Raw genomic sequence first — 72,089 nt, 5'->3', positions numbered from 1 at the left:
TACAAGTGTGAGCCACCATGTCCGGCCTCATTTATATTCATTACTGAATCAGACATGTGAGTGAAGAAGCCTTCAGTTGGCTCCATCCATGGCATCTAAGACAGCTTAGTGTGACCTACCCAACTTAGCTCAGTCAACAGTAGGAGCTATGAGAAATAATAATAAATTGGTTTTACACCTTTAAGTAATGAGGTGTTTTGTTATGCAGAAATAGATGAGAGAAATGCTTTTTCTGTTGTTTTTATGTGGCATTTCAAGAGAAAAAAAGGTAAAGCTTATCCCTATAATCTATTTCTATTTCTTGCATTCCCGATTGTAAGTGATCACTTCATAGAGGTGGGATGAATCCCCTCACCCACAATTTGGTTCAAATGTTGACACTGATGATGCCACACAAGAGGGTATGAAATGATTTATCACTCACAAAATGAGGCTTTCCATAGAGAGCTAGGCAGCTCCCAAGCAAGGTACAAAAATGACTTGATATTGCATGGAAAGGAGACTAACTTGAGGTTTTCATTATGGTCACGGGGTGGGGCTGGAGCGAGTGTTCTCCCTTGTATGGCCAGGGCTTTTATGGTTTGAACTTACCACTAGCACTGATGTAGGTGACACCTAGATTCTTTTACTACTTTGCCCACATCTAGGGCAGAAGAGAAAGAGAGAGTAGTGAGGCTAGAAAGCTGTAAGAAGTTAAACACAGTGACAGAGTCAGTTATTATTACACCTGTGGTATTACACAGCATACATTTTGACGCTATTTTATTTGGGACATTAATATCATAACCTAAAATCTGCATCGTGAATTGTTCACTTTCATATTATGAAAGTATCTTTCATTGTATTGTTTAATACCTTTGTCTCTGAACTCAACATCTGGTATTAAGATGGTGCTGAATGTTATTTTTAAATTTTTTTTGTATTCAAATAAAATTTACATAGAGTGAAATACATACATTTTTAGTGTAGATGTGAACAATTTTGATAAATATATACATTCATACAGCCATCCTCCACATAGAGCATTTCTGTCACACCAGAATACTTCCTTTTACCCCTTCCAGTCAATCCCCATTCCTACTGTTAATCACTGTTCCCACTTTTCGCCACATAGATTACTTGTAACTGCCCTTGAATATCAAATAAATGTAAGAAGACAATATACACTCTTTTTTGCCTTTTTCATACATCATTATTTTTTAAAAACATATTAATACTAATTTCAAACATATTAAAAAGTTATAAGATTTTTGTCTTAGTTTGGGCTGCTATAACCACTTACCATATATTTAGTGGCTTAGACAACAGAAATTTATTTCTCACAGTTTAGGAGGCTGAAAAGTATAAGCACAGAGTGCCAGCATGGTCAGGTTCTGGTGAGGGCCCTCTTCTCTGTTGTAGACTAATGACTTCTTGCTACATCCTCAAATAGCAGAGAGCAGAGAGAGAAAATCAATTCCTCTTTGTCCTTTTTATAAGGGCACTAATCCGATTCATGGGGGATCCACTCTTGTGACCTACTTACCTTCTAAAGGCCACTCCTCCTAATGACATCACTTTTGGGGTTAGGATTTATTTTCTTTTTTTTTGAGATGGAGTCTCACTCTGTTGCCCAGGCTGGAGTGCAGTGGCATGATTTCAGCTCACTGCAAGCTCCGTCTCCCAGGTTCAAGTGATACTCCTGAGTAGTTGGGATTACAGGCCTCCTGAGTAGTTGGGATCACAGGTGCCCACCACCATGCCAAGCTAATTTTTTTTTTTTTTGTATTTTCAGTAGAGACAGGGTTTCACCATGTTGGCCAGGCTGGTCTCAAACTCCTGATGTCAGGTGATCTGCCCACCTCGGCCTCCCAAAGTGCTAGGATTACAGGCATGAGCAACCGCACCTGGCCAGGATTTCAACATATGAATTTTGGGAGGACAGAAACATTCAGTTCATACCATGTTTGAATGTATACCCATATAGCCACCAACTAGAGGCTATCATTAACCTTTTCCTATACTTGCTTTCTCTCATATCTGTTCATCAATATATCTTATATTCTCATGCATATAAAAATAAGCTATATAGGCTGGGCACAGTGGCTCACGCCTGTAATCCCAGCACTTTGGGAGGCCGAGGCAGGTGGATCACCTGAGGTGGGAGTTCGAGACCAGCCTGACCAACATGGAGAAACCCCCCTCTCCACTAAAAATACAAAATTAGGTGGTCGTGGTGGCACATGCCTGTAATCCCAGCTACTCAGGAGGCTGAGGCAGGAGAATCGCTTGAACCTGGGAGGCAGAGGTTGCAGTGGGCTGAGAACACACCATTGCACTCCAGCCAGGGCAACAAGAGCAAAACTCTGTCTCAAACTACTTCAGTGATCATATAATTAAGTATAATTCAAAATGTCCTTGTAGTGCGTTTTTTTCTTTTGTGGTAAATTTTATATACAATGAAATGCACAAATATTAGAAGCACTGTTTCTTAAATTTTGGCAAATGCATACATCTGCATAGCCTAAACTATAAAGGTGTAGAATATTATCATCACCCCAGAAAATTTTCTCCTTCTCTTTGTAGTCAATCCTCATCTCTATCCTCCAAAGGCAATGATTGCTCTCACATTTTCCCACCATAGATTAGTTTTGCCTAACAGAACTTTATAGAAATGAAATCATTGCATACTTTTTTCTGAAAGGCTTATTTTAATCCAGCATAATGATTTTTGAGATTCCTGCATATTGCTGTGTATCAGTAGTTGATTTCTCTTTGTTGTTAACGCAGTCTTCCATTGCACAAACACTCCGCAGCTTGTTTGTCCATTTTCCTTTTCAAAGAATACTTGTCTTTTTCCAGCTTTGGTTATTATTAAATTCCTGTGAACATTCTTGTATAATTATTTTTGTGGAATACCTAGGATGTTTATTTGTGGGTTATAGGGTGGGTGTTTCTTTAATTTTAAGGAAACTGCCAGATTATTTTCCAGAGTGACTTTACTACTTGTCCCAACAATGTTTGAGAGTCATAGTCATTTCACATTCTTGCCAATATTTGGTATTATCAATCTCTTAAAGTCTGCATTAGTCTGTTCTCACACAGCTAATGAAGACATATGTAAGACTGGGTAATTTATAAAGGAAAGAGGTTTAATTGACTCACAGTGCCACATGGCTGGAGAGGCCTCACAATCATGGTGGAAGGTGAAGGAGGAGCAAAATCACATCTTACATGGTGGCAGGCAGGAGAGAGTGTGCAGGGGAACTCCCCCTTATAAAACCATCAGATTTTGTAAGACTTACTCACTATCATAAGAACAGCAAAGGAAAGACCCATACCCATGATTCAGTTACCTTCCACCAGGTCCCTCCCACAGCACATGGGGGTTATGGAAGCTACAATTCAAGATGAGATTTGGGTGGAAACACAGCCAAACCATATAATTCACCCCAGCCCCTCCCAAATCTCATGTCCTCACATTTCAAAACTAATCATGCCTTCCCAACAGTCCTCCAAAGTCTTAACTCATTTCAGCATTAACTTAAAAGTCCACAGTCCAAAGTCCCATCTGAGACAAGGCAAGTCCCTTCTGCCTATGAGCCTGTAAAATCTAAAGCAAGTTAGTTACTTCCTAGATACAATGTGGGTACAGGCATTGCGTAAATACATCTATTCCAAATGGGAGAATTTGGCCAAAACCAAGAGGCTACAGGCCCCATGGAAGTCCCAAATCTAGCAGCAAAGTCAAATCTTAAAGCTCCAAAATGATCTCCTTTGACTCCGTGTCTCACATCCAGGTCACACTGATGCAAGAGGTAGGCTCCCACAGCCATGGACAGCTCTGCCCCTGTGACTTTGCAGGATACAACCCTGCTCTTGGCTGCTTTCATGGGCTAGTGTTGAGTGTCTGTGGCTTTTCCAGGTGCATGATGCAAGCTGTCAGTGGATCTAGCATTCTGGGTTTTGGAGGATGGTTGTTATCCTATTGCCCGGTTCCAAAGTTGCCTCCACAGTTTTGGGTATCTTTACAGCAGTACCCCATTACCTGGCACCAATTTACTGTATTAATCTGTTCTCATGCTGCTAATGAATACATACACAAAACTGGGTAATTTATAAAGGAAAGAGGTTTAATGGACTCAGCTCTGCATGGCTGGGGAGGCCTCACAATCATGGAGGAAGGTGAAGGAGGAGCAAAGTCATGTCTTACATAGCGGTAGTCGAGAGAGTGAGTGCAGGGGAACTGCCCTTTCTAAAACCATCAGATCTCACGAGACTTATTCACTATTATGAGAACAGTACAGGAAAAACCCGCCCCTATAATTCAGTTGCCTCTGCCTGAAACCCTTCCATGACACGTGAGGATTATGGGAACTACAATTCAAGATGAGATTTGGGTGAGGACACAGCCAAGCCGTATCAAAGTCTTAGGCAAACTGGCAAATGTGTAGTGTTATCACACTGGTTTTACATTGTATTTCCCTCATGATTAATGATACTGGGGACCTTTTCATTTGCTTATTGGCCATTCATATATCTTTTTCTGTGAAATGTCTATTCAAATATTCTTCCCATATTTGTTAGGTTGCTTTTCTTTTGATTATTGAATTGTAATCAAATTATATAATTATATAATAAATTATATAATGTTATTAATTATAAAGTTAGTGACATTCGTTGTCAGATATGTGTTTACAAATATTTTCTCCTAGTTTGGGACTTGCCTATTCACTGTCTTAATGTATTATTTTGATATATAGGTACAATTTTAATATTCTAATTAAATCAAATATATAAATTATATTTTGTGATTATTGCTCTCTATGACTAGTCCAAATCATGAAAATATTCTCTTAGGTTTTCTTCTAAGAAATTTATGGTTTTCACTTTTACATTTAAGATTATAATCCATCGGATTATTATGCATACTGTGAGGCAGGGACAAGGTTCATTGTTTTTCTTTATGGTTGTCCAATTATTCCAGCTTCATTCATTAAAAATGCTTTTCCCCCATTGGACTCCATCACTGTCATTATTGAAAATCAGACGGGTATATATTTTGGGGTCTGTTACTGTGATATTTATTCTTTGCTATTGATCTAGTTGTTAATTCTTTCATTTTTTTTTTTTTTTTTTGAAGCAGAGTCTCACTCTGTTGCCCAGGCTGGAGTGCAGTGGCACGATCTCAGCTCACTGCAACCTCCGCCTCCCGGGTTTAAGCAATTCTCTGCCTCAGCCTCCCGAGTAGCTGGGTTTACAGGTGCGTGCCACCATGCCCGGCTAATTTTTGTATTTTTAGTAGAGGCGGGGTTTCACCATCTTGGCCAAGCTGGTCTTGAACTCCTGACCTCATGATCGGCCCGCCTCAGCCTCCCAAAGTGCTGGGATTGCAGGCGTAAACCACTGTGCCTGGCGTGGTTGTTAAGTCAGCATCATACTGTAGTGATTATTGTGCATTATACTAAGTCTTACAGTTGAGTTAAATAAGGATACCTGTTTGTTTTTTCCTTTGCAAGATTGCCTTGGATATTCTAGTTCTTTTCATGTAAATGTTAGAATCAGATTGCCAATTTTTATGAAAAAGCCCATTGGTGTTATGATTGAAATTACATTGAATAAACACACACAGGCACACACACATCTCTAAAATTAAGGAGAATTGTTACCTTAACAATATTTAAGAAAATCTAAATAATTACAGACATACCATGTCCATGGATTCAAAATTCCATATATGTGGCTATCTAAATTTAAATTCAATTCAATTAAAAATTAAAGTTCTAGTTCTTTTGTTACAGTAGCTACATTTCATGTGCTTAATAGCCAAATGTGAGTAGAAGTGACATCACTAAGCAGCACAGGTTATCAAACATTTCCATCATTGCAGAAAACTTAGTTGACCCTTTGTGTAAATTCTGCTGGGAATATCCCTACTATTTTATCCTGATATTGATAAATTATTTTTATATCTTTTTTCTTTACTCAATTATCCTAGGAGTTTATAGACTTTATTAATTATTTCAAATAACTTGGTTTTATTTTATTTTATTTATTTATTTTTCTGAGATGGAGTCTCACTCTGTCTCCAAGGCTGGAGTACAGTGGCTCAATCTCAGCTTACTGCAACCTGCACCTCCCAGGTTCAAGCAATTCTTCTGCCTCAGCCTCCTGAGTAGTTGGCATTATAGGCGTGCACCACCATGCCTGGCTAATTTTTGCATTTTTAGTAGAGATGGGGTTTCGTCATGTTGGCCAGGCTGGTCTCGAACTCTGGACTTAAGGTGACCCACCTGCTTTGACCTCTCAAAGTGCTGGGATTACAGGCGTGAGCCACCATGCCCAACCTTGGTTTTATTTTATAATTGTATATTTTGTTTATGTTTTATTGATCTGTGCTCTTATACTTATTGTTTCCTTTATGTACTTCGAGCTTAATTTGACTTTTCTAGCTTCTCAAGGAGAATACTTACGTCAGTTTTCTTAAACCTTTATTCATTTCTAATATAAAACTTTAAAATGTTAAATTATCCTCTAAGTACTGCTTTTGCTATATCCAACATTTTAATGAACTTTATTTTAGAATAGTTTTAGATTTATAGAATCCTCCAACAAATTTTGATAGTTTATATTTTATTGCTATTCATTTCAGAATATTTTCTATTTTTACTTTTAGTTGTGAATGGCTTTGTGTACTATGCATAAGATATATATATATATATTTTTTTTGTTCTACTTCAGTAATTTATAAACTGATGGCTCACATTCAATTAGTAGGTCATAAAATAATTTTATGGCCTATAGTCAGCCAGCGTTTAAAAAATTATATATAATACCAAATAGCAGAGTGCAAAGCACTGTTTTGTTATATTTTTTTTCTATTGGATGTGTGCGTGCATTTAGGTACATGCTCACATGCCCATTGTATAGGCTGGGTCTTGACAAAGTTATCTCTTCCCAGAGGTTGCAGTGAAAAAGTCTGAAACACTACTATAGAAAATTGAATTTCATCTAGGAAAATAATATGATTATATTTGCATTTTTATAAATACCTCTCTGGCAGCAGTTTGTTGGACTAAGTATGGGTGGACAAAAATACATGTGAGTTAGAAACTTATTACAAGAGTCCAGACAACAGATGGCTAGAGCCCAAATAAAACATTAGCTCAAGGTTTGGAAAGAAAGGAGAGTTGTATCAGATCAAGGGACTTCATAATTGATTGAAAATATGCTTGAGTGAGAAGCCTACGATGATTCACATATTTTTGGATGATTGCATAATGCCATTAATCAGGTTAGAAAATAACAAGGAAGAAGCACATTTGCAAGACAAGTCATATTTAATTTTGGCTGTGTTAAGTTCAAAGTTATTAATAAATATCCACTTAGGGATATCTATACATTTGCCCAAATAATGCTAAGCGAGATAGCTATGTTAGAGGTACATATTTGGAAGTTATCAAATTGTTAGTTGTTGTTAAGACTGTGTGAGTAGCTAATATTGCCCAATGAGTAAATATTGTGACACTAGAGACCATATAATAGAATGCCTTGGAATACCAATATTTAGGATATAGAGACTTACATTGAACTGTGGTAAAAGCAAAGATGGAGTGGTTCCCAGAAACTAAGAATAATTCACACACACAAAAAAAGAGTTGCTGAAGTGCCAAATGCTACAAATAAATAAAATAAAAGAGAACCGAATTTAGTAACTAGGGGGCTTATCAGTTTCTTTTTTTTGGCAAAAGCGGTTTCACTGAATTTTGACATCATACCATTGAAAGCTGTTGGTGTTCTGGCAAATGATTAAGCAGCACGCAATATATAAACATACGTGTGTGTGTGTGTATACATATATGCATATTTTAAATTTTCGATGATATTTAGAATGTGTTGCATGCAATTTACAAATATGAATAAAATGTACAATATTCTTTATTGAACTTTATTGTCAATCCATATAGTTGTTATTCTCACAGAATGCTTTTGTTGATTTTTCCTAATTTCTATATTCTCAACACAATTGATGAATTAATGTAGTTCTAAAATAAATGTTGGCTGAGGCTTTCATTTATATTAAGAAGTAAAGTGAAAGTGAAACATCAAAGATGAAAGTCAGAACTTCACTCATTTTGGCAAGGAAGTGAGTCAATTTTTGCTGGATTGGATAATAGTTTTCAAATGGCAAAAGACTGTTTCCTCAATTATTTATACTATTCACAACATAATGGCTGTAGGCATGGCACACTTTTAAGTTTAATCTGCATTATTAACACTTTATTATTTTACTAAATCTAGAAAAGCACCCAGCCAAGCCCTGGTTTATAGCATGTGTTGATTTCCATGGTGAAATACTTCTACAATGGGTGAATTCAAACTACCAATATGATGTTAATGAATGGGGAGCTAGGAAGAGATGGCCAGCAGTACACTGTTCTATATTATTTTCACCATTCTGATACAATGTATGTAATAACCTCAAGAACACAGATAGTAGTAGAACATAGGAAAATAATCCGAAAGTGATGAGTTTTGAGTATTTATTATATATTTTAATAGTCATTTGATTGTAGTTTTATATAATTTCATTTTTAATAATGGCTGTATTTAACAGCAAGCCTGCAAAAATAATTCCTGAATGTTTAACAACTGGCTCCTGTGCACCAGTAAAGGTCAGCTCCAACTAACTGCTAGTTGAAAGGAAAGGAGAATGATTCTAGTTGTAAATCTTGTGACTATGCTGGTTTTGATCAAGTAATTTAATTATTCAGAGCCTCCATTTCCTCACTTTACCATTAAGGATCCTAACATTTATTTCACATGTTATTAGGATGATTTCAGATAATGAATATAAATCACACATATTAGGTCCTTAATATATGGAAATTACTTTCATATTTAAGGACTGGTGAGAAGAGTCTAATTGGAATTTTTGTTGTTACTGGTAAATTACTTTTTAATTATCCCATATGATATCTCTTGACTTCTGGTTTCAAGACTACATTCTTTCTTTTAAACTGGATTTCTAAACAAAGTTTCTAATACTGTAAGAGCCTTTTCAAAATTAACTGTAAATTCTCATGCTGCCTGACTAGTTAGTTATTTCCTTCCTTGAGTTCCTAGCAGAAGAGGAGATGGGGGAATGTATGATGAAATTTCAGAAAGATACTAGAAGTGCCATTTTAGGTGATGACTGATGTGAAGTAATACATGTGTCAATTATTCACATAGGCCTGGGGCATGGGGAAAGGCAGGAGGTTCAACTCTTGTAATTATTTAAACAAAAGGGAATCTGTTCTCTAAAATAATCATCTTTCCCCATCTCAATTCTTTTCATTTTTCCCCACAGATGAGATAGCCTTGACATCATCCAGAAGTGGTAATATATACTGAGCACTGAATGCCAGATGAATGGCCTTGAATACTGCTTTTGTGTTTCTTAATTTATTTACTCTATTTATCAGTTCTGTTTTGCAAAGGAAAAAATTTATTAACTTCTGAACTCATTTTAATAACTATGTAACTGTGTGTTTGTATGACGTTATGACTAATAGTATAAGACTGCTTCATTCCCCTTAGTATTTGTGATACCAAAATAAATCTAGGTAGTAGTCTAGATTACTTGGCAAATACAAGAGAAATATTTGTTTTTCAAGCCCAAGTTATTAGTTTAATGTAACAGAGTGATTTTATTTTACCCTTTACAATTATTTGTATTGAAATAAATTCACACAGAAACAAAAATATTTAAAGTACTCAATACTCTGCTACGTGTCATTTCTATTTTTAACACACAATTTAAAGTTAACATGGTTAAGGGAAATAAAAGACGAACACAGATGCTGTGTTATTCAAAATAAAACCTTAAATCTATGAAAATAATTATGAGTTTCCAAATAAGATTATTCAATATAGTGATATTTTAGTGATATTTAGCTAGTTTTAAAGATGGCATCCACGTAAAAAAATAATTTGTGAATGAAAATGTTGGTAAAAAGTGACTATGCTAAGAATATGATGTTCAACTGAAGAACATTTATGCTAAGTCACTAGGGCTATCTGTCAAATATTTTTTACTCTTCACTTCCAATCCCATTGAAAAATTGTACTTTGTGGACCCCTTATGGTTTGGTGGAGTCATGTGACTAATTTGGGCCAATGAGTTGTCAATAGAAATAACATTCCATTTTCTGGGACAGGACATTTAATTACCAGTGTGAGACTACCCAAATTTCTCTTTCTGTCTCTCACTACAATGATCAAAGTTCAAGATGGCGGCAGCTTCATCCTCCTGGGGTTCCTGAGTGTTATGTAATAAAAAATTTAGCTGGCCTATGTTCCTCATTTCTGGGAGGTAGCCTTTAAACTTTGAGATTTCTTGAGTAATTGAAATGTCTTTGTCATTCATGGCAGGCCCCGCGGGCCACACTTAGTAGTTTATGCTAATTAGGTGACTGTTGGTGGGCCCCTACATAGTTGATACTAAGATAGTGAGATAGTGACTCAGAGTGGGGCTTGGCCATGCCAAAAAGACCAACTGTATGATTACAGCATTAGAGTTTTGAGCCAGGCGACATCAGCTCAACCTCCAGGATGGGGAGGAGGGGTAAAAGATAGAATTCAACCTCTTAGCCAATGATTCAATCATTTGTGACTATGTAATGGAACCCCAATAAAAACTACCAACAACAAAGCTCAAGTGAGCCTCCCTGGTTAAGAACACTGTATACTGAGAGAATTATCCATCCTAAATACATAGGGAGAGGACACCTTTGTGTTACAGACACTCCCAGACATCACCCTATACATCTATTCTTTTGGCTCTTTCTGATTTGTATTAATTTTGCTATAATAAAACGAATTTTAAGTATAGTGTTTTCCTGAGTTCTGTGCGTTGTTCTAGCAAGTTATTGGACCAAAAGGTGTTGTGAAAATCCCAAATTTTTGGCTAGTTGGTCAGAAGTGTTGATGACCCTGGAAGCTTCCAAGCTTGTGGTTGATGTATAAAGTGAGGGCAGTCTTGTGAAGGACTGTACCCTTAACCTGTAAAATTTGGCCTAACTCTGGGATAGTTAACATCAAAAGTAATTGTGCTGAGTGACTAGGCAGAGCAGAGCTTCTTTAGTGACCCACAATAGAGCTCAAGTATGAAAACAAATAAAACTTTTCTGCTTTACACAACAGAGCTATTGGGGTTCAGTATTACTTCTTATCCTGACTTACATTTATGATGCAGAAACATCTGACTGAAAACATCTGGATAGGGCAATACAGTTATGTTTATTTCAATCACAAACTAGTGGTTGGAATGGCCTTAGCACCTGTCTAATCCCGTACCTACTATTTGAAACTCCTATGCAATGCTTTTCCCAAGTGGCTATCCAACCTCTTCTTAAAAACTCAAATGCTTTGAAGTTCACCTCTTGAGGCACCTCATTCTATTAATGGATAGTCTTTAATATGAGAAAATTTTATTTTTATTTCAAATCTTCTGCTCCGCAACTTCTGTCACAGGTTCTAGTTTTGTCCTGGTGCACCACATAAAGCAAGTTTAATCTCTAATCAGTTCACAAATGTCAAAAAAAAATATAGATACATGCACTATGTCTTTTCTTCATGCAAAGCTCTCAAGTTTATTCTAATGATCCTCACATGACTAGTTTAAGGTCTCGTTACCATCTGGTTAGCCTCTTTTGAGTACAGTCTAGCTTGACTATCCTCCTGCTGAAGTACAATGCCAGAACTTAATGTAGTCAGACTGGAAAGAAGTGGATGGGTCGGTCCCATGTGCTCATTTTTGTGAAGTCGTATCATAGAGTTCACATATTTTACATGTACAGTCATTAAAAATCCCAAACTTTTTCAACTATACTGCTTTTAAGTAATTTTTTGTATTATTATGATTTTACCCATTCCTGTGACTCATAACAAATGTAAAAGAAACAGCAGACCATGCGCGGTGGCTCACACCTGTAATCCCAGGACTTTGGGAGGCTGAGGCGGGCCGATCACCAGGTCAAGAGATCGAGACCAGCCTGGCCAACATGGTAAGACCCCATCTCTACTAAAAATACAAAAATTAGCTGGGCGTGGTGGTATGCGCCTGTAGTCACAGCTACTCAGGAGGCTGAGGCGGGAGAACAGCTTGAACCCGGGAGGCAGAGGTTGCAGTGAGCTGAGATGGCGCCACTGTACTCCAGCCTGGCGACAGAGCGAGACTCAGTCTCAAAAACAAAAACAAACAAACAAAAAACAAGAAAAGAAAAGAAAAAGAAAGAAAACAGCGAAAGCTTGAGGCCTGAGAAATGTAGTTTCAAATCCCTACTCTTGCACTTATTAACTGTGTGAGTTTGGAAGTAACTTCACCTCCCTTTACTTTGCTCATATGTAAAATAAGGTTAATGATTTTTACTTTACAAGGGTGTTTTGAGCTTGCATGCAGAGTAACTAACACCATGCCAGGAAAAAAACGGTACATAATAAATGATAATTAAAAACCATGAAATTCATTAAAAACATAAAATCAGAAGCATGGAAATAAAGAAGAACATATGAAAACTGTAAGGGTTAACTTATTTGTTAGACTTGAGTTTCAAAATTAGTCCTAATTATATCAGGAAACCAAGTCAAAGGGAAACAGACCTGTGAACAAAAACTAAAACTTGCATAGCCCTCATTATTACAAAGCAGGAAGCTCAGCAATTTCTAGGGAAAGCCAACATCATTTTTCCTTGCACCATATTCTATGATAATCTTGCATGCGCGGATTTATTCAGTGGCCATAGAAAGGCATAGGGGCCATTCCCTTTATACCAAATGTCATAATAAGGAACACAGGGTAAGCTCTTAATAAATATTATACTCCAGGCACTATGTTAAATACTTTATGCATTATCAAATGTATTAGTCACAAAATCATCATGAGTTAGTATTAGTACCCGTAGTTTACATAAGAGAAATATGATGCTGAGAGAGGAAAGTAGGGTGTGTAAGGTCACACAGCAGAGCAGAATTCCAACCTCACTCCATCTTACTGAGCTCTCCTCTCTCTTCATTTCTTTGCTTTACTCTCCATCTCATGGTTACTTCATCTAGTTAGCTAAGTTCTATCTATGTCTTTTAAAATCATAGGGCACAGTTTTATTTTTACTGACTTTTATTCTTCGTTGTCTAGCTCTATAGATTTTTCTAGTTCTATAGAATACACAAAAACTGTTTTTGCCAGTTGTTCACACATTGACAGTTTTCAGCAGGATCAGAATCACCACTCTGCCACTTTTCCTCTGTTCTTTCTCTCTTGCTTCATCCATATCCTATACTTAAATGCCGACAATTTTCCGAATGCCCATCCTAGGTTCTCTGTGCTTCTATTGTTACATGCTATCCTGGGACATTAACCATGCGGCCATGCTTATTTTCCTTGATATTTTGGTATCCTTCACTTTCTATCAAGCTCCACTTTTTTTTTCCCTTTCAACTGCCTATTGTATATTTAAAAGGCTTCCTAAACACTGCTTCCTCTGTTTATATTTTTTTCTTAAAAAGCTTCAAAGACTCCCAATTGTTAACATGATAAAATTAAAATTCCTTAGCCTGGTGGTTGAGACTCAAACAATTTCACTTCAAATATATCACTTTAAGCATTTATTATTTCTTTGTGGTGCCGCCGCTCTAATCTTATGTTCTATTTATATCCTTCACATACTCAATGTCCCAGCCCAACTGATTTAGTTGCTATTCTCTAACTAAATTAGCCTCCTACACATCCCGCTCTCTGCTTTTGCTGATAGGAATAACTGAGGTTCTTCTCACATCCAACTCTATCCAAAATCTTACTGCTTTTCCAGGCCCAACTCAAATTCTAAACACTATGTTGTGTATAGGCTGACCGTACAGCCACAGACATAGGTTAAAGGTCCTCTTACTGGGGCCCTGTCCCAAGGGGACCCCTAGTGGTTGGACCTGCCCAAATCACCCCCTGGTGAAGGTAATAGCTCCAAACCAGTGAAACACAAACTGAAATCTGAGGATACTTTTTGCACTTATGTAGTAAGAAATTTTGTAATGGAACTATAAAGTCGAGTTAGACAACATATTGGTTGGACCTTACTCTAAGATCATGGTTTTGGAAAGGATGCAAATAAACTGTGAGTTACTTGATACATAAAGACTCCTATAGCGTTTATAATTATTTTCGTGGATAGAGCAGCCTCTAAAATGATTTAAAAACTTGTTTGGGACTACAGTAATATGCACTGATCTCTTTAACTATATAATCTCCCCATTTTATATTCTTTCTTAGGCCTGTACATCTCCTGTATCAGAGTTACAGAATTATTATTAGATGACAAGTGTGTACATGTTGCTGTCTGAATTTTCTAGTCTATAAGTCCCATGAGGGTTGTAAGTTTTTCTGATGTGTTCACCTAGTATAGTGCCTGGTAAATCATGGAGACTTACATACTCATTGAATTATTGACACTACCCATAGTAGGAAATTATGTAGCTGTTGAATAAAGACCTGCCACCCACAAAGGTTTCATTCATACTTCTCAGTATTAGAAATAAAATTCGTGCTCCTGTTCCACTTCAAAATCTGTTTCTATCTTGCTATGCAATTAAAGGCAACTCTCTTCTCTTACCGGGGACTCAGTTTCCCCATTTGGGCCAACTAAGAAGGCTTTCAGCAATTATAACTCCTACCATAAAAGTAAATATGAATTATGTTAACCTCACATTTTTTAGTCCTTCACTTTTCTTCAAATAGTGCAATTCAAGCCTTCATGAGTGATCCTGGCAATTTTTGAACAAATGTCATCATTGAAGGGTAGGCTAATTGTCCACAACGTGCTCCTCTAATAATGAAAACACTAACTACAACAGAGTGCAATGTCATTGCAATGTTAAATCATTCACTTGAAAAATGACTTCATTTTGAGGCCTGCAAAAGATAATTCAATCAATCTGAATTTGAAGTAATATAGAAATAATTTTTCATTATTTCCAATTAGCTTATTTTTTGTTTTCATTCATTTAAAAATTAGGAGAGATAAATCTTCAATGACTCCCCATTGTTTATGGAAAAAAGCATGGGCTTCTCATCCTGGTATCAAGAAATGCCAAAATTTGTTTGATAGTTTTCATAATTACCTTGATGAATCACACTGGCACACAAGCATTGGCCTCAGGGTGATAATCAGATATGGTTCCTAATTACTGAGCTAAGATCAGGAATTTTAAACTATTTAGAATTTTTGCAGTGTGCCTGAAGTAAATAGTATTTATACTCTTTTTACAGATTAGAAAACAGACTCATAGATTAAGAAGAATATAAACAAGGTCATAGGAAGTGCCTGAGCTAGAATTCAGACTTAGCTGTGTCTGACTTCAAAACCTATATTCCTTTCACTCAGGCAAAGGCATTTGACTCCAAAATTACATCATTTAAATACAAATCGGAGTCTGTGCCTCATTAGCATGGGGGCATATTTCAGTCTCTCGTATCCAAAATATGTTGGCAGAGACTCATATCTTAGTTCACATGTACACAATTGGCTCCATAGCAATCATATCTCCAGAAACTGTACAAGAAAGAATCTTCTTGTAGATTTAAAAGCTCAGCTTGCTGTCACCGTACTATCTTCTTCCTAGTTGACTGGTGTTAATTTTGCCTACAGTAAAGAAAGATGTAGTGGGGTCACATGTGAAAACCCTCATTACTACTCTAACAATTTACTGCCATCCCATGTATATTGGTGAATCAACACAGGATACACTAGATAAATGTATATTATTTAGGAATTTAGCCATGCAACCATAGGCCCTGAAGAAATGGGATAAACCCATTTAAGAAGCAGGATAACTTGACTGAACTGGAGGACGTATCCAGTGGCCTTATGGGCCCCTATCCTTCAGGTACCATTCTTGTATTTTATATAAGGATATTGCTGCTCTAGGTTCATTTATGATGAAATCCCAACTCTCTATCTCCGCAGTCCAGTTTAGCAAAGTGAATTCAATGATAGCAGAGCTGACTTCTCTCTGCAACAGAATGAGAGGAAAGGCCTTGAATTACTCTTAAGTGAAAGTTTTAGACCTGGAATGTGTATACTTTTGAAAAATCCATGTGCAAGTTTTATAACATTTTTAAAAATACTTTCAGTTTTTTACGTGAATCATGGCATATATGTATTCAGAACCTTTAAGGGAAAGGGTCCACTGCTTTCATCAGATTCTCAGTGGAATCTTTGGACTCCTCCCTCCAAAATGAAAACCACTGTGTTAAAATTAATGTAGAGCCAACACTTCCTTGACTTCCTGACTTTTATTCTTCTCTTATCAACTCCAATGAATGATAGGCAGGATGGTGGCCAAATAACTATATGGCTATCAATATGGGTGGAGGGAGGTATTAGTGGAGTCCTAGTAAGAAATATGCAGTTCAAAATAGCTTCTCTGGCTAAGAAATCACATAGAAATGTGTAAACAAGGAACCGATAAAGTGTTTTGAGTATACACCTTAGGCGCCTAGTGAGTTTTGTAGGACACCAGATGAAGAATTAATAAATCTTGATTTTGTCAGGATACTCTCACAAATAGTAGACTACCAGTAGGGAAAGGAATTTCCCCAAGAGGAATAAACCCTCTGAATATTTAACTCTCTTTCCTGTAGCACTGTAATCTCATGCAAATGTTTGAAGACCCCTCCTCTATAGCGTGCTAGGCATTTTTCTAAACATAGCAAAATAGACTTTACTATTTGCAGAACGTTAGGCCCTAAAGAGAAGAGGAAAAATAAAGACGTTTTCATCGTGTAGTTCTCCTTTGTCTTAGCAGTAATATTTGTAAAGCATATTCATGTGATAAATGGGATACAGTGAGTGAATGAGGATGCATGACTTCCTGTAATTGTATAAATGTACCAAGAGAATAAAGTTAACTCCAGTCTAATCTTTAATAATAGTGTGTATGCTCAAACTCATACCACAAAGTTCTTAGCAGTCTTATGTCTTATTGTGCTATTACTAGTTTACATTTCATTTTATGCTATAATAAGCTTCATTCAAATCCTAGTCTGTCAAATGGATATTCACATTTGTAATTCTATTTACCATCTCATCTCTCTAGCTCAGAAGTTGGTTTTGTGCAGGACACTATACCGCTGTATTCTCTTTTTTTTTTTTTTTTTTTTGAGACGGAGTCTCACTCTGTCGCCCAGGCTGGAGTGCAGTGGCACAGTCTCTGCTCACTGCAAGCTCCGCCTCCCGGGTTCCCGCCATTCTCCTGCCTCAGCCTCTCCGAGTAGCTGGGACTACAGGCGCCCGCCACCACGCCCGGCTAATTTTTTTTTTTTTTTGTATTTTTAGTAGAGACGGGGTTTCACTGTGGTCTCGATCTCCTGACCTCTTGATCCGCCCGCCTCGGCCTCCCAAAGTGCTGGGATTACAAGCGTGAGCCACCGCGCCCGGCCTATACCGCTGTATTCTCATAGATGGCACCCAGAATGGCCAAGAATGTGAAATGCTCAATTCAAATTCATTAGCTTGCTTTTATCTATCTATGTGCTCACACATGTAATTTATAAAATACACTTAGTTTAATAACATCTGTAGTAAATTCACTCATGACAGTTTTACTGAACTCCCTGACCCCATATGAAAGAAAACAGGATTTCCCTAAAAAATCCTTCTTATAAATCAGACCACACCAACAAGGTCAAAGCAAATAAACAGGTGGAAAACAGTTATCAAATATTTGTAATAATTTTTATTTCTGATTATAAAGTACTTGTATGATCACTGCACATAATTTTAAAAATATAGATATTTATACACACAGACATGCACGCACACACACACCATAAATGTGCATATGTCTACATGAGTAAAATAGTCCATATCACTATAATGGTTGTATTAGTCCATTTTCACATCGTTATGAAGAACTTCCCTGAGACTGGGTACTTTATAAAGGAAAGAGGTTTAATCGACTCACAGTTCCGAATGGCTGGGGAGGCCTCAGGAAACTTACAATCATCGTGGAAGGTGAAGGGGAAACAAGGCAGCAGGAGAGAGAAGAGTGAGGGGTGAAGGGGGAAGAGTCCCTTATAAAACCATCAGATTTCATGAGACTTACTCACTATCACAAGAACATCATGGGGAAAACTGCCCCCATGATCCAATTGCCTCCCACCCTGTCCCTCCCTTGGCACGTGGGGATTATGTTATATAAAGTCACTGGAAATAGTGAGTTAGCAAATACCAAGTCATTGCTCCTAGGGAAATTACAGAGTTAGTATCCTGCAAGCATGTGGCCACAGTATTTCCATCAATTGATCAATACATAGCATCGTTTTATGTGTGTTTATGTTTAAAGACACCTTATTTAGTGCATATTTCTTCCAAATAACAAATTATATGCAGGAATTCTTTATAATGAAACAATAGTTGAGAAGAGTTTCAGCTATTCTTGACCCAGGTTAATATAACAATAAATTGCTGTGTACTATACATTTTTTAAAAATCAGACATCATCTCATAAATCCACAAATTTAGTCACTTTTTCAGTTTCATCACACATGGAAAATATTACTTTAACTGTTTTGGACATCTCCTATGGCAACACTGTCACTGACACACCCAGGATCAATGGAAATGCAAAAGAAATGGAACTAAATAGACCACACACACATACACACACACACACACACACACACACACACGACACACTATTTTTGGTGTAACAGCTGAAACAAGCCAGTAGAGCATTGCATTGTTGGACCTCAACTGGAAACATATATATCAGGCAAATCAAAATTTTTCCCACTCTGCATTTGTCTGAAAATAAATGCTGAAGTATTGAAGTTATTAAAAATAAATTTTAGCTAGTAGGTAAACTGTCAAACTCAGAGACTTCAAGTAATGAGAAACAGTTGTCCCTTTTAAAAAGAACAAGTGAATGATAATAAAAAATGCAAGATGGTACTGTGGAGACAGGGAAGCATTTGGATGCCTAGGGATAGAATATATAGATAGTTTGAAGACATTTATAAGTATCCATGTCTTTAAAATTAATTTTTATTTAAGTAGCTTTTGGGGTACAAGTGGTTTTTTGTTTCATGGATGAGTTCTATAGTGGTAAATTAGGAAAATTTTGTGCACCAATCATCCTAATAGTGTACATTATACCTAATGTGTACTTTTTAAAAAAATCCCTAGCTCGTTTCCCACTCTCCCACTTCTGAGTCTCTAAAGTCCATTATATCACTCTATATGCCTTTGCCTACTCATAGCTTAGCTCCTGCTTAAAAGTGAGAACATGTGTTTTTTTTTGTTTTCCATCCCTGTGTTACTTCACTGAGAAGAGTGGCATACAGCTCCATCCAAGTTGCTGCAAAGACATTATTTTGTTCTTTTTTATGGCTGAATAGCATTCCATGGTATACCATGGAGTAGTATTTTCTTTGTCTACTCATTAGTTGGTGGACACTTAGGTTGGTTCCACATCTTTGTAATTGAGAATTTTGCTGCTATAAACATAAATGCACAGGTGTCTTTTTCATATAATGACTTATTTTCCTTTGGGTAGGTACCAGGTAGTGGGATTGCTCAATCAAATGGTGTGGTGATTAATACCGAGTGTCAACTTGATTGGATTGAAGGATACAAGGTATTGATCCTGGGTGTGTCAGTGAGAGTGTTGCCATAGGAGATTAACATTTGAGTCAGTGGGCTGGGAAAGGCAAACCCACCCTTAATCTGGGTGGGCACCATCTAATCAGCTACCAACATGATTAGAATATAAAGCAGGCAGAAAAATGTGAAGAGAGAGACTGGCCTAGCCTCCCAGCTTACATCTTTCTCCCATGCTGGGTGCTTCCTGCCCTCGAACATCCGACTCCAAGTTCTTCAGTTTTGGAACTCGGACTGGCTCTCCTTTCTTTAGCCTGCAGAGGGCTTATTGTGAGACATTGTGATCCTGTGAGTTAATACTTAATAAACTCCATTAGTTCTGTCCTTCTAGAGAGCCCTGAGTAATACAAATGGTAAATCTACTTTTCGCTCTTTAAGGGATCTACATACTGTTTTGCATAGAAGTTGTACAAATTTGCATTCAAACAAGCAGTGTATAAGCATTCCATTTTTCCCACATCCAAGCCAACATCTATTGTTTTTTGAATTTTTAATAGTTCCCATTCTTGTAGGAGTAAGGTGGTATCTCCTTGTGGTTTCAATTTGCATTTTCCCAATGATTAGATCTCCTTGTGGTTTCAATTTGCATTTTCCCAATGATTAGATCTCCTTGTGGTTTCAATTTGCATTTCCCCAATGATTAGTGATGTTGAGTATTTTTTCATATGTTTGTTGGCCATTTGTATATCTTCTTTTGAGAAATGTCTATTCATGTCCCTTGCCCACTATTGGATAGGGTTATTTGTTTTTGTCTTGATGATTTGTTTGAGTTTCTTGTAGATTCTAGATTCTAGTCTTCTTTCAGATGTACAGTTTGTAAATATTTTCTCTCATTCTTTGGGAGTCTGTTGACTCTGCTGATTATTTCTTTTGCTGTGCAGAAACTTTTTAGTTTAATTAAGTCCCATTTATTTATTTTTGTTGCAGTTGCAGTTGCTTTTGGGGCCTTAGTCATGAATTATTTGCCTAGGCCAATGTTCAGAAGAGTTTATCCAAGGTTTTCTTCTAGAATGTTTAGATTTTTGATCTTAGATTTAAGTCTGATTAATCCAGTTGATTTTTGTATAAAGTGAGAGATAAGGATCCACTTTCATTCTCCTACATGTGGCTTGCCAATTATCACAGTACCATTTGTTGAATAGGGTGTCCTTTCCCCACTTTATGTTTTTGCGTGCTTTGTCAAAGATCAGTTAGCTGTAAGTATTTGGCTTCATTTCAGGGTTCTCTATTCTGTTCTATTGGTCTATGTGCCTTTTGTAAAAACAAATACCATGCTATTTTGGTGACTATAGCCTTAGAGTATAGTTTGAAGTCAGGTAATGTGATGCCTCCAGATTTGTTCTTTTTGCTTAGTCTTGCCTTGGCAGACCAATAACAAGTTAGCCAGCGTGGTGCAGGAAGGGGTGATAGCTATCACACAGCCATTTTCTCCTTCCTGGGTGCAGTGTTATTCTACCAGGAGATGCTGTAATGGACTGTATTGGTTGGCCTCCAGCCAGAAAGTAGCATTTGCAAAGGAGCACCAGCTGTGGTAGTAGCAGTGGGATTTTTACTTGTCTTATGTTGCCCAGGGATGGTACTCTGGTTTCTCAGGCATCGGGTGGGGCCGTATAGCTCCCAAGAGATTCTGTCCTTTTCGTTAAGCCACCAGGGTGAGTGAAGGGGCAAAGCGAGGTAGGGGCTGGGTCAGGCAGGTTTGCACTCTTGTCTTCATGTGCAGGACGAGTAGCAGCCTCTGTCAGCGTTGAGGGATGGGAATGTGTCTCAGACCACTGGTTATAGTCCACTGGGGAGCGTTGCTGTCTCTGCTGCACAGAAGTGTTTGTGCAGGGAGTGAGGAGTAGCAGGTGGTAAGCCCCACACCATTCCCAATGCCCTTGCTAAGGCAGATTCACTTCTACAGTGTTTCACTAACAGCAGCGAGTTGAATTCCAGCCAGCCTGTAATCAGAACTCGCAACTCCCTGGAGCCATAGCCTTTCCCCATGGAGACAGCAACCTTGGTCTTCAGGCCACTCCCCTCCCCATCCACTGCAAAGCCAAGCACTAGGCTATTGCACCTGTGGTTCCTGCACTCATGACACCTGCATTCACAGCCCACTTTTCACTCTCCCTTACCCTGGCCCTGGCTGAAGGAGTTCGTCCCCACCCGTGGTTATATCAGGAAACCCCCTCTGGGGGCGTCTTTCAGCTTGTGACCACTGTCTGAAGATTTTGGCTGTCCTATGCTGGGTTACCTGTGAAGAGCGGTAAGGAATGGCTGCCCTAGGTTCGCACTGGAGTCTGAAAGTGCATGCAAGGGTCTACCAACGCTGCTTCTACTTTTATATTCCACAACACTCCCCATGTCAGTTCCTGTGCTGGGGGGTGGTTAGGGCCTTCCCCCATGGCCTGGACTTTCAGAGTCCCCAGTGGGAGTGTGTATCCTCAAGGCAAACTCTCCTCTCATACTCTGGGGACTCACAGCTCTTTACTTGACTCCTTCGAAGGGTCCATAGATTCCTTCAGTTTTCCTGTACACACTATTTTGTCCTTCCAAGTGCGAGAGATATGCTAGCAATGACTCTAATCTACCATCTTGAGAGAAAAAAGGTTCTAGCTTTTGAGTTGAGAGGAGGATTCACAGATGTTCATTATATTATTGTTCAATATCATATCATATCATATATCATATTGTATCATTTGTGTCATGTCCTGTCATATTATAATACATTATGCTATGTTATCAAAATAATATGGCAGAATGAAATATAACAAAGATCAATGGATTTGCCTACCTAAAATTTTAAAACTTTTTTATGTCAAAAGCTGGGAGAAAATACTAACACTGCATTATATATGGAAAGGGCAATGTTTCTAGAATACAAAGAAAATCCAACAAATGGAAAAAATGAAAAAAAGTAGAGAACAATTTCAAATATGTGAATGATTAATTCATAAAAGAAGAGACAAACTGGTTATTAAAACTATTCTATACAAAAATCAAGGGATCGTTGTCAATTTTGTTTTTGCTGAGTTAATAAATATTTCTGGAATGAATGAAGAAGTAAATGAAAAGGTGCTTAGAGTGACTAGCAGGCAGGACCATACAAATTAAAAATGAAATACAATTGTCCATAGCCATACTGCATAGGTATAAATATCAGTGACACCCATTGTGGTTTCAAGATATGGATAATGGATTTTCATGGGAATCTAAAATTATTGATGCTATTATAAAAAATCAGTAGAGAAAGTAAAGTTTATTCAGTAATTGATATTGAGAACAGTGTCAATTTAGGATACATTAAATTTAGATTGTCATAGCACGTCAATATAAATTCTTATATAGCATTCTGATATAAAATAAGAATTTAATAAATAGAAAAAATAAAGAAATGGTTTCCAAATCTATGGAGTATTTTCACATATTAATGTGACAGGCAGAAATCACTAAAAATTAAAAGGTATAGCTTTAACGAATTAAAAATAATTAAAAAGTAAAAGCAAACAAAAGGAAACTATTTGTACCATATATAAATATATAATAATACTCAGTCTGCATTAGGAATAAATTAACAGAAAGGAACAATAACTGGTTAACAAACCAATGGGAAAAATCACATCATTACTAATCGAAAAATACAAACGAAAGTAACAGTTGAATAGCAATTTTAACTTTCAAAGTTCTGATAATTACTACTAAAATGGCAGTAAAAGCTGGTGACAGAACATGGGTAGTAGAGTATAAATTTTTATAGACCTTTCAGAAAATAACTTAATACTACATTATTGCTAAAAATGTCCATATTTGCTGGAATAGCTGTGGAGAGTCAAGAAATCACTTGCAGCTCAGCTGGAGGAATGCAATTAGCTGACACTCACTAGATATAGTACCTCCATTATTTGTTGCAACATTTCCTCCAAGGCCATGCTCTTCCTTGGCAGCTGACTGAGTATGGTAGGGCTACCAAAGCTTAGGCATTTCTGCACAACATGGGACACTTAATGTACAATAACCAGAGCTCCTCTCTTTTGGGCTAGTGAAGACTTTCTCCAAGCTTTATGACAGTTTGAGAATCTTTCATAATAATCACTTTTCTTTTCCTCTCTTTCACAAGTGTCTTATGTACATTGTGATCTGGATCTATCCCTGCCTACTTCTGTGCCCTCTATGATTTCACAAGTATTTTTCTCAATAAATCTCTTGCATTTGTAACTCCCTCTTGGCATACTCTTTCCACAAGGCCTGAAGTTGCAAATCCATTCGTTTTAATTCTATGTATTTATACTAAGAAAGTATTCCCAAATATGGAACAAAGCTTTAAACATAAATATCTTTATTACAGAAATATTATATTCAAGAATATGAGGAAAAAATCCAAGTTTTTAACAACTGGAAAATAGCTAAGATAAATTTCAGAATATTTCATAGCTATTAAATTAATTCATATAGAATATTTAAAACTATAAGGAATGCATGTTATGTGAAAAATACAGTAAATAAAATTACACACACACTATTACCACAATTGTCTGAACAATTAAAAAAATAAAATTAAAGCAAAATTACATTGAAAACAGCTAGACACAATATAAGTTATGGCATTTCAGCAGCTCTTAATAGCAATTAACAAAATGTTAATACATTTTAGGTATTTATTGATAAATTCTATTTTAAATATAGTCAACAATAATAACTTTCTATAGCCAACACTAAGAAGTCCAGTGTCTGAATTTAGGAGAGATGAATATGGTATTGTCCCTGTGAATAAATATCACATATAGATGTTAAAATTCTATCTCTGAACCACTTTTGCCACTTCTATTCAACATAGTACTAGAAGTCCCAGCCACAGCAATTAAACAAAAATGGCACCAAAACAGAAAAGAAAGAAGTTAAATTGTCTCTGTTGCAGGTATCATAATCTTATATATAGAAAACCCTAAAGATTCTACCTAAAACTGTTAGAACTAGGAAATTAATTCACTAAAGTTTCAGGATACAAAATCACAATACAAAAGTAAGCTGTGTTTTTATACACTAACAATGAACTATGAAAACTGTTAAGAATGTAATTCCATTTACAATAGCATGAAAACAAAAAAATAATTAGGAATAAATTTGATCAATGGTGTGAAAGATCTGTACACTGAAAACTGTACATTAGTGAAAGAAATTGAAGATGATACAAATAAATGGAAAGATACCCCATGTTCATAGGTTGGAAGACTTAATATTATTAAAATATCCACACAACTCAAAGAGATCTACAGATTCAGTGCAATCGCTACCAAAATTCCAATGGTATTTTCCATAGAAATAGAAAAAAAATCCCAAAATTCATATGCAACCACAAGGGACCCCAAATAGCTAAAGCAATCTTGAGAAAGAAAAACTAAAATGGAGGTATCACATGTCCTTATTTCAAACTATATTACAAAGCTATAATAATCAAAACAGTGTGGCACTGGTATAAAAACTAACACATAGATCAATGGAACAGAATATAAACCCCAGAAATAAACCCATACATATATAGTCAACCAATCTTTGATAGGAGTGCCAAGAATACACAATGGAGAAAGGATGGTTTTTCCCATAAACTGTATTAGAAAATGAGACCTACCCATGGAGAAGAATTAAATCAGACCCTCCTCCTAAACCATATACAAAATTAACTCAAATTTGATTAAAGACTTAAATGTAAGATCTGAAACCTTAAAATTCCTAGAAGAAAACATAGGGATAAAGCTCCTTGAACACTGGTCTTGACAATAAATTTTTGGAAGATACCAAAAGCATAGGAAACCAAAGCAACATTAAACAAGTAGGGCTACATTACACTAAAATGATTCTGCACAGAAAAGGAAAAAAATCAACATAATGAAAAGGCAGCCCAAGAAATGAGAGAACATATTTGACTTCTCTACTTTATCTACCCCTGACTTGCTCCTCAGACAGCCACCACTCCTTTCTACGACATGTGCTTTTATCCAGGATAAATAAAAGAAATGGCTTTAAAAATATTATATCTGCATATTACACAGTAAAAATTATCCATAACCCTACACATTATTATCTCTCCCTTTTCTTTCTATAGCCTCCAAACTTTCATCTGATATTTATCCTAAGACATGTGTTCTGTATGTGTATTACTAAAATTGAATATTTTCTCTCTGTTCCTCTTTGGAAGTAGCTAGATTTAAATGATGAGACAAAACAAACACTTTAGAGCTATTTAAAATACTTAATGCATATCACCTAGCTCTACAAATTCCTGGTGAACTCATATCACAGAGAGATTAAACTCACCCAGTGCATGATCATTTTCCTTTGAGGAATTCCCACTTTGATTTCAAGCTAATATTATCTCTTGTGTTTTGCTATCTGAATGAAAAGAAAGTATTTACACACCAAGGAGTTCACTGCACTTTCAATAATTGCACACTCAAACCCCTAAATCAAGAAGTTTTAAATTCTGACCTTTGTGGGCATGTATATTGGTTGGATTTATAAGTTGTCCTTGAATAGCTCACAATCTGAAAGCTATTTGTCTATGTGCCTAATTTTAAACCAGACTCACTGTATTAGTCTGTTCTCAGGCTGCTAATAGAGACATAACTGAGACTGGGTAATTTATAATGGAAAGAGGTTTAATGGACTCACAGTTCCACATGGCTAGGGAGGCCTCACAATTATGGTGGAAGGCAAAAGAGAGGCAAAGGCATGTCTTACATAGTGGCAGGCAAGAGAGCTCCCCTTTATAAAACCATCAGAGCTCATGAGAATTTTTTTCACTACCATGAAAACAGTATGGGGGAAAACACATATAATTGAATTATCTCCACTTGCCCCACCCTTGACACGTGGAGATTATTACAATTCAAGGTGAGATTCTCATGGGTGGGGACACAACCAAACCATATCACTCACTATAAGAACAAAGAAAATTTCCATTAAATCTGAAGACTTTCCAGTTATACTGCACTATTTTTTCCAGGTTTCCTGTTCCTGGAAAAGTGGCCATGTAGAACAATTTAAGAGAATGTATGAATGCTTTTTGGCTAGCAGTTCCATTTTTCTCTCTCTGCATGATATAGAAAATGGGAGCAAATATGCTGGAGCTTGACAAATTTGTTGGAACCTGATAGTAAAACCTCTGTATCAACATGTCAAAAGGCAGAATAAACTTTTATGTTATACCAAATCCCCACTACTAAGAGATTAATTTGATTCTGAAAGTCAACAAAGCACAATATCTGACTTCTTTTCTTGTTTGTATAGAATGTTCATTTTTACATTAACGAGACAATTCAACAGGGTCACTTTTTAATATTTTCAATAACTTTAATACAGAGCTCTAAATTTTAACAATTTCTACCTTAGGAGGATCAATTTATTTGTACAAATATTGGTCCACTAACACTATAAATGGAAAAATATGCAAATCATACTCTAGTTAGTCTAATAAGTAATTTGATTCTCAAAAACTATAAGGTTATTAAAATTTTCTTTGTGATAAGAATCTGTTTCTTTATTTCCATTGGCTGAAACACAATAAAACACTGAATTAAATCAATGATTCTCCATGATTTTCCATTTACCATACTTTTTTCAGTAATGACAGCCTAGTAAAAGATCTCTCTAGGCTTGCACTCCCCACCTCCTCCCTACTATCCATCCATAATGAGGCTATTTTGAATAAGCCAAATTTGTTTTATTATATGAGTTTTATCTGAGACAGGCTCCGTCATCCAGGCTGGAGTACAGTCGTACAATCATGGCTGTCCACAGCCTCCACCTCCCAGGCTCAAGTGATTTTCCTATCTTAGCCTCCCAAGCAGCTGGGACTATAGGTACATGCCACCATACCAGGCTTTTAAAAAATTACTTTATTTTTGTAGAGATGGTGTCTGACTGTGTTGACCAGGTTGGTTTTTAATTCCTGGGCTCAAGGAATCCTTCCCATCTCAACCTCCCCAAGTGTTGAGATTACAGACATGAGCCACTGCACCAAGCATGACTGTTTTTAATTGATGAGCTGAGAATACACATTTTCTGTTTTGTATTACTTTGAGGAATACATCACTAGAGGCATAAGTGAATGACGATACGGGTAAGAAGGAACAATAGCAGCATCATCAGGCATAATAGCTGGTTGAATGTATGTCGTTTTTGCTGGCTTAAGGTAATCTATATGGAAAAATAAAACAATCACTTCAACTTTACATTTAAAACTTTTTCTACTTTATTTTTACCTACAAAACATGCCAAGACATGCTTGGATTAGTGTCTTTCTATACTCTTACAGACCAGTCAATATTCTAGGCACTAACTAGGGAGCTAGTTATAAATAAAATATATAAGAATTGTACTTGTGAATCTTAAATTGCAATGGAAGATATAGAAAGTGAAAGATAAAAATTAGTAAATATATATAGTATAATAGACAATAAGTGATCATAAAAAAATGGAAAAATGGGATATGAATGAGCAGTTGCATTTTAGTTAGGTTGGCCATGAACAGCCTTTCCGAAAAACTGAAATTTGAGTAAAGACTTGAAAGAAGTGAGATATGGAGTCATGTATACATTTAAGGGACGAACATTTCATGCAAAGGCAACAGTGCACAAAAATTGAGGCAAAATTATGGTAATTTCCAGGAATAACACGTAGGCAGTATGTCTGCAGCAAAGTGAATGAGAGGTAGAGTAGCAGTTAAAGTCAGTAAGAAAATGAGGGAGCAGTAAGTTAAGTTGGGCCTTGATGGACAATGTATGGATTTGTATTATATTCTGAGTAAGAGCAGAAGCTATTACAAAATTTTGAGCAGGGTAATGATGCAGGTTGCTATATTGATAATAGACTGAAAGAGACTATTGAAAAAGTTTATGAAATGAGTTAGGAGACTATCGTGATAATCTAGGTGAGAAGAGATGATTTTTTTGGAATCAAGCCATAAGAATAGAGGTGGTGAAAATTGATGGGATTACCTGGTGACTACACTTCACTTGGGATGTGATCAACCCTCTGTAAGGAACTGAGATTACCTAGTAAGTTTCATTTGAAGAACTCTAGTAATGTTTACTAAATGTGACTCTAGTTGGAGAGTACAGCTGTTTGTATACTATTTATTAAGGAATATTCCTTCATAATGTGGGAAAGCTGTCCTCTTTGATAACATGGCTTCAGAAGGGATGCACATAAAATAGTGCTCACTAGGGTAACATGAGTAAACCAGTTCCCTGCCCAGGATTTGACCAATGCTTTGTGATGAACCAATATATGGCAATAAATATAACAATAGTAATAATAATAATAATAATAATGATAATAATGCACCATAAATCTGGTTAATTGTAGAAGCAGAAACTTTCTATAAGTACTGAATACCTACTGGATGTTAAATATCTTATGTCTTTCAAATAGTTATATTTGATCGGTTCATCAGTAAATACAATACTAGTATTGCATTTATAATGGGATTTTTAACTTTCATAATCGTTTTCACTGTCTATTATTTTCCTTTTCAGTTGGCTACACACAACAGTTTAGAATTCATGCCAATTAGTCATGGTCCATATGGATGCCTTTATGTGCCATGTTTGTGAGCAAGTAGGGATCATGCATGATATACCTCAGTGTCACTGCAAGTCATGTAATGCTAAATATTATCTGCTGTGAAGGCAATGGTTTCTTCTTGGTCGGGAAATGTTTGGATGGATTCTTTATTCTTTTCTAATTCAAAGTGCTACAGAGTAGACTATTGACACAAAATAGACTTAGTATGAAAATATGGGCTAGAGGAAGCAATAATCTATATGTTTTGAGTGTTATTTTTCATTAGGATCAAAAACACGAGTGATTTTTGGCCTGAAGGTAAATCACAGATGGACAGGGCTCAGATGGCACATGAAGATACAGAAGTGAATAAGATTCCCTAGTGAGAACTGAGAGTGCATCTTGGCAAAAGATAATTTGTCTCCTATATAGTGGGGTCTTTATACACAACCTTTGCCCATTCCTCCATCTGGTTTCTGTGTCAAATAGCATTAATTCAGATCTTAGTGGTCTGATTCTCAACCAATTCAAACACAGCAATTATCCCAAACATATACTAAAATGTGCATGTCCACAGTTCCATGTATACATAATTATTTGAGAGTGAATAGGTGGGATAATGCTGACTTCAGTGAAAAGTATACATAAGTTATTGAAAAAGTCAAATCATCATAGTAACAATATTCCAAGTACAAGGATAAAAATAAATCCCACTCTTTAGAAGCCTTTACTAATATCCCTGTTTTTTTATCTTGAACATTAAACTCTTGTTACTGAAAGAATCACCAGCCTTAGGGAAAAATGCCTGGATAAGAAAGTAAAATTAGACGTGATTGAGTGCTAAGAAAAATACTGGCTGATGAATCACTTCTTAAATAAAGAATAGTTTACTTTCCTCAAAAAGAAAGAAAAAAGCAACTAGAGCTTAATAGTGGCATAGTTTCTGTACTCTAGATTGTCTGATAGTTGATATATAATACAAGTAATAATATCAAGGTAATGTTACCATTATTCCTCCTGGATTATTTAAAAATGGAAAGTGATTAACACAAAACGATGTATTTGGTTGAATTGTTTTCAGTCTCTGCTTATCTTTGTGCTTTATTGTTGGATCAATTTCAAATTAGGCACAGATCCACTGAACTCTCCTTGGACACAGGCTTCTTTCAAAGAGACTAGTACCTAATTTATAGTTAGCTTTATAAGCTGATCAACCTGAAGGGGGAAAATCAGCCCAACAAGACTTCATATGTTCTAATTTGTCATTTTTAAATTCTGGAGGCAGTCTAATAATTGCAAACTATTATTAAGGTGACAATTAACTGACTATAAAGGATGCTTTTTTGGAAGTGTCTCAGTGACCTGAGTAATTTATATTTACCCTCCTAAAACTAAGAGACTAAACATATGCTAGAGAAAATTGGCCTAGAGAATGCATTATTTCACAATATGCTGTGATTATACATGGACCAACCGTCATCAGCATTTGTTGAGTTATTGTATGTAAAGCCTAATGCTATGGACTATGGGGAGATAGATGAATTAGAAAATGTACTTCATCTTCTTCAAATGTTCAGTCTTGTGGAGTTTTATAATGTATATTCATGGAAGAAAATGACTTTGGGATTAGTATCAAAATAGATAATCATGATAGATAGAGTCCACAGTGAGAAGGGAAATGATACATAGAGTACGGAATAATCAGGGGTGACTCGGCTTTTATGAAAGGCTTTGGTAACTGTTTGAAACTAAATGCTAAGTGGAGGATAGTATAGCCTCATCAATACTTTTGAGCTAATAGAAAGGAACAGCAGAAGCTATCCTGGCAGTCATTCAAATGAAAATATGCTCACTGATGACATGGTCCACCTCATATTTAATAGGAACAGCTTGTGGAAGGTCAGAAGGAAAAAAGGATGATGGCAAATAACAGAGGGATGTAACCAGCTAGAGATCTTAATCAAAGAAACTCCACTTGGCTTTCTGTAAAAACCAAATGGTAAGAAGCTGCATAAAGGAAAGAAAAACAAATTTTTTCTATAATAAATATTCCTTTAAAAAATAACAACTTTACCAAGTAAGTAATCTAACATTAGCCTAAAAGCATTGAATTTTGTCATACAACAGTACATTCTTAACAGCAGTTTTACTGAGAAATATGCTGATTTTGTGCTAACTGAATACAGATAATCACAAGCATAATGTTCTTCTAGACTTGGTACTACATTAAATAAATGCGTTTGGTCAGTCGTTTTTACTTGTTAGCATCATACTCCTGAATGTAGACAATTGATAATGAATGTAATTACCAACTATTCAAATAGACTAGCTCTATGGAACTATTTTTAAGCATTCGTATTTCAACAATAGTGCAGAAGGGAACTATGGTAGAAATATTTTGTATTCTGACTATATTTGCATATTTGTGTCAGTTGCTTGATTCAAACCAATTAGACTACAGTTATCTAAAAAACCATATGGTGAACAAATAAAGCATACAAGACCAGTTAAACATCAAAAGCATATCATTTGCATAGTTAGAAAGGAACACTGACAGAAAAAATATTTATTATTCAAGGAATATCCAACCTAATAGAAGCAGTATCTTTATATTTTAAATCTATATGTATTGAAACAGATGATTATTGTTCAAACATTTGTCAATGTTGTACTAACTTGGGGCATAGTATATAGAAAATGAGTGATGTTGCTGGGCACAGTGGCTCACGCCTGTAATCCAGGCACTTTGGGAGGCCAAGGCGGGCAGATCATGAGGTCATGAGTTTGAGACCAGCCTGGCCAGCATGGTGAAACCCCGTCTCTACTAAAAGTACAAAAATTAGCCGGGCATGGTGGTGCGCGTCTGTAATCCCAGCTACTCAGGAGGCTGAGGTAGGAGAATCCTTGACCCTGGGTGGCGGAGCTTGCAGTGAGCTGAGATCACGCCACCGCACTCCAGCCTGGGCAACAGAGTGAGACTCCGTCTCAAAAAAATAAAAAAATAAAAAAGAAAATGAATGATATGTGGAGCATGATTCAAACAACTGTCTAAACAAGCATATCAATAACAGAATGACTTTGTAAGTTTTTTTGGAATTTCTAACTTAGACATTTTTATTAAGACTATTCTTACCAACACATAAGGACATAATTATCACTAACTCACTTAATTATTATCATAATATTTTACTTTAAAATTTTTGACCTAAAATAAATATATAAACACTTTACAACTTTCTTTACTTTAGGGGAACAGGATATTTTTTAACTACATAACTATTACATTTAGGTCATCTAGGCCATACCCCCACATTCAGGCACATAGATACCATGGTACACAGAATAATGGCCTCCCGAAGATATCCATGTCCTAATCCCCATAACTTTTGAATATGTATGCTTATGTGGTAAAAATGACATTGCAGATGTGTTTAATGTTAACAATCTTGAGATAAGGAGAGTGTCTTGGATTACCCAGATGGGCCAAATGTAATCACAATAATCCTTATGAGGTGAAGGCAGGAGGCTCAGAGTCAGAGTAGGAGATAGGGTGATAGAAGCAGAGACGTGTATATGGGAGAGAAAGAGAGAGGAGAAAGAAGAAAAGAAACAGGAAAAAGGGAAAGAGTGAGAGAGAATAATTTGAAGTTGCTACTGGCTTTGAATACAGAGGAAGGGGACATGGGCCAAGGAATGTAGGTACTCTTTAGCATTTGGAAAAGGCAAAGAAATGGATTGTCCCCTAGATCCTAAGAAAGAACACAGCCCTGCTGATGCGTTTGAGATTTCTGACCTCCTTACCTATAAGATAATAAATTTGTGTTATTTCAAGCCACTAAGTTTGCATCAATATGAACTAATACAGAGACCCTACCGGTGAAAGTGCTATGTTTTCACTTAAAACTTTTGTTGCGTCTTGAAGTTCTGCCCTTTTAGTAGACATATCATCAGAGAGAGACTTGGTCATTTAAACAACACTTTTACCTTGGGGCTTCCAATACATCTATATGTCTTCTTGTCCTACTGAGATCGTCACTCATCATACTTTTCAATTTATTCTTCTCAGACTGTAATGTATGCAAAAAGATACTGGAAACAAAAATATCATGCAAGCCATTCCAAATATTTAAAAATTTTGTTTGGCTTATGCCAGGTCATTTTATATGGACCTGGTTTAAGTCATGTTTGTCAAAATATATGTGTATGATAAGATTTGTAAATTTGAATGTCATCTAGCTTTGAGCAGTATTATATTTGGAGTTATTTAAATTATGTTCCCCTCAATAACGAGTGATAAACATTTAACCAGTACTCAACATATTCTATAGCCTTAGTGGAATGCAATAAATATTGGTTGCAAATAATCAATAAACTAACCCTAGAAATACAAACTGAATAATTTAAAAATTAAGTCACAACCTCTTCGCATTTAGTTCATTATCAAAATGTGGGTAAAATTTAAATATCACATAAAGTATTTAGCACACATCATTTTATCATTAACTGTAGCACTATATTCATTTACAATAATTTATTCCATCCTCCTAAATCCATATGCATTTTAATCTTTCAATGTACTACTTGTATAAATGGCAGACTGCCTTTCTTGCTGGATTCAGGTTTGGTAATTGAGTTCTTTTCTTGTAATGATGATTAGGGTGTAAGTTAGTCAAATATTGTTATGGGAACCCCTGTGCCTCAAAAAGAATTGAGTCAGTGTGCTTCCTCATTACTAAGAGTGGTGAAGCTGGATACCAATGAGCCAGCCATTTGAGAGACTTCTGAATTGGAAGGAAGATTGAATTAAAGATGGCATCTATGATTCCTTCCACCTTGAAGAGTCTATGATTCTACTCTAGAACTTAAGGCTGGCCATCCAAATGGACATAGCATAGTCAGCTTCGCTGATGCAGCTCTTTTCACTAGTCACCATGGCTGAACTATTTTGTCACCATCTTATCAGTATGTTCTTGCAGACAGCCTTGCAGCTGTCTATAAGAACATACTACACAGCTAATAAAGACATACCTGAGACTGGGTAATTTATTAAGGAAAGAGGTTTAATGGACTCACAGTTCCACATGGCTCGGGAGGCTTCTCAATCGTGGTGGAAGGCAAATAAGGAGCAAAGTCATGTCTTATGTGGAGGCAGGCAAGAGAGCCTCTGCAGGGGATCTCCCATCTATAAAACCAAGAGATCTTGTGAGACTTATTCACTACTATGAGAACAGTATGGGGTAAACTGCTCCCATGATTCAATTATCTCCACCTGGCCCCACCCTTGACACATGGGGATTATTACAATTCAGGGTGATATTTGGATGGAGACACAGCCAAACCGTATCATTCCATCCCTGCCCCTCCCACATCTCATGTGCTCACATATCAAAACCAATCATGCATTCCCAGCAGTACCCCAAAGTCTTAACTCATTTCAGCATTAACTCAGAAGTCCACAGTCCAGAGTCTTATCTGAGAAAAGGCAAGTCCCTTGTGACTATCAGCCTGTAAAATCAAAAGCAAGTTAGTTACTTCCTAGATTCAATGGGGATACAGGCATTAGGTAAATACGCCTGTTCCAAATGGGAAAAATTGGCCAAAACAAAGGGGCTACAGGTCCCCTGCAAGTCTGAGATCCAGCAGGGCAGTCAAATCTTAAAGCTTCAAAATGACCTCCTTTGACTCCATGTCTCACATCCAGGTCACGCCGATGCAAGTGGTGGGTTCCCGTGATCTTGGGCAGCTTCACTCCTGTGGCTTTTCAAGGTACAGCCTCCATCTCAGCTGCTTTCACAGGCTGGTGTTGATTGCCTGTGGCTTTTCAAGGTGCATGGCGCAAGCTGTCAGTGGATCTACCATTCTGGGGTGTGGAGGATGATGGCCATTTTCTCACAGCTCCACTAGGTAGTGCCCCAGTGGGGACTCTGTGTGGAGGCTTCAACCCCACATTTCCCTTCCACACTGCCCTAGCAGAGGTTCTCCATGAGGGCATTGTCCCTGCAGCAAACTTCTGCCTGGACATCCAGGTGTTTCCTTACATTCTTTGAAATCTAGGCAGAGGTTCCCACACCTCATTTCTTGACTTCTGTGCACTCACAGGCTCAAGATGTGGAAGCTGCCAAGGCTTGGGGCTTGCACCCTCTGACGCAATAGCCTGAGCTGTACTTGGCCCCTTTTAGCCATAGCTGGAGCAGCTTGGATGCAGGGCACCAAGGCCAGAGGCTGCAGATAGCAGGGTGGCCCTGGACCTGGCTCACAAAACCATTTATGTCTCCTAGGCCTCTGGGGCTGTGATGGGAGGGACTGCCATGAAGGTCTCTGACATGCCCTGGAGACATTTTTCTCATTTTCTTGGTGAGTAACATTTGGGTCCTCGTTACTTATGCAAATCTCTGTAGCCAACTTGAATTTATCCCCAGAAAATGGGTTTTTCTTTTATGTCGCATAATCAGGCTGCAAATTTTTCAAACTTCTATGCTCTCCTTCCTCTTGAACACTTTGGCACTTAGAAATTTCTTCTACCAGATACCCCAAATCTCCTCAGGTTCAAAGTTCTACATATCTCTAGGTCAGGGGCAAAAAGCCATCAGTCTGTTTGCTAAAGCACAACAAGATTCACCTTTGCTCCAGTTTCCAACTAGTTTCTCATCTCCATGTGAGACCATGTCAGCCTGGACCTTATTATCCATATCAACTTTTTGGTCTAATCCATATTCAGCAAATCTCTAGGGAGTTCCAAATGTTCCCACATCTTCCTGTCTTCTGAGACCATGTCAGCCTGGACCTTATTATCCATATCAGCTTTTTGGTCTAATCCATATTCAACAAATCTCTAGGAAGTTCCAAATGTTCCCACCTCTTCCTGTCTTCATAGCCCTTGAAGTCTCTAGGAAATTCCAAACTTTCACACATTTTCCTATATTCTCCTGAGCCCTCCAAACTGTTACAACCTGTTTCAACCTGGGTAACTGCCTGTTACCCAGTTCCAAAGTCGCTTCCACATATTTGGGTATCTTTACAGCAGTACCCCACTCTACCAGTACCCATTTACTGTATTAGTCTGTTCTCACATGGCTAATAAAATCATACCTGAGACTGGGTAATTTATTAAGGAAAGAGGTTTAATGGACTCACAGTTCCACATGGGTGGAGAGGCCTTACAGTCATGGAGGAAGGCAAATGAGGAGCAAAGTCACGTCTAACATGGCAGCAAACCAGAGAGCTTGTGCAAGGAAATTCCCATTTATACAACTGTCAGATCTCAGGTGACTTATTCACTACCATGAGAACAGTATGGGGGAAACCGCCCTCAAGACTGAATTATCTCCACCTGGCCCCACCGTTGACATGTGGGGATTATTACAATTCAAGGTGAGATTTGGGTGGGGACACAGCCAAATGATATTAATTCATATAGTCAACTCTGAAGGGATTCCCTTCAATTAGCTCTTCAACTTTTATAAGAGAGTTTTAGAATTATGAAATTAAATCAAGTGCCAACCACAGAATATTTTCCTGGGCAGAATGAAGAAAAAAAGTGGTATCATTGTTTTACAGTAACAGCTTAAATTCAGCATTCCAGAAAGGGTTAGAATATGCAAATTGGGCTGTGATTCCCCTCTGGAGTCTCTCTTTGCCTGTGAGTACCTTCCTCAGAGAACATGTTATTTCATAGAAAATACATCATTCCATAATTACTGAATAGGAGAAAACTAATGGATATTTTCTCGGATCAAAATAATACAGTATGTTTTTTTGTTTTGCAATGGAAATTATTGGTATAAAATTACGCACAACAAAGTGGTATTCTGAATTCAAAGAAGAGATGAAATTACACAAACTATTCTTATTTGTGTTCAAGTCTAGAGAATAGTTTAGAAAAAGGCAATGACCAAAGGTTGTCTGTGTCTGAATCCAAAGCAGTTTCAATATGCCTTTGAACTTTTACAATCTTTATATAATTTATTTTTCTTCAACACAGAGCTGTCAAGCATCTTTGAATAATCAGTGTACCAAAGATCTAAGTATTTCTCAACTAATTACATTGATACAGCAAGAACCTGTCTGTTAAAACACTGTAATTTCCCTCCCCCTCAAAGTTTTTCATGCTTCTGTTCGTGAAAGGTTAAACTTCTCATTTAAAAGCAAGTCAAATTAAACTGAAAAAATAAACATAACTAAAACCTCTTTAGGATTATTTGAGCACTGACCCAGTAGTAATTGAAGTCCCTTCTAACTCCAACCACTTATGTGTGTGGAGAAGCTGCCATTTAAATGTTTGGTTTATTCTAATATGTTAGTTATTTGTAGTATATGATATGATATCATCAATTATCAGGGCATACAATAAATCTGTTGTTTTATATAGTCAGTGTAGCATTATATAGCCTTTCATTACTCACACAAACTTACATGTGTAAGCCACATATTAATATTAAATTTACTTAGATTTTTTTTCCTTTTTTTTGAGACGTAGTCTTGCTGTGTCTCCCAGGCTGGAGTGCAGTGACGCGATCTCTGCTCACTGCAAGCCCCGCCTCCTGGGCTCACGCCATCCTCCTGCCTCAGCCTCCCGAGTAGCTGGGACTACAGGTGCCCACCACCATGCCCGGCTGATTTTTTGTATTTTTTAGTAGAGATGGGGTTTCACCATGTTAGCCGGGATGGTCTCAATCTCCTGACCTTGTGATCCACCCTCCTCAGCCTCCCAAAGTGCTGGGATTACAGGCATGAGCCACCGTGCCCGACCTCCTCTTTTTTTTTTAAGATAAGGTCTCACTCTATTACCCAGGCTGGAGTGCAGTGGCACAGTCTCGGCTCACTGTGACCTCTGCCTCCCAGGTTCATGCAATTCTCCTGCCTCAGCGTCCTGAGTAGTTGGGGCTGCAGGCACACACCACCATGTCTGGCTAATTATTGTATTTTTAGTAGAGACAGGATTTCTCCATGTTAACCAGGCTGGTCTCAAACTCTTGGCCTCAAGTGATCTGCCCGCCTTGGCCTCCCAAAGTGTTGGGACTACAGGCATGAGCCACTGTGCCTGGCCTTAAATTTACTTAGTTTTTTTTTTTTTAACGAGGGCCTTTTCTTTGCAAATTTAGCTCCAAAAGATACGCTGAGATCAAAAAGGAGCAAGAGATCTATTAAATTCCTAATTTAACAGCCATATTCATAGCAGGCTGAGGAAGATCTGAGGACCCATATATTTTCTGTCACTATTGTATAATAGGTAGATGTAGAAGCTAGTAGGGTTGGCCAAGTCTGATTGGAGAAAGTTATGGTTAGAGAAAAATATTGATTTTCTAATCTTCTATGCAGTAGAATTCCTTCTCTCTTTGTGATGGAGAGAGAAAAAGAGAGAGAGAGAGAGAGGAATATATTCTTTGTATATGTAGTCCTATGTAATCAGGTACAGGATTGGAAACTGAGGGTCAAGGAGGTTAAGTGATTTATGCAAAATTAAAAAACCAATAAGGTGCTCGCTTCGGCAGCACATATACTAAAATTGGAACGATACAGAGAAGATTAGCATGGCCCCTGCGCAAGGATGACACGCAAATTCGTGAAGCGTTCCATATTTTTGGCTAATATCCAGAATCTACAATGAACTCAAACAAATTTACAAGAAAAAAACAAACAACCCCATCAAAAAGTGGGCAGAGGACATGAACAGACACTTCTCAAAAGAAGACATTTATGCAGCCAAAAAACACATGAAGAAATGCTCCTCATCACTGGCCATCAGAGAAATGCAAATCAAAACCACAGTGAGATACCATCTCACACCAGTTAGAATGGCCATCATTAAAAAATCAGGAAACAACAGGTGCTGGAGAGGATGTGGAGAAATAGGAACACTTTTACACTGTTGGTGGGACTGTAAACTAGTTCAACCATTGTGGAAGTCAGTGTGGCGATTCCTCAGGGATCTAGAACTAGAAATACTATTTGACCCAGCCATCCCATTACTGGGTATATACCCAAAGGACTATAAATCATGCTGCTATAAAGACACATGCACACGTATGTTTATTGCGGCACTATTCACAATAGCAAAGAGTTGGAACCAACCCAAATGTCCAACAACGATAGACTGGATTAAGAAAATGTGGCACATATACACCATGGAATACTATGCAGCCATAAAAAATGATGAGTTCGTGTCCTTTGTAGGGACATGGATGAAACTGGAAAACATCATTCTCAGTAAACTATCGCAAGGACAAAAAACCAAACACCGCATGTTCTCACTCATAGGTGGGAATTGAACAATGAGAACTCATGGACACAGGAAGGGGAACATCACGCTCCGGGGACTGTTGTGGGGTGGGGGGAGGGGGGAGGGACAGCATTAGGAGATACACCTAATGCTAAATGACGAGTTAATGGGTGCAGGAAATCAACATGGCACATGGATACATATGTAACAAACCTGCACATTGTGCACATGTACCCTAAAACCCTAAAGTATAATAAAAAAAAAAAAAAAAAAAAAAAACAGTAAGTAGCAGAACTAGACTTGAACCTATGACTTCCCAATTCAAAATCTTATGTTCCATTCAAAACAACATGCCATCTAGGGACAGTTTTATATTTTAGTAATTGAGTTTCTAAGTTACATACAGTAAACTTCACTTTTTGGTTTCTGAGTTTTGATCAATGCATAGAGCCCCTAACTACAACCACAATTTCATCAACCACCCACCCCAAATTCCCTCACGCTGCACCTTTGGAAGAAAATCTTTTCTACATCTTAATAATGTCAAAGAGAAAAAAAAGGAAAGAAAGGGAGGAAAGGAGGGAGGGAGATTCTTCTCTACTTCTCAGTTGTCAAGGGGGTCTTTTCCTTGGTCCTTGAGCCACAAAGAGGAGCTGTCTATAGGAGTTTTCTGTCTGTGGATTTCTGCAACTTGGATCAAAGCTAGGGGATCAAGGAGAAAAGCAACACACAAACAAACAAACAAACAGGAAAAGCATCACAGTACTTGTCCTTCACTTTTTAGCTTCTCTCTTCAAACACCCTATTATTATTTAATTTTCAAAGTCCTCAGATAGTTGCTTTTTATATGTAATCCATATTTCTTATTAGTAATCAGAGGGAGAGAAAAGCTGTAGTTGGCTTTATTCCAACTTGACCAGCATGAAAAATCCAGTTTGAATTTAAGGAGGAGACATGAATCCCTTGGTGGAATAAACTCCAAAGGGAAAATAGGATCTATGACTATTGAGACTAGAATAGCACAAGATGCTCTTTCGGTAATACTTAAAAAGCCAAACACAAATTAAGCCCTCAGCAATAACAGGAATATATACTTGAAGAGATTAATCTTTATACTGCAACTGAATTTAACAAATATTACAACATCAAGTTTACTTTTGCAATCTCTGGCCAGTAACAAAAGATGTTCTGGATTTGTCATTTGTTCTGAGGTAGAAAGATTAATAAATAAAAGACCAGGCATCTAGCATGTGTATGGAACATAGAATATCTTTGAGGCGCCTAAGAACCCTCGTTTTATATTACGGAACTAAAAAATGTGGGTCTACTCAATTATTTCTGCAGATTAATTTTATATCTGTGTCTCCATACAGAAACAGTTGTATTTAAAAGAAAACTGTGCTTTAGAGGATATGATTGCCCTCTAGTGGTTGTCACCCAAACTACAGACCAGAATTACCAAGGTATCCAGGAAGCCCTGAGGAAGAACTTGGCAAAAATCACCTACATACAGTAAACGTCAAGGACCCCCTTCATACTCATTCTAAGGACACATAATTATATTAAATATTTGATCTTCTTTTTTCTAAGTTGTTCATAACAAACTTTATTTCACACAATATATCAAAATATTGACATTTTCAACATGTAGTTTATAAATACCATTAATAAGGGATTTTACATTATCTTTTCATACTAAAACTTAAAAATCCAGTATTTGTGTCAGAACACATCTTAATTGTGAGTAGCCACATATTGAGTGATTAGTAGTTACATGTGACTAGCTGATACCATATTGGACAGAATGGCTTTAGTCACCTATAGTTATTAATTATTCAAAGTTTTCCTTGCATATAGTCATTACACCAAAATCTTTTAGTAGATTGTGAAAACCTTCCAGTTGGTTTTCTGTTATTTTAGGTTGGCAATATATAATGATAAATTATAACAATTTTCACTTCTATTTAAATATGTAGCAATTTATTGTAGTTTTCTAATCCATTGCATGTGATAGAACCTATAGAAAATATTTTTATTTTACTTTTTTTCACTGTGGTAAAAACACGTAACATGAGATCTATCCTTTTGCCAAACTTTTAAGTGCGTAATACAGTATTGTTAAACTATAGGCACAGGATTTTATGACAGATCTCTGAAACTTATTCATCTTGCGTAACTGAAACATACACATTGAACAGTCAGGTGCTGGCAACAACCATTTTACTCTCTGTTTCTATGAGTTTGACTATTTTAGATGCCTCATTTAAGTGAAATCATGCAATACTTGTCCTTCTGAGACTGGCTTATTTCCCATAGCGTAATGTCTTCAAGGTTCATCCACATTCAGTCAATATGGGAGTATTTTGTTCTCCATAGAAAGTAAATAATGTTCAATAGTGTATAACACATTTCGTTGATCCATTCACTTATTGATGAACATTTAGGTTATTTCCATATCATCTTTATTAGGAATAATGCTTCAATGAGCATGGGAGTGTAGAAATCTCATTGACATACTGATTTCAAATCCTTTGAGTAGATATCCACAAGTAGTATTATAGTTACATTTTAAACTTTTAGAAATGAACCTTCATATTGTTTTCTATAGTGGCTGTACCATTTTACAATTCCACCAACAGAGTACGAGTATTCCAATGTCTCTATGCCCTCTCCAAAGCTTATCTTTTGTTTTTTCATACTAGTCATTCTAACAGTTGTGAAGTGATATTTCATTGTGGTGTTGACTTGCATTTCTCTGATGATTAGAGGCATTAAGCATTTTTTTTTTTTTTTTTTGAGACGGGGTTTCTGCTCTTGTTGCCCAGGCTGGAGTGCAATGGCATGATCTTGGCTCACTGCAGGCTTTGCCTCCCAGGTTCAAGCGATTCTCCTGCCTCAGCCTCCCAAGCAGCTGGGATCACAGGCATTCGCCACCACACTCGGCTGATTTTGTATTTTTAGTAGAGATGGGGTTTCACCATGTTGACCAGGTTGTTCTTGAACTCCTGACCTCGGATGGTCCAACAGCCTCATCCTCCCAAAGTGCTGGAATTACAGGCGTGAGCCACTGCACCCAGCCAAGCATCTTTTAATATACTTGTCTATTTGTATGTCTTTTTCAGAGAATTGTCTATTCAAATACTTTACTCATTTTTAATTGTTTTTTCTTTTTTTGCTATTGAGTTGTAGGAGTTCCTTATATATTTGGGATATTCATCACTTATCAACTATAATTTGCAAATATTTTCTTTCATTCTGTAGCATACAGTGTTCACATCACTAATCATTGTTTCCTTTGCTGTGCAGAAACTTTTTAGTTTGATGTATTCCCACTTGTCTATGTATATGTTTATTACCTCTGCTTTTGATGTCATATAAGACCAATGGCACTAAGTTTTTCCCCTTTGTTTTCTTCTAGGATTTTAATAATCTCTGGCTCTGTGCCTAAGTTTTTAATCCGTTTTGAGTTTACTTTTGTGTATGATATAATATTACACTCCAGTAACTTTTTTGGCATATGGCTATCTAATTTTCCCAGCACAATTTGTTGAAGAACCAATCCTTTCTCCATTGTGTATCCTTGGCATCCTTGTCAAAGATCTGTTGACTGTATAGGTGTGGATTTATTTCTAGGCTCTTTATTATATTCTATTGGTGTATATATATCTGTTTTTATGCCAGTAGCATAGTGTTTTAAAAAATACCAAGGCTTCCAATCCAGGAACACGGGATATCTTTCATTTATTTATGTCTTCTTTAATTACTTTAATCAATGTTTTATAGTTTTCAGTGTATGAGTCTTACCTCCTTGGTTAAGTTTATTGCTAAGTATTTTATTATTTTGGATGCTATTGTGTGGGAGATTATTTTCTTACTTTCTTTATTGAATAGTTTATTGTTAATGTATAGAAAAGCAACTGATTTCTGTAGGTTGATTTTGTATCCTGCAAAGTTACTGAATTCTTTAACAGTTTATTTGGCATCTTTAGAGCTTTTCTACATATAGAAATGTCATGTCATCTACCAACAAAAATAATCTCACTTCCTTCCAATTTGGATGCCTTTTATTTTTTTTTCTTCCTTAATTATTTTGGCCAGGACTCCCACTACTATATTAAATAAAAGTGGCAAGTGTAGACATCCTGCTTTAGTGCCTGACCTTAGAGGAAAAGCTTTCAGCTTTTCACCACTGAAAATGATGTGTCTATGAGCTTGACATATATTCCTTCCATTGTGTCAAGTTAAATTCGATTTAAACCTAGTTTCCTGAGGATTTTTATTATGAAATGCTGTTCTTGTCAAACGCTTTTTCTGCATCTATTGATATGATCATATGATTTTCATCCTTCATTCTGTTAATATGGTATATCACATTTTTTGATTTGTGTGTTTTGCGAAGTCTTGCATCCCAGGGAGAAATTCCACTTGATCATGATACATGGTCCTTTTAATGTGCTTTTAATTACAGTTTGCTAGTATTTTGTTGAATATTTGGCATCTGTGTTCATCAGGGGTCTTGGGCTGTAATTTTTAGTTTTGTAGTGTCATTGTGTTGCTTTGGTATCATGGTAATGCTGACCTCAAAAAATGGGTCTGAAAACTATCTCCTTTCATTTTTTAGAAGAGTTTGAGAAGAATTAGTGTTAATTATGCTTCAAGTATTTGGTGGAATTTACCAGTGAAGCCATCTTTTCCTGGGTTTTATAGTAGAAAATAATAATAAAAATGTTATTAATACATCAGCTCTTTACTCATTTTTGATGGCTTAGATATAATATTTCTTCATGACTCGGTCTTGGTAGGTTGTCTGTTTCAAGGAAGTTATCTATTTCTCCTCAGTTATCCAATTTTTGGCATATAATGATTGATAACAGTATCTTCTCATCATTTTTATTTCAGTGGTATCATTTGTAATGTCTTATAGCTAATTTTTTATTTTATTTATTTGTATCTTCTCTGTTTTAATCTAGCTAAAGGTTTGTCAATTTTCTTTTTTTCAACTTTCCTGGTCTTTTAAAAAATTTTGCAACCTACTCATCTGACAAAGGGCTAATGTCCAGAATCTACAATGAACTCAAACAAATTTACAAGAAAAAAACAACCCCATCAAAAAGTGGGTGAAGGATATGAACAGACACTTCTCAAAAGAAGACATTTATGCAGCCAAAAAACACATGAAAAAAATGCTCATCATCACTGGCCATCAGAGAAATGCAAATCGAAACCACAATGAGATACCATCTCACACCAGTTAGAATGGTGATCATTAAAAAGTCAGGAAATAACAGGTGCTGGAGAGGATGTGGAGGAATAGGAGCACTTTTACACTGTTGGTGGAACTGCAAACTAGTTCAACCATTGTGGAAGTCAGTGTGGCGATTCCTCAGGGATCTTGAACTAGAAATACCATTTGACCCAGCCATCCCATTACTGGGTACATACCCAAAGGACTATAAATCATGCTGCTATAAAGACACATGCACACATATGTTTATTGCAGCACTATTCACAATAGCAAAGACTTGGAACCAAGCCAAATGTCCAACAACGATAGACTGGATTAAGAAAATGTGGCACATATACACCATGGAATACTATGCAGCCATAAAAAAGGATGAGTTCATGTCCTTTGTAGGGACATGGATGAAACTGGAAACCACCATTCTCAGTAAACTATCGCAAGGACAAAAAACCAAACACCGCATGTTCTCACTCATAGGTGGGAATTGAACAATGAGAACACATGGACACAGGAAGGGGAACATTACACACCAGGGCCTGTTGTGGGGTGGGGGGAGGAGGGAGGGACAGCATTAGGAGATATACCTAATGCTAAATGACGAGTTAATGGGTGCAGCACACCAACATGGCACATGTATACATATGTAACAAACCTGCATGTTGTGCACATGTACCCTAAAACTTAAAGTATAATAATAAAAAAAGAAAAATTTTCTACATGTCATCTGCAAAAAAAATCAACTGTTATTTTAATTTTTTCTATTGTTTTTCTATTCTCTATGTCATTTATTTCTCCTTTAGTCATTATTTTTTTTCCTCTGACAACTTTAGGCTTAATTTGTTCTTCTTTTTCTAGTTTCTTGAGGTGTAAAGTTAAGATATTCAACTGAAATTCTTCCTTTGTAATGCAGGCCTTCATTGCTGTAAAATCCCTTCTTAATACTGCTTTTGCTTCATCCCATATGACTTGACGTATTATAAATCTATTTTAATTTATCTCAAGATATTTTCCAATTTCCCTTTTGATTTCCCCCTTGACTGATTGGTTGTACAAGAGTATGTTTTAGTTTCTACATATTTTTGAATTTTTTGGTTTTCCTTCTGTAATTGATTTCTAGATTCATTCTATTGTGGTCAGAAAAGAGACTTCATATGGTTTCCATCTTCTTAAATTTGTTTTGACTTTTTTTTGACCTATGTAAATTGAATAGATTGTTTTGTATATGTCTCTTAGTTCTATTTGGTCTGTAGTGTTCAAGTAACTGTTTTTATTGACTTTCTGTCTGGATGTTATAGTCATTACTGAAAGTGGAATATTGGAGTCTCTTACCATTATTGTATTTCTGTATATTCTTCCCTTTAGTCCTATCAATATTTGCTGTATTTATTTTTATGTCTTCGGATGTTGGCTGCATATATATTTATTATGTCTTCCTCTTAAATTTATACTTTTATCATTATATGCATTATTTTGTCTTTTATATGTATTCTTATGTATAATTATATGCATTCTTATACATAGCTAATATGCATTCTTTATTATGATAGTTTTTTTTTTTTTTTGAGATGGAGTCTTGCTCTGTCGCTCAGGCTGGAGTGCAGTGGTGCGATCTTGGCTCACTGCAAGCCCCGCCTCCCAGGTTCAAGTGATTCTCCTGGCTCAGCCTCCCCAGTAGCTGGGATTACAGGCGCATGCCACCATGTCTGGCTAATTTTTTGTATTTTTAGTAGAGATTGGGTTTTGCCATGTTAGCCAGGATGGTCTCGATCTCCTGACTGCCTGATCTGCCCAGCTCAGCCTCCCAAAATGCTGAGATTACAGGTGTGAGCCACTGCACCCGACCCCTTTATTATGATAGTTTTTGACTCAAGGGGTAGTTTTTCAGATATGAATATAGCCAGCCTTACTCTTTCTGATTACCATTTGCATGGGATAGCTTTCTCCATCCCTTCATATTCAGCCTATTTGTGTGCTTAAATCCAAAAGGATTTTGTAATAGACAGTATATATTTGGATTTAAAAAAATCGATTTAGCCCTTCTATGTCTTTGGTTAGAGAATGTAATCCATTTACATTTAAAGTAGTTATTGATCAGAAAAGAATGACTGTCACTTTGTTCATGGGTTTTTGTCTGTTCTGTAGTCCTCTTTTATTGTATTACATTGTGATTCATTGATTTTTATAGTGATATGTTTTGATTCCTTTTTGTTTTTTTTTGCGTGTATCTACTATAGATATTTTCTTTGTGTTTAACATGAATGAGGCTCACACAAAACATCTTACAGTTATAAAAGTCTATTTTAACTTGATAACAACTTAAAATCAATCACATACAAATAAAAACTCTATATACTTACTCACCCCAACCCTTTACATTATTGATTTTATAATTTGCATCATTTTATATTTTATATACATTGACATGTTGGTAGTTTTATTTTCAATACATTTGTCTTCTAAATTTTATGAGTTAAAAGCGATTTACACTCTACAATTACTGTATTACATTATTATATATTTGTCTGTATACATATTCTGATGAGTTTTATACTGTCATATGCCTTTGTGCAGCTGTTTAGCATTCTTTCATTTCAACTTGAAGAACTCTCCTTAGCCTTTCTTGTAAGGAAAATTTTAGTGCTAATGAGCTAGCTCAGGTATTATTTGTCTGGCAAAGTCTTTATCTTTACATTTTTAAAGGACATTTTTGTCAGGCATAACATCCTTGGTTGGCAGGTTTTTTTTCCCCTTTCTGCACTTTGAATAGATCACACCACTTGCCCTTGGCCTGCAAGCTTTCTGCTGAGAAAGCATTAAAACCTTTATGAGGTACCATTACATGACAAGTTGCTTTTCTCTTATTGCTTTCAACATTATCTCTTTTTCTTTGAATTTTGACAATTTGATTATAATAGATCTTGGTGTAGAATTTATTTGGATTCATCTTACTTGTAATTTACATGGCCTCATAAATCTGAATGTTCATTTACCTCCTCAGATTTCTAAACATTTTGGTTATTATTTCTTTAAATAATCATTCTTCCTTTTCTTCTTTTACTGAGGTTTCCATAATGCATCTACTGGTTAGCTTGATGGTGTCTTGTAAGTCCAGTATGATTTCCTCACTTTTTCCGTCTTTTTTTTCTTTTTGCTTCTCAGACTGAATAATTTCAAATAACCTATTTTTAAGCCTATTGCTTTTTCTTCTGCTAGATCAAAATCGGCTGTTGATGCCATCTAGTGAATTTTATAGTTAAGGTTTTTATTATTCAGCTTTAGAATTTCTATTTTTTAATAATTTCTCTTTCTCAATATTCTACTTTTGTTCATATGCCATTTTTCTGATTTACTTTAGTTGTCTATCTGTGTTTATTTGTATCTTATATAGTTTTTTCAGTTGATTATTTTTAATTACTTGCCAGGTAATTTATAGTTCTCCATCATTTTGGGATTGGTTACATGAGATTTTTAAAAGTTCACAGATTGCGTCATGTTTTCCTAATTATGTTTCTTGAAGCTTTGTGTTGGTATCTTCATATTTGATGAAAGAGTCATATCTCTCCATTATTATGGACTGGCTTTGACAGAGAAAGGCCTTCACCAGTTAGCTTGGCTAGAGATTCTGGTAGCTGCTCAAACCTTTTCTACAGATGTGTCTTCTTTGGACTTTTGTCCAAAGAAGATTTCTACTAAAAGGGATTTATTGGTTGATTTTCTTTCAGAAGCCTGAAATCTTTTGGGCTCTTTGCTGTCTTACTGCTATACCATAGGTTGAGATACTGGAAGCATACTCCATTTCTCCTTCTTTCTAGGAGAGTTGCCACAGGTTCTGCACCTTGTCTCAATCTTGCAGAGCTGTACCAGCTTCAGCAAGCTGTCTGCCACTCTTCTTTGTTCTTAAGTGCCCCACAACATTTAAACTATACCAGCTCTGCCAGTGCACCAGATGAGGAAAGATAGAAAAAGACAGAAACTGGTTCTTCAGGCAGTTCACCCAAAAATCCGGAAACATTAGACATAATCTCATTCCACCTAAGAAGGAAGTTGTAAGCCAAGGTGCTCGCTCATGGCACTGAGCTGTGCAATATTGGGGGAATTACTAAGGTTGGTACAGTGCAGTTGCTCTTCTTACCCATTTCAATATTAGCTGTTCTGAGTTTTGTGCTCATCTGAGGTACTACAACCTCTTAACTGGATTCTGGACCTCTCATAAAGGTAGTTTGGTTCATGTATCATAATTAAATTGGTGTTTTGTAGGGGGAAGAAAACTGGGACTTCCTATTCATCTTGCTGATGTCACTTTGGATGTTTAATTTTCTAAGATCCATTCCTTTTGCATTAAAGTCAATAGTGACTTTCTTCAGTTTCTACTTACAACTAGCAAACACAAGCATGTATATTTGCGATGCATAAACAAAGGTCCAAATAGTTGAGAATGTAGACTGAAGAGTGTTTCCAAAGGTTGGAGCTCTGTTCAGTGTCATTATTTCAAATAACCAGAAGTTATATTTCTTTATTTTCCATTGGTGTTGACCTTAATTTATGATCCATGTTAAGTTAATTCAACAAATTAATTTATAAAAATTTATTGAGAACCTATACTATTCCACACACTGTTTTAGGCACTGGGAATGCAGCAGTGAACAATACAGACAAAAAATCCCTGTTCTCATGGAGGTTGTATTCTATATGATGGGATTGACCTGGGTAACTTTGTTATTGTTTCATTATTACATATGTAAGTAAAGCAAGACTAAATAAAGTTGTAGTAACAAACAACTCACAAATCTCAGTGACAATACTGTGCTGTGTGTATTTCTTTATATATTTCCTTTTTCACTCTATTTCTATTCTGCTTTAAAATATGACTTATCTCATCATGGCTATCCTGAGGCCCAGGATCATAGGAGCTTCATCTCAACACATGCTTCCATGACTCCATAGTTGTGGAGAAAAAAATAATCTTAAAGATTCTGACTAAAAATGGGACACCATCACTATTCACTAGCATGTCGTTGGCCAAAGCACATAACACAGCTTTTCTTGAGTTCAACAAGGCTGGGTATAATCCTTTTGCAAGTGAGGAAGCAAATTTTTGTAAATGATAATGTATTATAGTAAATTCTTTACACACTTCTTAAATATGTATTATGTCTCTTTTAATGCCAGGACTGTGTTTAATGCTGGGATTAAAACAGTAAACAAGACCTTTTTGCCAGTTAATGAGCTAGGCTTAGGGGGTTAAAAGAGTGAACAAGACTTTTCACAAGTAAAATTACACAATCTAGCCATTGAGACAGAGTTTAAGATAAGTAATTGTACAAATATCTAACTAAGAATAAATAGTATACCAGCTTCCAAATTCCATTAATGGTAGAATAGATTATATTATACAAACTATCTGTCAGATAAAGTAATAAACTCTATATAAAATATTTAAAAGATAACTAGTTGAAGGCACTGAAGAGTGACCAAAAGTAAGTAGAAACTGAATAGGAATCAATGATTGAATGTCACTGTGTGACACTACTATTTATTTGGCTCTTTGCATGTTGACAGTTTATGCAGCATTGTGTGACTAGAAATTTGACATAAACCTGCAGACATATAAGGTTGAAAACTCAAAGCGGGAGTTCAGTGCTTCTGCAGTAACAGGAAGAGTGGAAGTTGCAGTACCAGGGAAGCCATAGAGGGGATGGCCATAAAATTTGTGTATGAGCTCCATGCAAATCTGTATGTAAGATCTATATGAATCCTTAGAACTATACATGGGGATACTGCAAGAAGTACAATATAAAGTAATGGCAGGAAATTGAAGGAAGTTGATTGACAATTTCAGATGCTGCCCACCACAAGAGAGACAGAATTTGGAATCTGATTATAAACAAGTTAACTGCCTGATATATCCCCTACCAAAAAAAAAAAAAAAAAAAAAAAAAAAAAAACACTTTTGAAAAGGAGATAGCAGGACATAGAGTCTCTAAAAAATGTCATTTACATTACTCGGTACCTAATCAGATGTTAGTAGACGTGAAGAAATGAGATTTTTATCTTTAGTCAAGAAAACAAATTGAAAACACTGTCAATGGGCTGTAATTTAGAGTTTACCTAGATGCTGGAATTAACAGGTAAGTACTTTTAAACAACAACTATAAATGTGTTCAAAAACATAAAATATATTCATAATAAGTTAACTTATGGGAAATCTCAGCAGGTAAATTAAAATAATAAAAACTTGGAAATCCTAGAAATGAAAACATACTATACTAGAAGTAATAAATTCACCAGATAAGATTAACAGCTAAATGAAGAGGAAAGAACAAAATGTCAGTGAATTTATACATATACCAATAAAAACCATACAATTGGCCAGACACGGTGGCTCACACCTGTAATCCCAGCACTTTGGGAGGCCGAGGAGGGCGGATCACCAGAGGTTAGGAGTTGCAGACCAGCCTGGACAACATGGTGAAACCTCATCTCTACTAAAAATACAAAAATTAGCCGGGTGTGGTGGTGGGTGCTTGTAATTCCAGATAATTGGGAGACTGAGGAAGGAGAATTGCTTGAACCTGGGAGGCAGAGGTTGCAGTGAGCCGAGATTGTGCCATTGCACTCCAGCCTGGCCAACAAGAGCAAAACTCCGTCTCAAAAAAAAAAAAAAAAAAAAAAAAGAAAAAATCATAAAATCCAGAGAAGAGAGAAAGCATTAGAAATAAGAAAGAAGAATCCCAAGTGACCTGTGAGGAAATATTGAATGATGTAACATACACTTATTGTAGTTGAGAAGTAGAAGACAGAAAAATTGCAGCACAAAATATACATATATGAGGAAAAAAGTCAGAAAATTCAAAAATTGGTGAAAAACATAAATTTACAGATTTAAGAATTTCAGCTAATTCCAAGGTAGACAAATTCAAAGCATATCACATTGTGACACATCATAGTCAAACTGCTAAAATGCAATGATAATGAGAACATCTTGACAACCAGAGAAAAATAATCCATTTCACATACAGGAACAATGATATGAATAACAGCTGCCTTCCCTCTCACCTCATCCCCCCCGAAAAAAGAGTCAAAAGTCTATGTGATAACATTTTTAAAGTGAACAAAGAAAGAATTTCAAAAATGATGACAAACAAATCCAAGATGGTAGATTAGAGGCTTTTAGCATGCCTCTGTGACTTGGAAATCTCAAGATAATGCATAAAGATGAACTCTGTATGCTTTAATTCAAGAAGAAAAATGGGAATCCACTGGAATCATGAAGAACATCCCAGATCCTGGGGAGGAGAATGCCAGCAAACAGCCCCCCTTATGACATCTGGCTGATAAGAGTGAGTGAACCCCTAATATATGACAGAAGCAGAGAACCTCCTTCTGTGACTCACCTTTCTACTGGGAATCCAAGCAACCCCGGTCAAGGGAGAGCATTTTGTTTCTTCCAAACCTTAAAGTTAAAGTAGGGAAAGCCTTGGAGATGTGAGAGAAAGACACCAGAAAATGTTGCAGACACTGTTCCAGACCAATTAAGAGCAGGATGCCGTTTAAATCCAGGCACATATGAAGTCAGCCATTCTGTGGCAACTAGGCAGTGTGGCCACACAGGTATTTTAGTCTTTGAAAAGAGACTGGATCACCTGCTCTTGAGTGGGTAGGAGCCTCCACAGCCCAAACTGTGGAAAGCATCTCAGCAGTAGGTACTGGAATTGGTTCTTCCAACCCCCACCAAGTCTGGGGTGAGAAGAGAGCCACTACAGCTGCAGTTTCCTTTGGGTGGTGAGACTTGCAGCTGGAGCCAGCTTGGTGACCTGGAACTGATCTGCATATGCCATTGCTGCTTTCCCCACCCTACTGTCTTGAGATTGTGGTGCAGCAGGGCCCTCTCTGCTCCACCCCCAGGCAGAAATTCAGGCATTTGGAGCACTAGTTCACCTGGTTCAAGACCCTGAGCTGTCTTACCCTTCATTGGCAGAGAGTGCAACAGGGCACTCTCTGCTTCACACCCAGGCAGATCTCCAGGCATTCAGAGCAGCACCTCGACTGGATCAGCAGCCTGACCCACCCCATATTTCCTGTGCAAAGATCCTGGTGGAAGGAGGCCCTTTCCACTGCAAGCCCAGGCAGGTCTCCAGGCTTCTGGAAGACCCACTCTCTTTAATTAGGAGTTTAGGCCACTCCTGATCCTGTGCAGAGAGCATAGGACTGAGGAGATTTCCCAGCTCCACACCTAGACACACTTCTGGGTGCTTGGCAGCCACCCACTGGATTGTCCCATGGCACTGGTGCTTCTGCCTGCCTCTGGGAGACCTGTAAGCAGACCTGCCCGGTTCAGACCCAGCCATCATGGCCTCTGCCCCCAGGTGCTGAGCAGGAGCTGAGACCACTGTACATTCCACAAATCAACCCGTTGCCTGAGGCAACAGAGAGCTTCAGGCAGTAAATTAGGACCAAGTTTATATCCAGCTATATTGGCTGCAGCCAGCTCTCACTTATAAGCGCCATCTACTGGCTTATGGGTCAAACTGCACATCCCAATACAAAACCTGCTGAAAGAAGTGCATAGGGCTCTAGAAGCAAAGTCAAAAGACCCTACCCAGCACTCTCTACAGCTACACCCCATAGAGAGGGTGGAGAGGAAAAGGGAAATACAAAATCTTAAAGGTAACTAGAGAAAAAGTTCATATTACATACAAAGGGAAAGTCATCAGGTTAACAGCATACTTCTCATCAGAAATCTTGCAAGTCAGGAAAGATTGGTGGCCTACTGTTAGCATACCTAGAGAAAAGAGATTCCAATCAATAATTTTATATCCCACCAAAGAAGGCTTCATAAGTGAATGAGAAATGAAAATATTTTCCAGAGAAGCAAGTACAAAGGGAATCATGTGGGAAAGAAAGAAAAAATAATAAAAATCTTACCCATAGAAGAATGACTAAAAAATTAGAAATAGCAGCATCTACAAATTATGGGATACCAGCACAAGAATTCTGGCACTATGAAAAATCTGAAATGTAGTGACAACACCAAAAGATCTCACTAGCTCTCCGGCAATGGTCTTTAGCCAAAATGGAAACTCAGAAATGACAGATAAAGAATTCAAAGTATGTATTGCCAGGAAGCTCAATGAGATCCAAGACAAGGTTGAAAATTGACACAAAGAAAAGTCTAAAGCAATTCAGGAAATGAAGGAAGAAAAACATCATAAAAACAAATAAATTAGCTTCTGGAATTGAAAATTCACTTAAGGAATTTCAAAATACAGTTGAAAGCTTTATCAATAGACTGGGCCAAGCCAAGTAAAGAAACTTAAGAGCTTGAAGACCAGTCTTTCAAATCAGCCCAGTCAGACAAAAATAAATAAAAAAACAAACAATGTTTTCAAGAAACATGGGATTATGTAAAGCAAACAAACCTATGAATTACTAGCATTTCTGAGAAAGACAGAGAAAAAGTAAACAGCCTGGAAAACATATTTGAGGGAATAATTTATGAAAACTTTTCTAATCTTGTTAGAGAGGTAGACATTTAGATATAAGAAATCCAGACAACACCTGCAAGATACTATACAAAATGAACATCACTAAGGCATATACTCACTAGAATGTTCAAGATCAACCCTAAAGAAGAAAATCTAAAATGCAGCTATAGAGAAAGGTAAGATTACATAAAAAGGGAAACTCAGCAGGCTAAATGTGGACTTCTCAACAGAAACCTTACAAGCCAAGAGTGACTGGGGATCTATTTTCAGCATTCTTAAAGAAAAGAAATGCCATTCGCTAACGTTATACCTTGCCAAATGAAGTTTCATAAGCCAGGGAGATATAAAACATTTTCCAGATAAGCAAGTGTGAAGGGAACTGATTACCACTAGACTAGCTTGACAAGAGATCCTCAAGGGAGTTCTCAACATGGAAACCAAAGAATAATACCTGCTACCACAAAAACACACTTAAGCACATAGCCTGCAGACTTTATAAAACAACCACACAATAGAAACTGCAAAGCAAACAGCTGAAAACTTCATGGTGGGATTAAAACCTCACATATCACTATTAACTTTGAGCATAAATGGTCTAAACACCCTCACTTCAAAGACACAGAGTGGCAAGATGGATAAAAGAACTAGACTCATCCATCTGCTGTCTTCAAGAGACCCAACTCACACATAACTATAATCATAGGCTTACAATAAAGGGTGATAGAAAGATCTACCATGCAAACAGAAAAAAAAAAAAAAACATGGGTCACTATTCTTATTTCAAATAAAACATGCTTTAAACCAACAACAGTAAAGAAGGACAAAGAATAGCATCAAATAATGACAACGTGTTCAATTCAACAAGAAGCCTTAGACATCCTAAATATATATATGCACCCAACATTGGAGCACTCATATTCATAAAACAAGTACGTCTACACCTATGAAAAGACTTAGCCACAAAATAATAATTCAACACCCGACTGACAGAGAGATCATCAAGACAGAAAACCAACAAAACAAATTCTGGACTTAAACACAACGCTTGACCAATGGGACCTAATAGAAGCCTACAAAATACTCCACCTATTAACCATAGAATATGCATTTTTGCCATCTGCAATATGGAACACATTCCAATATCAACCACATGCCCAGCCATAGAGGAAGTCTCAATAAATTTATATAAATCAAAAACATACCAACCATAATCTCTGACCATACTAGAAGAAAAATAGAAATCAATGTCAATATCTCTCCAAACCACACAATTACATGGAAATTAAACAACTTGCTCCTGAACAACTTTTGAGTAAACAAAGTAATTAAGGCAGGAATGAAAAAATTATTCAAAATAAGTGAAAACAGAGGAACTACATACCAGAATCTCTGTGGTGTGGCAAAAGTTGTGTTAGGCAAAAAGTATATAATGCCAAAGCCTATTTCAAAAAGAAAGATCTCAAATTAGCAATTTAACATTACATCTAGAGGAATTAGAATAACGAGAACAAACTAACCCCAACACTAGTACAATAAAATTAATAACTAAAATCAGACCAGAACTAAAGGTAATTGAGACCCAGAAATCCATACAAATAATCAAATAAACCAAAAATTGGTTATTTGAAAGGATAAAGAAAATTGCTAGACTGCTAGCTAGATTAACAACGAAAGAAGAGAGAAGATTCAAATAAACGAAATCAGAAACAAGAAAGGTGAAATTACAACCAATCCCACAGAAATACAGAAGATACTCAGAGAATACTATGAACAACCCTATGCACACAAATTTGAAAATCTGGAGGAAATGAATAAACTTTTGCAAACACAGTCTCCCAAGATTGAATCAGAAGAGATGAAACTCTGAATAGACCAACAGCAGGCTCTGAAATTAATCAGTAAGAAAAAATATACCAGCAACAAAAAAGAAGCCCCAGAACAGATGGATTCACAGCTGAAGTTTACTGGATGTAAAAATAACTGGTAACAATCCTATTGAAACTATTTCAAAAAAAATTGAGGAAGAGGGGCTCCTCCCTAACTCACTCTCTGAAGTAAGCATTAGCCTAATATCAAAATCTGGCAGAGACACAACGGAAAAAGAAAACTTCAGGCTAATATCCCCAATGAACATATATGCAAAAATCCTCAACGATGTACCAGTAAATAAATTCCAGTAGCACATCAAAAAGTTAATACACCGTGATTGAGTTGGCTTTATTTCTCATATGTGAAGTTGGTTCAACAAACAAAAATCAATAAATATGATTTGCCACACAAACAGAATTAAAAGCAAAAAACATGATCACCTCCATAGATGTAGAAGAAGCTTTTGATTTAATGCAAAATCCAAGGATGTTTTCACATATGCAAATCAATCAATGTCATACATCATAGCAACGGAATGAATGATGAAAACCATATGATCATCTCAATGGATCCTGACAAAGCGTTTAATAAAATTTAACAACTCTTCATGATAAAAATCCACAGAAAAATGGGGCATAGAATAAATACACCTCAATATAATAAAAGCTATACAGACAGGCCCACAGCTAGTATCATACTAAACAGGAAAAAACTGACAGCCTTTCCTTTAAGATCTGGAACATGAAAAGGGTGCTTACTTTCACCGCTATGATTCAACATGCTGGAAATCCTAGCTAGAGCAATCGAACATGAGAAAGAAGTAAAGAGCATCCAAACTGGAAAGAAAGAAGTCAAATTATCTTTGTTTACAGATGATAGAATCATATATTTGGGAAATCCTAAAGACTACACAGAAGAATTCACAACTGATGAATAAATTCAGTAAAGTTGCAGGCTACAAAATCAATATGAAAAATAAGTAGCATTTCTATATGCCAACAGCAAACAATCTGAAAAACAAGTCAAGAAAGTAATCTGATTTCCAATAGGTATAAATAAAATAAAATACCTAGGAATAAACGTAACCAAAGAAGTACAAGATCTCTATAATAAAAACTATAAAACATTAATGCAAAAAATGAGAAGGACATAAAAAGTCAAATGATATTCCATGCTCATGAATTGGAAGAACCAATATTGTTAAAATGTCCATACTACTCAAAGCAATTTACAGATTTAATGGAATCCCTATCAAAATACCAATGACTTTCTTCACAAAAATAGCAAAAATAATCTTAAAATCTATATGGAACCACAAAATACCAAGAGTAGCCAAAGCCTTCCTGAAGAAAAAGAACAAAACTGGAGGAGTCATGTTATCTGACTTCAAGTTATACTATACAGGTATAGTAACCAAAACAGCATAGTACTGGCATAAAAACAGACACTTAGGACAATGGATCAGAATAGAAAATAAATCCATATATCTACAGTGAACTCATTTTCAACAAAGGTGTCAAGAACATACATTGGGGAAAAAGACAGTCTCTTTAAAAAATGGTGCTGGGAAAACTGGATATATCCATATGCAGAAGAATGAAACTAGACCCCACCTTTCCCCATATACAAAAATCAAATCAAAATGGATTAAAGAATAAAATCTAAGACCTTATATTATGAAACCGCTAAAAGGAAACTTTGTGGCAACTCTCCAGGACATTGATCTGGGCAAAGATTTCTTGAGTAAGAAAAAGCACAGACAACCAAAGCAGAAACGATCAAATTGGATAACATCAAGCTATCAGGTTATAACATTAAGTTTAAAAGCTTCTGCAAGCAATGGAAATCAACAAACTGAGATGGCAATCCACAGAAGGGGAGAAAATATTTGCAAACTAGTCATCTGACAATAGATTAATAACCAGAGTATATAAGGAGCTCAAATGGCTCTATAGGTAAAAAAATCTAATAACCTGATTTAAAAATGGACAAAGATGTGAATAGACTTTTCTCAGAAGAAGACATGCAAATGACAAACAGGTATATGAAAAGGTTTCACCATCATTAATCATCACAGAAATTCAAATCAAAATTGCAATAGGATATCTCATCTCACCCTAGTTAACATGGCTTTTATCCAAAAGACAGGCAACAATGAATACTGGCAAGGATGTGGAGAAAAGGGAGCCCTTTTATACTGTTAGTGGGAACGTAAATTAGTACAATCACTATAAAGAACAGTTTGGAGGTTCTTGAGAAAATAAAAAATAGAACTACCATATGATCCAGCAATCACTCCTAGGTACATACACCAAAGAAAGGAAATCAGTATGTTAAAGAGATATCTGTACTTTCATGTTTATTGCAGAACTATTCACCATAGACAAGATTTGGAAGCAACTTAAGTATCCATTAACAGAAAAATGGATAAAGAAGTTGTGGTACATATTCACAATTGAATACTATTCAGCTATAAAAAAAGTGAGATCCAATCATTTGCAGTAATATTAATGGAACTGAAGATCATTATTTTAAGTGAAATAAGCCAGAAACGAAAGACAAACATCCTATGTTCTCACTTACTTGTGGAAGCTAAAAATTAAAACAATTGAACTCATGGAGATAGAGAATAGAATGATGGTTACCAGAGGCAGGGAAAGGTAATCAAGTGGGAATGGTTAATGGTTACAAAAATATAATTAGATACAATGGATAAGATCTAGTACTTGATAGCACAAGAGGGTTATTACAGTCAACAAAAAGGTATTGTACATTGTAAAATAACTAAAAGAGTATAATTGACATGTTTGTAATACAAAAGCCAATAAATGCTTAAGGGTATAGATACTCCATTTACTCTGATGGGATTATTATGTATCGTATGCCTGTGTCAAAATATCTCACACCACACAAATATATATATACCTACTATGTACCCATAAATATTAAAAAAACGAAAATCTAAGAAAGCTTTTCTTTCGGTAAGGTATGAGTTTTATTCTAAAATGTGTATGGAAATCAAAAGGACCTAGAATAGCTAAGATAATATTTAAAAGTAGAACAATAATGTAGAATGTACACTACTTGTTTTCAAGATTTACTGTAAAGTTACACTGATCAAGATAGCATGACATTGGCACGAGAATAGGTAAGTTCCTCCATGGAATAAAATACTGAGTACAGAAAGAGTCACACTCATACGGTGAGTTTATGTTTTGCAAATGTGCCTAAGCAATTCAATGGAGAAAGGGAAGTATTTTTAATAAATGGTGCTGGAACAACTGGATATCCATATGGAAATATAAAAACTTCAACTTATATCTTATACTATTCATAAAAGTTAATTTGGGAAAAGTCATATAAATCTAAAAATGTAAAATAAAAATTCTAGAGAAAAAAACATGAAGATATCTTCATAAATTTGGGATAAAGTATTCTATCAGAATGCACTAACAAAGAAAAATTCGATACAATAAAATTTATCAAAATTAAAATCTCTTTCTCCTCAAAAGTAGTCATTGAGAGAATGAATGTTTAAGCTGGTCTGCAAAAAATGCTTGTAAAATATAGCTGAGAAAAATCCTTTATCCAGACTATAAATAATTCCTACTACTCTGTGGTAGAAAGACTAACATCACAACGACATTGGGCAAAATATATGAACATCCATACTAGAAAGGAAAATATGCAAATGAACAATAATCACATGAAAAATGTTTAATGCCATCAGTTATTAGGAAAATGCAAACTAAAATTATTAAGAGATAATATTACACACACATTTGAATGTCTAAAACTAAGACGATTGACAACACCAAATGTTGTAGAGTTTATGGAGAAATTAGGACTCTACATTAAGGGTGGGAAAGTATAACAGTATGACCACTTTGGAAGTCAATCTAAGAAGGGAAAGGTATTCCTACCCTATGACCCAGCAATGCCAGTCTTATATGTTTTAGAGAAATGAAAATATATGTCACCAGTAAGATTTGTATGTAAGTTATTATAGCAGTTTTGTTCCTGATAGCAGAAACCTGGAAATAACCCGAATGTCTATCAACAGAACAATGGATAAAAAATTACTTATATCCACACAATAGAATTCTACTAAACGACAAAAATAATTAACAATTGATACATGCAATAATACAGATGAAACTCAAAACATTATGGTAAAAATGGGAAAACTCAGACATAAAATATTATAATTACACTTTTAAACATTCCAGAAAGACAAACTAATCTATAGTTAAAACTTCAGCAGTTATTGCAAGGGAGGGCAGCAGTTGATTGCAATAGGTCAGCAGCTGATTGCAAGAGAGAAGGAGGAAACTTTTGGGTGTTGGAAATAATCTGTATCTAGATAGGCATGCTGGATACATGGGTATACATATATTTGTCACAGGTATATTTCAAATGTGTGTTTCTCTGTATGCAAATAGTGAATTCTACTTGGAAGGTTGGTAGGTGGAGTTTTCATAACAGAATGGGTCAGAAATTTTTAAGCTACCTTTTAGGTATTCTAGACTACAGTAAGAGAATTATAGATAGGGGAAAGTATTTGAAAACTGTGATGTATTTGTACTGGCTTTTTCAATATAAGCTCATAGTATGAACTTGGTCAGCTGAGATAGGCTCAATGTGATCAGCACACCTACCGCTGAGATCATGGCTTCTAAAATGAATCAAGACAATCTGGAGAAATGGTTAATTCCAAGGAAGGACCAGGGGAAGTAGAAGATAAGCTTTTTTAGTTCCTAAAGGTAATTAAGTGTCCAATAATGATGGGGGTTATATCATAGGAGCCACTTCTGAAATTGGTCAATTCTAGGATAATTTAGGCATCAAAATAAATAGTGATTTCAAGAGATTGTAATCTGTGAATAAAATAAGATTTAATAGTCCCATACTCATATCAATAAATGATAACTAAGTGAGGGAGAAGGGAAAGCTTTTCCCCACAATAGAATGTCAACAAATAAATGTATAAGAAATGATGGAGTCAATGAATGTTAAAACAGTTGGTGAAAGTTAGATGAGGAATAGGATATTTATATCATCTCAACATAGCTCTTCACAAACCACTTGTAAGTTACAAAGGAATCAATAATCTTACAGTGGAGAAAATTGGCATACACTGCCATCACCAAGTGACCAAAATTAGCCATTAAAGGGACAAATAGATATCATACCTTCTTTTCTTTCTGACCATTAATAAGTGATTTTTTTTATTTTATTTTATTTTTCAACAAATCAATTAATGCAGATAATTAGTACTTTTATATAGGACTTATCACCTCCCAATACAGGGGCTACCCAGAATGTGTTTGCTCACCCACTCAGCAAGCTCCTCAGTCTTTGATAATCATGTTGGGTCTCTAGATGTTGTTGTGTCATCTTCTAAACCCAAGACCTCTTATGCTAAGTTAGTGCTATTTTCTTTTTTTAATTATTATACTTTAAGTTCTGGGATATATGTGCAGAACGTGCAGGTTTGTTACATAAGTATACACGTGCCATGGTGGTTTGAGTTGCTGCACCCATCAACCCGTCATCTACATTAGGTATTTCTCCTGATGCTATCCCTCCCCTAGCCCCCCACCCCCCGACAGGCTACAGTGTGTGATGTTCCCCTCCCTGGGTCCATGTGTTCTCATACCTTCTTATATGATGTGTTGAGAAGGGCACTCCTTAACTTCTGGAGTATTTCTGCCACAAATGCAATACTTGAATTTAATGAAGAAATGTTGACAAACTAAGACAGGTGAATGTTCTACAAAATAACTGAGCTGTACTCTTCAAAGAAGTCAAAATTAAGGAATAAAAAAGAAGGCCGAGAAATTACTCCTGACCAAAGGAAAGTAAAGAGATATGACAACTGAATGCAATGCCTGATTGGCAATTCTTGATTGGCTCCTGTACTAGGAAATTAAAAAGTTATAAACGACATTATTGAGATATTTTACAACTTTTTTTGTGAATTAGATAATAATATTGTATGAATACCATGATTTTGATAACTCTACCGTGGTAATGTAAGAGGTTTCCTAGGGAAAAGACAAATAATTAGAGGTAAATGAGCATGTATGCAACTTATTCTTACATGATAGGGGGTGAGAGGAAATGAGGAAGGAGGGAGTGGGAGAAAGAGAGAGAGAGAGTGAAAATGATGGGATGAAAGGTAAACAACTGGAGAATTTGGGTAAAGCAGGATTTTCTTCTACTATTCCTGCAACTTTCCTGTAAATTTGAAATTATATAAGAATAAAATGTTACCCCCCCCAAAAAAAATAGAGAGAGACAGCTATGAGAGCATATAAGAAGTTTACTAAGGCCTAACTTAGTTTGGGGAGTTAACACTTTTCCCGAGGAATTATTCATGATCTGGCACCACTGGACCAGTTATAAGTGCTGAATGTTCACAGCCTTCATTTTATGCTTCTAAAATATCCCTAAAGTATTCTAACTTTTTAAATGTTGCCAACTCTTGAGGTCAATTCCTAATAAATATTTATGGTGAAAAGAATAGAAGTGATTTAATGAAAGTAAAATGATACTATTTCTATGGCAGTAAGTTTTCACCCAAAACAATTCTATTTGGCCAGATAATCATAGCTACTTTAAAAAGAACAAGATAGACTTGATATTTCACTATCTCATTTGTTCTCCAACTCACCCTCTGTATCTGATAAGGGCTATTCTCATCACAGCATGGTTCATGGCTAAAACCCACTCATTGATTTAGAGATGAACAGACCCAAGTTTTTGTAAGTGGCAGAACCTAGAGAGTTGTCCTGTGTAATGAGTGGTTTCTCACCCTGCTATTCACTAACTCTGTCCTGCACCTTTATTGATATAGTTCAAACACTGCTCCAGAAGCTGTGAGAGATAAAAGGAAACATAAAAAGATGATTGAGTCCCCCCAAAATGGGCAGTCTAATCAGAGGAACAGAAACACACACACACACACACACACACACACACACACACACACCGTTTAAAGAACTGAAACACAAGACATCCTCAGTTAGGAAAAATTTGGATCCCTGTTATGAGGTACACCTGGTACGGGAGTTTTCCTTGCCCATTTATTTCTGAGAAAACAATACTAAGCTGGCAGTGACCCTGACAACAGATACTTTTCTAAGGGAGTGCAAGAACCACTCAGACATATGCCACAAAATCATTCTATTCTGCTTGCCTAAAATATTTGCCATCCCAAGGAAGGACACGCATTTGCGCTCTGAGATAATCCAGAAAGGAAAGCAGCTTTGGGTCGTGTGAGAAATATGGTCAGCACCTGACAAGAAACTAAAAATTACTTCCTTGCTTTCTCAAACAGTATTTTAATGTTGTAATAGTTTAAATAATTTATATTTCAATTTTTTAAAGTTATATATTTCTGCTTTTACATAATATTTGTGCATATTTGTTGGGGAATGTAATTGTATTAGCTTGTTTTCATGCTGCTGATAAAGACATACCCAAGACTGAGTAATTTATAAAGAAAAAGCGGCTTAATGGACTCACAGTTCCACATGGCTGGGGATGCCTCACAATCATGGTGGAAGGCAAAAGGCGCATTTTACGTGGTGGCAGACAAGAGAGAATGAGAACCAAGTGAAAGGGGTTTCTCCTTATAAAATCATCAGATCTCGTGAGACTTATTCACTACCACAAGAACAGTATAGGGAAAACTGACCCCATGATTCAATTGTCTCCCACCAGGTCCCTCCCACAACATGCGGGAATAGTGGGAGCTACAATTCAAAATGAGATTTGGGTGGGGACAAAGCCAAACCATATTAGTAATATTTTGTTACATGCATAGAATGTGTAATCAACTAGTCAGAATATTTAGGGTATCCTTCACCTTGAGTATTTATCATTTCCATGTTCTGTTATAAATGTCAGCAAGAGTCAGAATAAATATTTCTGAAACCAGTACATCTCCCAAATTATAAACAAAAACATAATCCCTCAAGAATATTGTGAGTCAGGAATATATGCGCTAAGAAAAATTCTAATCAAATATTTTAAATATTGAGGTACTAAAATACTTGATTACATAAAAAACTAGACAAATGAAAATTAAGAAATAATTCATTCAGGTTTATTGCATTTGGGTTTAAATTAAATCAAAGTAATTGTGCCAGAGGCTTTAATAAATTATCCTACCTATTCATCAGAGCAACTCTTGAGGATATATTATTACCTCCATTATACAGATAAAGAAATAAATGCACAAAGTAGATAAACAAATTCCCAACATCTCATAGCATATAAAAATTATACACGTAGATATAGCCTCTTGCTCTTATGAAAATGTCTCTTTAGTTAATGTAATAAATGCTCGTCTTACATTTCTTGGCAGCGGAGATCTGCTTCACCTTTACCCCAAGATTTTTATTGTAGAATAGAATTAAAAACATGTAGGCAATGCCCATTTATTTTCTCCCACTTTAATTTATTTTGTAATTGTGCCATTTTATTTACTCAATAAACATCCTCTGACTTATTTTTCATCTCTTTATTTTTCTCAGAATTCCCCTGCCTTAAAAAATTATTTTCCATTAAGCTTTTGAATGATAAATTGCATTCTGGCTTATTTTTAAAAATTTGCAGATAACTGTTTTGCACCAGTCTCAGTAGTTATTAAGGAATCACAAGGAAAGAGAGAAATTATGGAAAAATTATGAGAGAGGAATGTCATCATTTTTATAAAGGACAAGAAGCAAGCATATTTTGCAGACTACTACCCAATGTATTTGACAATAGTACCACATACATGTTTAATAGATTGTTATATGTCTTGAGAGTATTTGGAAAGACATAGAGTGAGTACTATAGTGTACAGTCGTAACAAACCATGGCAGAAAAATTTATTTTCTTTGTTAGGAGGATCACTGCATTGGCTGGCTAGGAGATGGCTATTTCTACAGCACAGTAGAGTTTAATTCTTATCATCAATGCCCTCAACCCTGTACTCCATTCATTCCATGAACTGCTGCCAAATTAAATATCCTGTTTTAAATATGATTTGCATCATTTCTATATTAAAAACAAATCAGAAAAATGCTATATTCAAACTATACCTTCAAAGAGAACTGTTTAAAACTCAATTTGTCAACAGCAATCTTGAAGGACTTTATTAGCTACAGCAAAGTTTTGCTCTCGGTAGGATGGTACTGGGCAGCATTAATTCAAAAAGTTGTTTTAAAAAATTCAAGATAATTTAGGGGTTTATTGACTCCTGAAACTATAATGGACTTCATCAGCAAAACTGTGCATCCAAGTGATACATAATTGCTTTTCAACTGCCATTGCATTTCTAAATCAAGGCCTGGTTGTAAATTAGCATGTGGAAATGGGAATGATAACATTATTCTCTCTATGTCCACATTGTTTCCATTGTAGTCTATGTTGCAATTCTACTTGAAAAAGGATTTGAAACATTCATGAATGTCTTTAAGACTTGTAAGCGACTCATTATTTTCGTACTGTGGAGAATAGAAATGTAAAAATTCTTAATCTATAATTCCATTTTAGGACCTTGTCAAGGTTTCCCCAAGACATTGTAGAATTACTGATAAATCCCTATGGCCGCCATTTGTATTACTGCAGCACTAAAGAATTCTACCTGCAGAGAAATCCATTACAAACCCAGCACTGAATGCTGGGGAACAGGATCAGCATATCCTTATAAGAGACTATATTATACCAGGTTTTCTACACATAATTGCTACTCTAAAAACTTTAAAAATTTTTTACTTTCACCTCTGGCTATAAAAGTAGTACTGAGAAAAATATTAAAATCAAGAAAATACCTATAGTACAATGACTCAATGATCAAAAGACCTGACATGATTGTAATGTTTTTCCACAATTCTCTCTACTTAAATGTATTACATGTCTACATTTTGTCCACAAATAGGGTTCCTACTCTGTAACATTTTTTACTTAATAATACACCATCAGTATTTTCCCATGATATTAGATGTTCTTCTAAAATATTGTTTTAGCTGTGTAGTTGCTATGTGTTTAAGGTCATAGCTGAGATTTATGATGTAGCTGAAACTAAATAATGTTTTATTTTGATTGTTTAATTTATATGCTATGATTCAATCTTATGGAGAAGATTTGTGATTTCAGTTATGTGACTCTAAAATATTCCTTACTACTTAGTGCATAACTTATGCATAATTTTTACCTGTCATCAATTTTAGCACAAAGATACAAGAGATCTTGAAGCAAATAAATTATCTCAGGAAACATTTTAAAATTTACATAATTTTTCTATCCACATAATCTGACAGAGAGCATATACTCACCAAGTGTTCCTGACTGCTTTGTGAATCTTTCTCTAGAGAAACAGTATAATTCAGATATGTAAGATTTATTTTTAAAGTAATTATTATCATTTCATGGATAATGATAAATACATTTCTCTATCATTTTCTGTATTAGTCCATTCTCACACTGCTATAAAGAACTGCACGAGTCTGGGTAATTTATAAAGAAAAGAGCTTTAATTGACTTACAGTTCTGCAGGGCTAGAGAAGCCTCAGGAAACTTACAATCATAGTGGAAGGGGAAGCAAACACATCCTTCTTCACATGGCTGCAGGAAGGAGAAGAATGAGTACAGAGTGAAGGCGGAAATCCATTGTAAAACTATCACATCTTGTGAGAATTAACTCACTATCATGAGAACGGGATGGGGCAAACTGGCCCCATGATTCAATTCTCTCCACCTGGTCCCTCCCATGACACATGGGGATTATGAAAACTACAATTCAAGATGAGACTTGGGTGGGGGCACAGCGAAACCATATCATTATCCATATCATTCACTTATATTCTGCAATATACACGGCATAATTAGAAAATCACAATTGTATGAATAACTGATTAGAAATTTTTTCTGAAGTATTCAGAATAATTTGAAATGTGTTCATCTTACCCCGTTTTATATAATTTGTTAAAAAGCATAGAACATTTTCAGTTCTCAAAATTGAAATACAACATTTTGTCTGTCAAACACTATAATTTGTATAGTATAAAATAGTATAGTATAAAATAGTCTTTGAAATAAAAAATTAAAATTCACCACCAGAAAAAAAAAACCAAAATAATATCCTTTGCAGCAACACAGATGCAGTTGGAGGCCATTATCCTATGTGAACTAATGAAGAAACAGAAAATCAAATACCACATGTTCCCACTTTTAAGTAGGAGCTAAACACTGAGTACACCTGATCACAAAGAACAACACTGGGGCCAACTCGAGGGTGGAGGGTGGCAGCAGGGTGAGGATCAAAAAACTGTCAGGTACTATGCATATTATGTTAGTGATAAAACAATCTGTACACCAAACTCCCGTGACATGCAGTTTGCTCATATAAAAAACCTGCACGTGTACCTCTGAACCTAAAATAAAAATTTTAAAAAATTCAAAGTAGTGAGTTCCTAAAATATTTATTTTCCTTTTATTCTTTGTAGCTATAGTTGTCATGATAAACACTAATGACTAAGTTTAACAAAAACACAGATTTGTTGAACACACTTTGCTCAACATTTTTGTGAACGTGTATGTGTTTACATGAGCAATGCATGCAAATATAGGTTCATACCTTTTAACAAAGAACGGGAAAGCTTGACCAACCAGCCAAATGAAATCCCAACAGAAGACTCTGTTGGTGTTTTCAAGGAATATGTTCAAAAACTCCTGACAGTCTTCCCATCCAAGAATAACCCTGAAACATATAGTTTTCCTCAAAACATTCCTGGTATTAACAGTAATTATAACTAACATTTACTGAACAGTAACTACATACCTAGCACAATGTGAAATGCTTTATCTAGCTTTAACTTCACAAGCCTCCCATATGCTAAGAACTGTGATGATCACAACATTTAAAAAAACAAAAAAAAAATTCCATTGCCAGTAAATGACAAAATCAGATCTTGACTCCAAGTATCTAGCAATAGAATCCAGGCCCTTAACCAGAACATTATTAACACCATAAAAAATAAAGAATGGTTCAGACATGTGCTGTTACTGATTCTCTCAAATGCTGAGGTGCCTGGAGACTGACCTCTGCCCCCTCCAACTCAGCTTTCTCTAGTTTATAGGCACATCTCTGGTTTGGAGAGTAGGTAATTATGTAAAGATTACATTACAATACCAAGTGATTGTGATTCACAATCACACAATTATGGCAGAAATTGTGAATTTCTGCCATAATCTTAGAATATTTCAGTATTCATATTAATGACCCATTTATCACAATTTCTGGCAGAGTTTTGAACCTTCTTTTTTTGTTTTGTTTTGTTTTGAGACAGGGTCTTGCTCTTTCACGTAGGTGGAGTGCAGTGGTATTTGCTCACTGCAGCCTCAACCTTCCAGGCTCAAGTGATCCTTCAGCTTCAGCCTCCCAAGTAGCTGGCATTTACAAGTGCGTGCCACAATTCTTGGCTAAGTTGTTGTAGTTGTAGTTGTTGTTGTTGTTGTTGTTGATAGGGTCTCACTACATGGCCCAGTCTAGTCTTGATCTCCTGGGCTCAAGCAATCCTCTCACCTTGGCCTCCCACAATGGGATTACAGGCATGAGCCACTGCACCCGGCCAGAACATTCTTAACTCCAGTGATTTTCATGTCACTTCAGCCACCCATTTCATCTGAAACCATCTCAGAAATCTTAGATTTAAGTATTCTACTCAATGATCTCAACCACCTGTTATTTTATTTCCCTCATTACTGTATTTCCTCTGCACATTTTACATCACATAGACATCTCCAGTATGTTTTCCTTCCATTTTCTCTCAGCTGATGAGTCCTCTGCTGCATTTTTCCTTCTATGCCCAATCCAGACCTCTTGATTAATCATTGAAGCTACTTCCTTTCTAACTAGCACCTTCAATTCTGTCTCAGTTCACCTGAAGTGCTATAACAAAATATCATAAACTGTGTGGCTTATAAACATCATAAATTTATTGCTTACAGTTCTATAGGCTGGGAAGTAGAAGACCAAAGCACCTGCAGGTTCAGTGTCCAGTGAGGGCTTTCTTATCCACAGATGGCACTTTCTTCCTGCCTTGCCTCCTCATATTGTGGAAGTGGGGAGGGATCTCTCTGGCCTCCTCTATAAGGGCACTGAACCTATTCATAAGGGCCCCAGTCTCATGACCTAATCACCTCCCACAAGCCCCACCTCCTAATTTCATTACCTTTGGTATTAGGATTTCAAGATATGAATGGGGTGCTCAAATATTCAGATTATAGTGAATCACTTACACTCAGATATTTCACATAATATAACCAGCAAAACTTCAAATCCTACTACTATTAGCAAACATATTCTCCCCATATTCTGGGAAGCTAAACAGTGGTGAAGAGTGCCACAAAACTCAGCAGGCCAGCATCATATCAAATACATTGTTTTTGCAGTATTTTCTGTGTGCGGAGGATTGACAGTCAATATTTTACTTGTCTTTATTCATCACGCTTTTTTATTTTCCTCACATTTTACTACTCCTGACCCTTGTGATTCTCAGCAGATTTTCTTCTTATTTAATCATGCACATTGTGGCTTATACATCTACTGATGGCTTTGGCTCCATCTTGTGTCCATTTCTGTTGCCTTTGGGCCCTAGTTCCATCACTGATTTCCTGTTTTTTCCCCCTTCAGTCTAAATAGATACATAGATAGATAGGTAGGTAGATAAATATAGAGATGTAGAGATAAAAATATTTTCCCCTGAGTTTTTTTTTGTCTATAATTTTTCTAAAACTTTTCTCTTTTCTCCCCAAGAAAGAAACCCCCAAAATGTCAGTTTATATTATGTTCCCCTCTAGCTTTCATTCAGTCTCTCATGAAACATTTGAAAGGATAATCTATACTTGCTTTTTCACTTCATCACTCTGTTTTACACTCTATTTCACTTCATCTGGATTCTATGATCCTCAGTGTTTTGGCTCAGGTTATCAGTAGATATTTTATTTCAAATCCAAAGACGCTTTTCATGCTTTTCCTTATTCAAGTTTATTGTTGCATTTCACATTGATGATCATCCCCTCTTTCTTGAAATGCCCTACTCCCTTGGCCTTTGTAGTGTCATACATTGACTTCATAACACCCAATTTTTTCTTCCAGTCCTTTTTGGTGTGCTCTTCTTCCTTCCACCCTCCAATTAAGTGTAGGTGTTTAGTTTCAATCTTGGGCCAATGCTCTTTTGATTCTACTGCCTATAGAAAATACTATCATCTCCTTTTTTTCAACTCCACCTAACTCCTGACTTCTACATTTGTATTTCCAGCCAGTCCTCTCCTCCAGGCTCCAGTCTGCCTTCTAGATATTTCTACCTATGTGAAGCTTTTATTACTATTCCTACTCCTATATTCATTGATGAGAAAGAGGCTTTCAAACTTTTATACTTTCTTCTCACTCATCAACCACCTAATCACAAATTTGTGAGCATCATATCTCCCAAATAGTTTTCAAATCTGACTCCTTGTCTCCATCTCTACTAATACTCTCCAGTTTCATAATCTCATTGTCCTTTTTCTAGACATACACAAAACGCAACATGATCTTACTTTGATAACGCTATTATTTGAGCTTAATCATATAGTTCATGTGGTGTCAATGAAATGTTTTCAGAAAGAAAGTGACATATTAAGATTAGCATTATAGAAAAAAACACATTATGCCTAGGGTGTGGAAAATGGAAGGTTCAGGGCAGAAAAAGCAGCTAAGAGATTGTTGCAGGAACCTAGGTGAGAGATGAGAGCCTAAAACTAACATATGTATATATATATGTATATATATATATATATATATATATATATTTTTTTTTTTTTTTTTTTTTTTTTTTTTTTTTTGAGACGGAGTTTCATTCTTGTTGCCCAGGCTGGAGTGCAATGGTGTGATCTCATCTAACAGCAACCACCGCTTCCTGGGTTCAAGTGATTCTCCTGCCTCAGCCTCCTGAGTAGCTGGGATTACAGGCATGCGCCACCACCCGCAGCCAATTTTGTGTTTTTAGTAGAGACGGGGCTTCTCTATGTTGGTCAGGCTGGTCTCGAGCTCCCGACCTCAGGTGATCTGCCCACCTCGGCCTCCCAAAGTGCTGGGATTACAGGCATGAGCCACCGTGCCTGGCCAAAACTAAAATATTAAGAGTAGGAATAGGCAGTAGGTAATAGATTAAAATATATTTAGGAAAAAAAAATTGTTAGAAAATGGCGATTGATAGACTACATGAGGTAAAGTAACTTTCATGTTGCTAATCCTTCAGAGAATTAACATTTATGTTGTCATATTTTAGCCATTTCTATTCTACATCATGTACTCACCAATATTATCCAATATTATCCCGCCTTACATCTCATCCTTACAATTATTCTTCTAATTTATATGTGGTCGACTCAATACCAAATAAAATCTCCCTTTCTCCTCAATATGTTCATACACATTTTCATATATTAAATTTGCTATTTAAATCTCTCTTTAAATACGAATGTAGCAGTTAACGTGTATTGGGTGGTGTGGAGGATAAAAGATGCATTAGATATAACCTTTCAGCTCCTAGAAGTTATAAACTGGTGCATTGATCACCGCATTTCACAGACTTCTCTCAGGCCATTTTCTTTCTTTACCGGGCTGAGCTCTCCACACCTTGGTTTGCTATTTATCTAACCTTCTCATGAAGAAACTATCAAAATGAATGCTATCATATGCCTTTTCTTCTCTTGCAGCAAATCAATATCTTCTATTGAGTATCTTCTATTTATCTATAGAAGATAAATCAATATCTTCTATTGTGCCTGGCACAAGTATTTTATAAATATTATCTTAATTTATACTTGTAAAACTAATACAAGATATATATTAACCTCATTTGAAAAATATATTAAAGGGATATTAAGTAAATTGCTAATGTCATATAACTAGTAAGTGCTACTGTTGTGAACCTGAGCCAAAATGTTAATTATTTCTGTCTGCTTACTCCAAGTGGTTCAATGATCTTTTTATTTGTGGTTTGGGGAATGGATAA

General features: G+C 36.2%; 1 non-coding gene across 1 annotated transcript; it reads left to right on the top strand.

Annotated features, from left to right (window-relative positions):
- The first annotated feature begins 38,691 nt into the window (after positions 1–38,691).
- On the top strand, positions 38,692–38,798 carry LOC129476497 (U6 spliceosomal RNA). Its single transcript, XR_008654938.1, has one exon. It is a non-coding gene; the product is annotated as a U6 spliceosomal RNA (small nuclear RNA).
- The last annotated feature ends 33,291 nt before the right edge of the window (positions 38,799–72,089 follow it).

The sequence above is a fragment of the Symphalangus syndactylus genome, chromosome X (genome assembly GCF_028878055.3).
Source record: "Symphalangus syndactylus isolate Jambi chromosome X, NHGRI_mSymSyn1-v2.1_pri, whole genome shotgun sequence".
Lineage (NCBI taxonomy): Eukaryota > Metazoa > Chordata > Mammalia > Primates > Hylobatidae > Symphalangus > Symphalangus syndactylus.
Note: the sequence above shows the minus strand (reverse complement) of the source record. Positions and strands in the feature narration are given on the sequence as shown.